General features: G+C 37.1%; 1 protein-coding gene across 1 annotated transcript; it reads left to right on the forward strand.

Annotated features, from left to right (window-relative positions):
• The first annotated feature begins 27,897 nt into the window (after positions 1 to 27,897).
• Positions 27,898 to 57,520, forward strand: SNX2 (sorting nexin 2). Its single transcript, XM_059873205.1, has 15 exons — positions 27,898 to 28,056; positions 35,006 to 35,123; positions 42,442 to 42,605; positions 43,796 to 43,862; positions 44,072 to 44,115; positions 44,201 to 44,342; positions 47,313 to 47,391; positions 48,590 to 48,665; positions 49,886 to 49,999; positions 50,227 to 50,320; positions 52,071 to 52,276; positions 53,304 to 53,447; positions 55,986 to 56,066; positions 56,175 to 56,246; positions 57,032 to 57,520. The coding sequence occupies exons 1-15, from the start codon at positions 27,949 to 27,951 to the stop codon at positions 57,080 to 57,082; spliced, it is 1,560 nt and encodes a 519-aa protein (XP_059729188.1). The 5' UTR covers positions 27,898 to 27,948; the 3' UTR covers positions 57,083 to 57,520.
• The last annotated feature ends 5,794 nt before the right edge of the window (positions 57,521 to 63,314 follow it).

The raw sequence follows: 63,314 nt of genomic DNA on the forward strand, positions 1-63,314 counted from the left end.
ATGGTTCTAAACCTGAAATTTTCATTATGATTTGCCCTGGAGTACATGAAGTTTCTTCAACCTTGAGATGCAGCTTTTGAATTAAAAGATTGCTGAACATTTTCTTTTGATAAACTGCTCACAAGAAGAGGCTGTATAAACAACATTTAGTCAAATCAGGGGAAATCTTTATAATAACCTATTTCATTTCCACTGCTGAACTGAAACCCAGGAGGATCAATTCTATCGGCCAGTTTCATGGTAGAGAGTGGGAGGCACACCTGTGAAAGAATGCCATAGGCTCAGGACTGCCTGGAGCTCATACTCCCATACACACAAAACTTCTGATGACTTATTAGACACTTTTAACCAGGCTAGAGCTATAAAATAGGATCACAGATTTGAAAAACTCAAGAGCAAGCTGCCTGCAGCCCACGTCCCTAATTTGTTTCTTGCTACTGAGAGAAATTTGTTATTGGTTTGACATTTGTTAGTTTCCAAGCATAATTAAAATGACACCTTAGTGGAAATTGAAAAATTTTACAAGTGCAAAAAAAGTGATCTGCTAGGTGTTGCATTCTGTATATTCGCTCTTCTTTCTATCAGCTATATTTTCTTTCTTTTCCTGTCTCTCACTAATAACTTATGTGTATGAGCAAGCTGATTGCACTTAAACAAATTATCCATAGGCCCATGGATACCAAACATTGTGATTTTTTATTTACAAATATAATAATGTTGCTTGTCTAAAAGAAGACTGTTTTATATTTAAATATCTAAGTGTGGATTTAGAATGTTATGTTTTATGAATATGGTAACCTGCTATGAATTTTCATTTAACTGTAGGTACATAGTTTCATGTTAAGATGAAATTGTCAGGTGGTTTGTATGTGTTAAAAATATTAATGTTAGGATTTGTGTTTCATATGATGCAAGATTAGGACAGAAGCTAAAACAGTTTAAAAAATCTCTCCTCATTACAAATTTGATGCATGCGTTGGAAAGAGGAATTTAGTTTGACTATTTCCATGCAACTTTTTTAAATTATAACCTTTCAAAGTAAAACGAACAAACTGAAGCAGATTATGTGTGCTAAAAATATTTTAAGGATAATTACTTATACCTTCAACTTCTTCCAAAAAATCATTGATAGCAGTGTTTGCAACTCAGCAATTTTTTTAACAGTATTTTGGTAACTTTTCCTCTTATTGAAATAGCAACCATAGTCAAATTCACTGCAAGCCATCCAGTTTTAATCTTTAAATTTTGAGATTCATAGTGCTACTATATTTTCAATTTGCATGTGTAAAAGTAAATTTCAATCAACCAAGCCCTGATGGCCAGACATCTGCTTTCTCTCACTTCTCAGAACAGTCTGTTACTCATGTGAAGTTACTGCCAAGTGATTTGCTTCATGTTCATACCTTGGCATTTCTCAGTCATGCAGCCATTGCGTTTTCCTACCTCTGAACAGAGATTATGGGCAGAAATCCTGTAGTTCACTTGGCACATGTGTTGTTGTCATGTAAGTTTTAATCTGTGCTGTAAGAGTAAAAATGGGACCTATTAGAGACTGTATTGCCCCTGTCCTCTTCCTTCACATCTCCCACTGGTTTCTCAGTAGCTCAAATAAATGCTCTTTCAGACTTTTCCATTTGCAGCTCCTGAAAGAAGCAAGCTGTACATAGTGCAGACACAGCCGCCAGCGGGTGGCCAGCAGGTCTACAGCAAACCAGGTCATTAAGACCTGCAGTTTGCAGGGAGAGAAGGAAATTTGGCATGTGCAATCAGCACACATGGTTCATTAAATGCCTCTCAGTTGTTATAGGTGATGCTGCCTGACACGGGGGAGCAAACCACTGCAGTCAATTTTGATGACATTATTTCCCTATCAAAAATTTGGCTATCACAGCTGTAATGAAATGTTGACAGTAGGTGATTTTGAGTGTTTTCAGCATTCGGGTACTGGATCATACCACTCACAAGACACAGTTGCTTTCATCATAGTTGTTACTAGATAGGAAGCTACCTTCACCTCGTGCCTGCAGCATTATTGGCTGTCAGGACATGTTCCTTTAGGCTGTCTTGCTTGCTCTGTTCTATCTGGATACGTAACAATGCACATCTGAAGAAATGTTTATTGACTTCAGTGAGATTTAGAGTTTATATGTCTGGGAACACTCAAGAAAACTAATACAAATTAACTAAAGGTGTGAATTTAAAGTTGTGATTACTTTAACTGCATTATGTGCACATTCTCATTCAAAATTAAAATGGCCCTAATTCAATCTAACTACATTTCCTTCCAAAGTAAATTAATACATTCCAAATGAAAGCTGGCTAGCAGAAACTTAAAGTGGTTTAGCCAATCTATTTTAAAAGTAATTCAGATTGATTTTTCTGCATGTTCTAGACAAAAACATCAGCTCTTAAATGAAATGTGAAATCCTATTTCATTTAGGCGTATAGTGTAAAATGTTACTTGCTAGTTCCTCTAAGAATTTTATTCTGCATGTCTGCAGCCTATGTCTTATACCTTGAGATATTTTTTAACGCTCAAAATACTGGTTTTGTCATGATTTTCTACATTACTATTCCTTTGCATTACTAATCCTTTGCATTCCTTTAGGGGATTCCTACAGATATGCCACTCAACCTCTCTGGCCCTTAGATCAGCAGTATCTGAGTGTTTTTAAAATAAATGCTTTTATGTCAGGTTTGAAAGCTGTTGCAAGTCTTCAGAAGGAAGAGAAATTAACATACTATTATTATATCTTGAACCAGCACAAAACAGAACTCAGGGCCATAAAGAACATGTAAATAGAAGAAGGCAAGCTGGGCTGGTTTAGAGAAGTTATTGTGAGATTAATACAATATACAGGCATACATAGAGATCCAAGCTCCCCTTAGATTAAAAAATAATGGCTATGTGTGACAGCAGAGATCCACACTGACTGCTGGACTGCTGTAAATGCCACACTCTTATTTACTGGCTCTGATAGAAGCAGAACAATATGCAGCAAGAAAGATGATTGCAGAAAATTCTTGTTAACAACCACCCCTATCAATACAGAAGTAGTTAATGGTATTTTCTTAGAGCATGATATCATGTAGTGTATTTTACCTACTTATCAAATTCAGAGCAAAAGAACAATTAGTTTTACAAAGCTGAAGCATGCTGTATTCTTCCATAGAGAGAAGCATTAGTATATTGTTAGTTCATCACTAGCTCAACGACCTCATTTGCTGATTGATTGATTGACAGATGGACAGAACAATATTTTTGGTATGTATAACATGTGAAGATAAGTTGGAGGAAGACATATGAAGTGCCTCAGTGAGTTAGTATAACAAATTTTACTGCTGGTCAATAAAGATTTGTGCTCCTAACCTTCTTGGTGGTTTTGATGAGACAGGAAAGATATGCCTGCCTCCTTAAGTGCAGCTGTACCATATCCTAGTATACTGCTTTTAATTTAACTAAGGGTCCCTGGAGAGCTTCTTTTCTGATAAATCTGAAGATTTCCCTGATGCCATGACTGTTATTGTTATCAGTGTTTGTTCTATGAGGCTGGTGTGGAAAAACTACCACAAATTACAGCCATACCTTCATTTGATTGCGCGGTTGTACCTGAACAGAACAGAATGTTTGAAAAATAGATTACTATTTAAATTAAGGTGAAAAAAAAATATTTTGGGCTGTGAAAGTAAAGGGTAGGAAGAACTTTAGGATTTTTAAAATGTGAGTTATGAAACGTGGGATGAGAATTCTTGAATTAACTTGCAAATAGAATAATGTAAATGCCTACATTCAGTGTAGAGGTATGAATATATTCATGCTTAATATGTCAAAATTTTAACATTTGGCCTTACAATCTTATATTTTTCTTTTGTATCAGTTGGTATTTCAAAGAACTAAATCTACTAAATCCTCCAAAATGAAATATAGAATGCCCAGCAAAGTGTCACGTTTAGATCTAAAGCAAGTTAATCTTATCTTTTAGCACAAGCCTGTCTAGAAGCCACACAAAAATTTAAGCTCTCAGTGTGTTCAAGATGTATTTTGAATCCAAAGCCAGTTCTTGTGGCTCAGAACTGCTTTTTTGTGCTTATTTGTGGCTATTTATGGAAAGGATATTCAATATCTAGGGAACTTCCTACAACGCTTTTCAAAGTCTCGTGAGAGTAAAAAACATTAAATCAATTTTGGACAAATATACAGATGACAGACCTGTTACCTACATTCATGTCATATTTTGAGTGCTATTCCAAAGCACTTCATTTTATATGTGCCTTCTCCAGAATTTGTACTTATGTTGATAAGACGAGGATAATTTGACACACAATAAAACACAATGAAAAAAATAAAAAAAAATATTTAATCAACTATGAGTGAATTGATTTGATTCAATTTCCTTTTTGGTAAAGTCTATTTAATATTTCTGCCTGAAAGTAGAAAGATTTCTCTGTGACTGCTGAATTGCAATAGAAATAAGAAGGGCATATTCACTGAAAAATTTAAACAGCAGTACCAACTCCATGACATAGGAAGTTTATTTAAAGTTATGTTGGCTACTTGATCTGCTAAGGCTAGAGTTGATCAGTCAATGGGGTCTGGTATTTAACATATATCACACGTGTGTGAGCTGTAGTTAAGCTTTAATAAAGCCGTCCAAAGAGAGGCTATGATTAGAGCTATTTGTGAAACCAAGCCTACAGGTCTGACTGTGAGTGCAAATAGGTTGGGGATGCAACTCCAGCAGCTTGCAATCCTTTGCACAAGTACCTGGAAGTTCAGCAGTGGCAAAAAGAGGTCCCTGAGCTCTCCTAAACAGCACCTTACTATCTTAGTGTTAGCACCCTGCTTCAGTGCAAAGGTGCTAGTCTAAACCACTGCCAAATACAGTGATTTATCAGCTTAGCATATCTCATGGGAGTGTGCTTGAGCCTGTGCTGCAGCTGCACAGCTGGTGTTGCCCTTGAGGGACAGGAATGAACACTACCTCTCCTTCAGAGTCAGCACAAAGTAACATTATGTGATGCCACATGTGAAGTCCAACTACAGAGCAAGTCACTAAAACCGGCTAAATTAAGAATGAGGAACTCATTCTGATTAGGCTCAGTGAAAAAGTAAAGCTACTGAACTTTGAATGTCTAGATTTTGCTGGTTTTCCTACCATAACAAATGAAATAAAGATGTTTTAATTCCTCCTATCTCTGTCATCTGCAGATAAAATTTAGGCCTAATTGCTATTCCTCTATGACAAGAATCAGTCAGTGACATAGAGATTCCTTACATATTTGAGGAATCACTTGCACCATTTGTGGCACCTTTAACACTGAATTTCCTACTTGAGTGAATTTTGTAATTTTTTAATCATAAACAGAATTTTATGCATGTGCATAGCACCACCAAGGAGTGTGTCCTTGTTTTGGCTGGGATTGAGTTAATTTTCTTCCTAGTAGCTGGTACAGTGCTGGATTTTGGATTTAGTATGAGAATAGTGTCAATAATGTTTTAGCCATTGGTAAGTAGTGCTTACCCTAAATTAAGGACTTTTTAGTGTCCCCTGCTTTGGCACTGAGCCTAAGAAGCTGGAAGGGACCATAAGCAGGACACCTGATCTGAGATGGCCAGAAGAATATTCCATATCATAGAATGTCTTGTCCAGTATTTATACTGGGGGGAGTAGGCCAGGAGCTGCTGATCTTAAGCTCAGCAGTTTTAAGCTGTGCCAGGAGAAATTTAGGCTAGACATTAGAAAACAATTCTCTAGAGAAAGCATGGTTAAGCACTGGAATGGGCTGCCCAGGTAGGTGGTGGAGTCACTGTCCCTGGAGGTGTTTAAAAAAAGAATGGATGTGGCACTTAGGGCCATGGTTTAGTTGATAAGGGGGTTTTAGGTCATAGGTTGGAGATGCTGATCTCCAAGGTCTTTACCAACCTAGCTGATTCTGTGATTCTATGGCTCAGGAACAGCCTGGACATTGGTCAGCAGGTGGTAAACATTGTATTGTGCATCACCTTCTCTTGACTTTTATTCCTCTTTCTCTTTCCTTTTCTTTACTACTACTACTACTACTATCACTAGTATTAGTATTATATTGTATTTTATTTTAATTGCTAAACTGTTTTAATCTTAACACTCAACTGGAGTGCAAATATAGCATGGTAAGTTCCTCTTCTCCAGTAGAAATCACAGCATCTGCGTGAGTTTCCTTGCAGGGTTTCAGTTCCTTTTTTCAAGGTTTAAAGTTGGTGGCAGATTAGTTTTGATAATCCTTTAAAGAATTTTCAAGATGGAAAGAGTCATTCCCACAGTGCAGCACGGCAGTCCTTCTGACAGCAGCTTCTGCAACAAGCAGGTATCTTCCATATGGGTCACAGAAAACCTTCCATAAAGGTACTTTGGGTGCCCAAGGGAACAAGGGCTCTTTTGGCCCTGGATGAGTACAGCACAGAAGGACATCCACTGCCTTTAGACATCTACAGTTCAGGACAAGAAACAACAGGCAAGATAAAAAAATGGAAGAAGCTAACAAAATGGTACAGCAGACCTGGTTCACATGAAACATTAAAACAGTAACAGAAACATTAAAAATATGTTTGTCCCAAAGGATTTGGTGACATCAAAGAACACCTCTGGACAGTATCAAAGGGCCAGTGCTGCAGTATACATAATTCATGGCCAAAAACAGGGTAAAGGGAGAAAGGTTAAGGGAGAAAGATCAGACTTCATTAAACCTGAGTCTTTGTTTGAGGTATTGTAGCAACACTCTCCCTCTTCCATTGTGCTAAATGTCCTGATTTATACTTTACATCCCTTCAGTCATTTACGCATAGACACGAGCTCTTACACATTGAGAACCAAAACTTCCCTGTATTGATTTTTAATATGATTCAAAACTCATTCAATGTATCTATATAAACAAGCACCACAAGGAAAACAGAATTAAATAATTGTCCCAAGCAGCTGTGTTTCACATATAAACAGAATTATTTAACGTGATAACCCTAGTGATCAAAACAGAATCTTATCTGAGCATTAAAAGTTACTACTGGAATTTCAAAGACATTCCTAATCCAGATACACATTTTCTACATTTTTAGGCTTCAGTATTAAAGATGGTAAGAAAGAACACTCCTGTGTTTTCCTTTTTTCTTTAGCAGCAGACATGCAATTTTCCTCTAATCTCCTTTAAAACTATGCCTCGATTTTGTTCAAATTTTAAAGAAAAACTGACTACTCCTAAAAGAACAGCATATTCCAGCCTAAAAGATAAGAATCTGACATTGTTACAGGGAAAAACTCCCCTCAAATTAAAGGTTGCTAAGTCATTTTTTTGACCTAGAAGAATTCCTGCTTCAAGATGTTTGCAGGCAAGGGAACAGAAATTTGCATCTCCTATATACAGGACAGGCTTGGAAGGTTATCCATATTATCTCAAGGACTAGATAGAAAGTTCTAAATCGTTGGCTGAGTCTGAAGTACACCTTTGTGTTTCAAAGAAACCGGCAGTCTCATTTAAGTCACCCATACATTCTGGGGTTTTGGATCAGGCACTTAACTATTTGCTCTTCTGGTACCCTTTGAGGCTGACTCAGCTTTTGGCATATTTAGGGGATGGAGATGATAGCCAAAGATTTTGGTCACAAAAGGTGTCCACCCTTGTGTGCCATCAACCAAAGAGAGGCCAGCACCAGAGTTACTCCACTGTCTCTGTGCTGCCAGATGCTGCTTATGCTGGGGCACTTTGCCTGTGCCTTTAGGAAGCCATCTGCTCTGGGGTGAAGAAATAAAGACTGGATAGGACACATGTTCTCCCAGGCTCAGTCCTTCTCACTTGATCATAACAACTTTTAGATGGAGCCAAAAGAAATGGTGTTTATACATCACCTAACCCAGTGGTCTCCCAGTGGGTGACATGGGCTCATATTTGCTATTGCATTACAAAATATTAAGAAGTAATTGCGCTATGTCATTATTATTCAGTGCATGCCAGAAAGTGCAAATGGTGTTTTTGAAAAGCCTCCAGAAAAAGTTAATCTAGCTCTGTAGTTTTGCAGTGTAATGAATAGTCACTTTCCAGCCAGTAAGAATTCTAATTACAGCTCACTGCAAAGAGACAAATGAATTTATCTGCAGTGTCAGTTTGCAGTGCAGGCACACACATGCACAATGAAGTGCATGATAAATGATGATGAATCCATGATCCCTTCTATATTCCTTTCTCAAAGCATGGGATTTGATATCTGTACAAAGCACAAAAGAAAGGATAAACAATCATCAGTCATTTTTAACAAGAGAAGTTTAGCAAAGGGAAGCAAACAAAATCTGTCTTCAGTTTATGCAACCCATAAAAGAAATTCAAACCTTGAGCTTTTGAGGGAAAGCAATGAGAAAAATCAACCCTTAGACACAAAAAACCTAAACCAAAACACAACAAAAAAATCACACCCCCCCCCACCGTGGAAAACAAAACAAAACAAAACAAAACAAAACAAAACAAAACAAAACAAAACAAAACAAACAAAACAAAATAAAACAAAACAAAAAAACAAAAACAAGAAAAAGAGAACCAAAATAAATGAAAAAAAAACCCCTCCACACCTTGACTGAGTCATTTAGTAGTGGGAAAAATGGAAAAATAAATAAAGAAGACAATCGCTTTGCTGTGTTCTCTATGAACCTGACATCTAGACAAAATAACCTGTTAGTTCCTAAACCACCACTCACTGTATTTGAGAAGGATGTCCTAAAGACACCAGAAGGACCCCTGTGAGTATGGGTGGAGCAACTCTCTGCCCAGAGACTTCACCACTGTGAGCATTCTAGCAGTGGCTGCCTTACACCAGGCTTACTCCTCACTTGGTAGCAGTCAGTGCATTCAGACTGAAGTCTTTTGACAGGTAGGAGGATACCATGGCACAAAGCCATAGTACCAGTGCCGAAGAGAGAGGGGAGAGGCTTTGCCAAAATATACTCCCTCAAAGGTAACTGCTTACTGTAATCACACATCATTTATTGAGTATGAAAGACAGTCTGATACAGGCAGGGTGCAATGACCTTGCAATTCATTTCACTTTTCTTTGTCACAGACAAGACATGGCTGGGTCAGACTGAGGTTCTTACCCACTATCTGACCAATATGTGCTTTTCCCCCCGCCCCGTGCCTAACATTAGTTTTCTTTATAGGGACCAATTAAGAGAAATTCCTCTTCAGAAGTTAGCAGGTCAGATAGAGTGCAGGTGTTTACAATGACCCAACTCAACTGCTCCCTGCTGAATCTGTCCAGAGCCCTAACCAGCATGTCGGTGCTCTCCAGACACCACAGGGACATTGCTGACCTTGCCTGTGCTTGCCCAGAGTGGAAGGCCACCAGGACGTCTCATAGAGCTGCTCCAAATACTGCTTGTCCTTTCATGATGCATCATAGCATTTATCAGCCTGGTCTGGCAGAAAAATAGCATCAAGGTTTATTCCAGATAGCATTTTGGGAACATCTTAGAGCATCAGTCTGAGTTTCTCATTAATGGAATGTACAGGCTTTATTAAATATGTCTGTGCAGTTCCATGTATCACAAGGTTTTCCTGAGTTTTAACAGGTTCATTAGTTTTGTGACAAACAACATTACTATAGATAAGATATTTATACAGAGTAAGATGGAGCACACATAAAAAATAGTAACCTTGTTAGGCAGCTCCATGTTTTAGATGCTACCCAGTGTCTGAGTTCTTCTCTTATCTCCAGTCCTTTTGTTTAAGTAATTAGGGTATTTTGTTGATATTAAAAGGCTTGAAGACTTGATTGCCTTAGAAAGTTTAAAAGTATACATTCACCTCTTTTCACTGCACCCAATTTCCCTTTCAGTCTTCTCATAGCAAACAAACTGTGCCATACTCCCTGGAAACTTGACTGATTTCATTGAACTCTAGACAACCAGCATATTGTTGACATATAAGCAGATAAGAGGATGTGGGCAAATTTTGGCTGGTGACCATCTAGTGATATGACAAATGTGCTGCTTTCAAGCCATGTGCCATAACCCAGCATGTCTGCACTGCCTTTTTTTTTAATCCACAGCAGACATTGCACAAATTGCACAGTTAAGAGATCTGTTAATATAAAATAGATATACTGTAGGTTGTAAACATGGATTTATTTCGTTCATAGGTTTAGTTGCAGAAAGTCACTAATTCTTAATGCACATAGTTGCTGAGGATCTGAATGTGTATTCAGTCAGTAGGTTTTAAGTACTCCTGTGGCAAATATCCCTTTGTTCCAGCTATACTGTAATTTTTTTTCTTTATTTCTCTTTTTTCTCTTTTTTTTCTGTATTTCTAATTAATATACAGACAGTGCTCACTATTGTTTTTCCAGGAAAACAACACATTATTTCATTTTGACTAATCAGATCTTCTCCATTTGTCACTCTTTTCTCTTTGTGTTTTATAGAGCATCAATATGTTTTACATGTGCTTGCCTCATCTCTTGCTTTGAGGTCACAAAATTTCAGTGTGCAAAATGCAGACCAAGAATTTTTCCTCTTAAATAAAATGAAAGCAAAATATTCACCTCTGTAGTACTTGTATAAATCAAAGGCTAGGAGAAGGATTTAGGATTCTCTCTGATGAAAAAAAGAAAAAAGACTATAGAGAGTACTAAAAGTCCTGGATATAGCTGCAGAAGGTAAAGGCTTACAAGGTAAGGAAAATGTTGTATGTGCCCCCGTATTTGCAACACTTACTCCCAGATACTTGGGATGCTGCTAAACAATAACACCTTATGATGGTTTTAGAGCAAAAGGAAACAATCTCTAGTACTAGTAGAGACATCCAAGCACTTCTGAATTCCCACTGAGCTTGGATCCAACCACTTTAAGAAAGGGTTCTCACATCATCATATTTCATGGCACAACTCAGCCTATAGGTTTTTCCTGAGTCTCTTCTGTATTTCATAACACTTAAAGTCATGCAAAGAGATATAGTGCTCAAGGAGCTGGAAAAAAAATTCAAATTGATGTAATATGGCTGGGAAAAATCAGCTCATGAAACCAAAAATCTGACATTAATTTTTTTACTTCCTGTTATTCTGAGAATTATAAAGTAAGAGTTTTCTTCATAGCTTTGAGGCCATCAGTTAAGGAAGTCTTTAGGATTTTTACTATTTGCACAACATAAAATGTATCAAGTTTATCTACTTTCCCAGAGTGGCAAATGAGAAAATAATGGAGCTGGTCTCCAAACTGAACTTTATTACCAACAAACTGAATTCACTACTGAATTTGCTGCTGGTGTAAATGTCATGAATTATTGTCCATGTCAACTCTTAGAGTGCTTCTTAGAGAAAAACTCACTAAAAATTCACTTTCTAGCTGTCTTCAGGTTAACCAGATTATCAGTTTCATTCATGAAGCCTTAGGCTCCAGCACTTCTCTTCAACTCTGTTGCAGCTTGTACAAAGATCTTCTGGAATGTATTCTGTGAAGATGTATAATGCCAGTAAGAAAGAATCTTTTTCCAACATCAAAGCTGGCTAACAGCTCCCAAATAATGGAATTCCTGTGAATTTTTTAATCATGGAAATATTTTTTTTCTTTTTTTTTTTAATTTGTGATCTTCAAGGATCTATGTGCTTTCTTGCTGGTCCTATTGGAGTTTCCTGTTGCTGCAGCTCATTTTTCTTGCCACAGAAAATAAGTGTACTTTGCATAATTTCCAATATTTTATTGGTGTTTCCCAGATTCCACACTAAAATGGACAGTCTCCAGCCAAAATACTGATCAGTCAACAGCAACAACTGCAAATCAACATAGTTCTTCCATTTATACAAGAAAATGTCATATTACAAGATGTGCATTATATTACTGCCTGTGCATTTAGACCTCTTTTCTTCCCTATTTTCAGGGCAAAGGGGTCTTTGCTATCAGGTAAAAAATATCCAGAAATTCAATAGACTTTTCAACTTTTTAAATTCTTTTTCTTGCAAATAGAGCATAAGATTAAACAAAAAGGTCCAAACCTATTGAGTTATATTATTAAAAACCCATGCTTAACATTCCCTCTGCGCACAATTTTTTTTTTGTTGTTCTTCATTTTAATTGTAATTTATAAACTGGAAGTTCACAATCCAGCTGCTAGCATTGAGTATCCATTCCAGAGCAGGGCTTGAATGAACAGCAGTCCAGCTGTAGCAGAGGATGTTACTGGTTACAAACCTGACAATGGCACTGGCTGCAGAGCAATGCAGATATAGCAACAGTTACTGGAAGAAAGGAAGAAGGAGAAAAAAGGAATCACAAAGGAGGTTGAAAATTTATTGCAAAAAACTCTGCAAAAATTTATATTATTGAACCCCAAATTTAGCATAACTAGACACTTCTGATAAATCATGGGTGGCCGGCATCATCATGGAGAGTAGAATGGTATGGTGCTATTCTCCAGGCATTTTTCAATAACTTTACTAACTATTCTCTTTTGCAAAGTCATTTCCTACCTTCAGGTTTACATTGCATATAAGAACCCTCCAAGAAATAGGTTGGATTTTTCCCTAGAGTTTTTTTCCAACACATTAGATTCCTATAAGTACCAGGGTGGGAGGTCAGCCATCAGTTTTGTCTTGGCTTTCAGTCACGCTACTGGCATCAGATTCATCCCAAAAGAGTAGGGAAGGGAATCTGATGTCCAGAGGAAACCAAATCAGCTGCCAAAGAAGTGAGGGAGGGAATGAACTGCTTGTACACAACACTGGATAATCATTGTGTCCTTATGCAGCATGTCCAGACCACAACATAAATTCAACCAGAGTAGGGGAAAATGGACTGGGAATGTCTCAAGATGATTACCAGCATCATTTCTGTGCTTATTGCATTTCTATTTTCTTCAGTGAAAAGATACTGTACTTCTGACAGGTCTTCTATAGATAGCCATTTCACTGAGTTCTCTTTGTACCGTCATCTGTGAAAATAACAGAAAACAAGGACAAAGGAAAGACAGAAGCTAGAAAATGACAATTCTAGAAATATAATCTACAAAATAGCATAAGGAGTAAAAGGAAAACAAAATACACATTCAACAGAGCAGAATGCTGGAAGGCAGGCAGGGAGGATCACCATAGTGTCCCAGGTGTCATTAAGGACTTTTCTCTCTATAAATTTTCATATTAGTCTTTTTTAATAATCAGAATTTTTTTTAAAAATGTAAGTTTTAAAAATTGGTCTGTGCATAGTGTCAGATAGGAGACAGATGAACATAAGGCAGTGTGATGAACCAGAAGTTTCTTGAGGTCCATTCCAATTCCATCTCCTACAATCCCATGATAAGGCAGAATGTTATCAGAGACAGATACCAAACTGAGAAAAGTAACTGATCATGCTGAACAAATGTGAGAGACAAGATCATTCTGTAAAGAATTCTTAAGAAAATACTGGGCAGGATTTATATTGTGACAGACTGATCTAAGTGATTTTGGTTTATGGTTCAGGATTACTATTTGCTTCACGTGAACTGGAACACTTATTTCTGTTGGAAGCTTCCCTTTTAAACAAATCTCCTGTGGCTTATTTTTCAGATATAAATAAAATTGAAAAAAATATGTGGAGTGTGGATGAAGGAGGAAAAACAACAGATCCAGACTCCCTGGTACCATTCAGTGGCAGAAGAGGCCAAACATAACAAGTAAGTTTTACAACAAGCATTACTCAATAGTCACCTTTCTCATGCAAACTCTTGAGGCAAGAAAAAAAGGACAGTTTAATTCTGTGTCTCTTGATAAGCACTTTTCAACAATCCATAAAATGTGGTTATCTCCAATGTAATGAGAGAAATCTGACACTCTTGCATTTAGAGCTACAGTCTAAAATTGAGCATACCTTGCAGTAAGGTACCCTAATTGTGTAGGTCTACCATTAAGACATGGCACCTCACCACCTAGAATGAAGAAAGTGACCCAATCTGCTCCCTACTCTAAGGCCACATATACATAGATCATCCATGAAAAACGTGTCCAAAATACTGCGCAGTGTATCTTGAAAGAGTTGTTTCACATTTCATCAACACTGTGCATAAAACTTTCCCATATGCAAATAAGACTTTACTTCTTGCAATATTGTGGGGGAAATGTAAAATTTTTCACCATCACTATTCTTTAGTTTAGTCTTTAAAATTTCTTATGTATTACATTAGTGTCACATCTTTCATTGCTTCCTCAGTTTTTCCTCAGAGATTATGTAATTTAATTTTTTATCCTTTTTTTTGCTGTTCCTTGAAGTACTTTAAGTTAATGTAGATCTTTTTTGCTGTCCTCTGCAGACACAAAGTATTCTTGGCCTGGGGCTTAAATATTAAATTTAAAAAAAAAAAATCTGTTTCTCATGCCTTATGTAAAATGCTGCTGTTAATAAACCCATAATGAAAGTGCAGATGATGTTTTGTTTTCTTAAGGGTTAGTTCTTCTTTTGCATTTATGTGTTTCATATTATCTTTCTGACTGATACTTTTTTAAAAATTCTAGCAGACAATTTTCAAGTTCTTACAATTTAGAATTTAATAACTTTTCAGTTTTTCACTTGTCTATAGAGTAAGTGTAAACTTATTAAGCCTGAACCTGTTTCATCAATTAAATCACATCTGAAGGACTGGCCAAGACCTGTGCTATCAGCTTTTTATCATCTTGGTACTTTGGCTGTGAAGTGTTCACTATTCGTTTTTGATGTGGCTTGTTGACTCTCTGTTGTGGTGGATGGATGGGATGACCACTTCCCACCAGTTTCAGATAGATTTTCTGGGAAGCAGTTGTGTCTTTGAGAATGCATATTATAGTAATGACTCATAGCTATCAAGGGAAATGGTTTTTCTAAAGACAAAAACTACTTAGAGTCTTGGTTCAGTAACATGCAATGGCTTTGATTCAGAAGACTTGTATTTTTCCAATATTGTAAGTTATTTTTACTCCTTTTTTCATTTATATATTCCTTATCTTCTGGGACAGACAATGTGAGAAGTAATTTTTACCTGCCTAACGGGTGCACAGATTTTATTTTGTTTTTCTGTAGTACATCTTTGTGACTTTTGTTACCCACTTTGTAAAGAAGGACAAAGACAGGCTCCAGCTGCATTATTTTCACAGCAAGTTTAAGTTTAAGTGCACATAATTCTCTGCCAATGCAGCTGCTTGATCAATATAGAGAAATGGTAAACATTGTACAGTTGAGGTTGGAACTTAAAAGCAGAGGGAGTCTACCTAGTGCCACATGTAGGACAAAATATGCTCTGATTTCACAATTTCACACCATAGATTTTACAGGGAAGTCTGAGAATACAAAATATAATGACATGAGTGGCAACCTTGAAGTATGTTCTGAATAAAAGCTGTGTTACCAAGTGTAGTGTAAACACCTCTGTTAGAAAAGCAAGTTGATGTATCTTAAATTACTGAATTAATGAAGTAACCTGCTGTTTATGCCAGCTTTGACACAAATGTCTGATAAAAATGAAAGCCAACACATTGTTTTTCCTTGAGAACAAATATAAATCCTTTGACTGAGACCAATGAATTTTTCCAGAAGTAACATTCTCATTTAAAATAATAGGTTCCATGTCAACATACAGACTTGGCAAAAAGAAATATATTGTGGGCAATAGTTTAGAGCTGTTATAAGAGAACAAAAAGGTCACTAGTCCAAGATAGCATTTTCTTCATTTTTTTATACTCTGGTTAAAACATAGCATGGGAATTTCCTAATGCTGATGGTTTATGTTCAGAATCTCTTAAGAGAAGTGACTTTGAAACAACAATTACTCTCTAAACCAGAAAACCCATAATGCATTCTCATCATTCTGAAGTCATAATTACCAATCCATTAACATTTTTCATTCAACTTTATTAGAATGTTCTGATACTTGAATCTACTAAGTAGCACAATGTCAGCATTTAAGTATTCTATCCGTCTGAACATCAGAAATTACTATAATTTCCAATATTTTCAAAGATATAAGTAAAAACGTATGAACCTAGCCTCTAAAAAATTGAAGTCATCCATTCAAGATGGTTTCACTGATAATGATCTTAGCTCAGCATACATAGTTTTTTAGATCATACACAAAGATGTACTATATATTTTTAAATTCTACCCTGAATCCGACATTGTATATGCAAAAAACTAAGCAAATAACCATGTGTTTATATACCTCCCTATGTTCTTATTGGCAGCTTTCAAGGCACCTCCTGAATGCTCCAGTATCTTCAGTATGCCATAAATACAGGCTCAAGAATTCACAGCACCTCAAGATGCATCATTCCTCTTCAATCCCCATCCACCCATCTGTGCCCAGTGAGAGTATGGAAGGGGCCCCACTACATCTTTTCTTGGAGCTTGGACAGGAGCAAGTGCTAAGCAGGGGTAGGAGTTCTTTGTGAGACTCATCTTTTCTCCATGAACAGTCAGCGCCTGGACCTGACAACCTGCATCAGGTTGCAGAGCACAGTGAACATCTGTCTTCATAGGTTCCTGCTGCCTGAACGCCTGTGCAAAAGCACAGGTGCCAGAAGTGCACATGCATTTCTTTCGGTCTCCCCAGTCAACATCATTTCTGCAGACAGTGTTGGCTCTGGACAAGCCTTGATACAGCAGGAGCCCGCTGCAAGAGCAGTATATGCCAGAATTCCTTTTCCAGCCCTTCCTTGATAAATAGGCACATGGAAGGCACCCTGGCACATGTACTGGATGGATGACAGTAAATGCTGGGGCACATACCACTATCAGAAAATGAAATAATGGTACCTACCAGATAACTATCCCTGTTAATGTGTTGTCAGGGACAGCAGTGATGGTGATGACCACACAGACTGTCCTGAAGTCTCTTCCTGGATGACCAACCCACAGGAACCAGCACTGTCTCCTGAGGGGGCAGACTATGTCCTGTGGCTACATGGACTGCGCTCCATCCTCTTCTGCTCAATGTAACCAGCCCTGTTTTCTGGGCAGGAACAGGAGAGCCCTGTTCTCTTGCCACAAGCTTGCTCTGCTTGTGGCTCTGGCTGCACTGAGAGCCCCAAGTGGAACTTTACCTTGACGGAGACAGGCCCCTTCCCAGCAGGTGCCTGCTGCCAGCATGGCAGTATGCACTTTTATGAACTCTCCGGAGTGTTTAGGTAAAATCAAAGAAACTAAAGTTCAATCCACACAGGTGTGCACAAACAATCCTTTTGATGTCACTAGAAAACAGGTACCTGGAAGACCTTGGGTATGTTAAGTAAGTTTTTAGATAACAATTGCATGATGTCACTGCATGTCTATGCAAATCAGAGTTGTATATATTGATTTTCTAAGTAGGCTACTGATGTTTAGCCAAACATAGGATCAGAGCAACAGCCACAACAAAGTTATGGTCTTATCCCAACCACTAAAAAATTCTACTCCAAGATTAATACAGGGAAAATCTTCCAAATTTCAACAGCTGGATCATTTATATTTTAAAACTTGAAGACTAATTAACCTTATAAATATTTAATATTGGTTTTGTGGGGGCGACACTACACCCCATGAATGTCCAATCCTTTCTGAAAATTTCAACTATGTCTAGATCCAGATTTTAGTAGTGAGCCATATATGTTTAATTTTTAAAGATATAAAGGTGCTGCAACTGAAAAATAGTTCAATCATAAGGTATAACATAATAAATATTCTCTAAACATGAATTCTTGATTCTTAACAATTGTTCCAAAACTATCATATTTTCTACATGTCTACGCACATGTGCTAGTCATTACTTATGTGCTATAAAAAACTACATGATACTTTTAGTCCTGTGTCTCTGTCACCAAGTACAAGTGGGAATTGTTTTCAGACAACCTGAGACAAGATCAGTCAGGCTTTTTGGACAGTAAACCAAGCTGGATCCTGCCTGGCCTGCCAAAATAATTTCCAACTGTGCCTCTCAGCTGTCTGGTTCAGCCAGCAATAACCTCCCATAGGAGAGGGCAAAAAAACCCCAGAGCAAAGCACATCCTCTGCTAACACACAAGAAAATGGGCCAAACTTAAGCTGAGCCAGGTGACATATTTGCCCAGAGCAGGTACTGCTTCCAATCCATGCCTTGAACTGCTGGTTGCCACAAAGTGATTCCCAGCACGTGGATCTTACTTGTCTGATCATTCGCCTGACGGCTTCCAAAAGTGATCACTCCCACTAGCACTGAGACAAATGGCCAGAGGCTGCTCCCAGGCAAGCAGCTGGGGAAACATCTTTGCACCACCACAGATCTTAACATCTTTTGAAGAAAAAGGCTTCAAAACAGCACATATTTTGTAGAAACTCAGTTGGCCTGTGAAGAGGAAGGTGCATGTGTTTCTTGGAAGAAAGTATTCCAAATCTTCAAGGATTTCAAATGCATTAAAATAATTAGTTCCATGGACTGGTTGTGTTTGTTTTTCTGGAGAAATCAGCATGTCAGCTGTTTCAGATCTATATTCCTAGAATCAGGCAGGAAGTGGAAGGCTGCTCTTCCTTCTTCCATTTTAGTCTTAGACCTGCAAAAAAAGGAGGAACTGAGACATCCGTCCACTATCTTTATATTATTGTGCCAGTACACTAGCAATGACAGGAAGATAACTTAGTGATCTCCAGGACAAGCTTTTTTTGTTTTAATTGAATATTTTGATTTTTCTCAAACATTTATGTTGCTTCTCTTTTGACTGATATATACACATAAAAAATACACAGAGTGATAGATATACATGGATAGACATAATTATATTTTGTATACCAAAAGAGTATATATATATATATAGGTATTTAGAGAGTGTGTACATATATAGTACTCAAATGACAGAATATATATAATCTCTATACTCCACAAATATAGACTATACTAGTACTGTACTAGTACTTTTTCTATATGCAGTGATATATATTTACTTCCACACCCTTTCATTCTCTATGTATTGATTTATAGTGGATTTTTCCACGTGGATAGGCATGTTTTTGTAAAACATTTAAGATCAAAACTAAAAGAGCTAAAATGTAGCTTGTGTCAAAGTAGACATCTACCTCAGTTACCCAAGGAAAGGACTAAAGGTAAGGTGACACTTTCTATAAGTTTCCTGTATGGTCATTTAAAAGAGGTACAAGAGATGGTGGGGGGGGGTGTGATCTAGATTAAAATGGGATTCCTCTTTGAAGATGTGTATCTACTAACTAAAAGGGGAACATAAAAATGAGGATACTTACTTTAAAGGAAATTCAATATCATACTTAAAAACAGGTAAGCAAAAGCTCTTTACTATCTGTCTTTATCTGAAAGTGAAAATAAACCTAAGACAGAATGAGCCTTGTTATGGTGGTGCTGGGTTTTTAAGGGTTGAAGTTAAAACAATCCCAGTGTGTGCTACTCTGGAATAGTCATGCTGAATTTTATTAGTATCACTTTCAGTTTACACAAAAATTATTTCTAAGCAGATTCAGTGATTTCATTACTTACCTTACTGCCAAATAATATTTGTAACCTCTATTATTGAAATAGATGCTCGATGCCCTGTTTTTTGATATATGCAACACTAAATTAATCAAGGAAAATAAAATATACTAGAGGATGCAATGTAAAATAGATAAATAGATGATTAGAAAGCCACATGCTCTCTCTGTAGCTAACTTTGTAGTTTATGCAGGTCAAGCATTTAAAAAAATCCCTTCTAAGATACCAATTTAATTTCAATGGTTTGTTACTTAAGTTCCTATATATTCATCAGTGGGTTCCTCCTAACTTATTACTTCACTGAGGTCTTGAAGCTGTTTTCTTATGAAGAAATTTGAAAATGTGTTTATTAACTTATTTAGAAACTATGTTGATCTCTTTCTCAACATTCTTGGGAGATTAATCTTTTTTTTTTAGTCTGTCTTTAAATCTGTTATCACTTGAATTAAAAGCTTGAAGGAAATAGATTTTTCAAAGCCCAAATTTATGCCTCCAGAGGATAAAATTAGCCAAGGCAGAGTGAAATAAAATTTGTCAAAGAAGAATTATGTTTCAAAGCCAGATTTTTTCTTAACATGTCTGAAAATATCTTAAAGAAAAGTAAATATATGTATTAGATACTGTATCAGCTCTAGAGGCAACAGTGCCAGATTCTTTTTCATTGCTGTTTTGAAGCTTTCCTATTCCTCAATGGGAAAGCCATAATCAACATTAAATTGATAAACTAATTGTTATAACAGCCAGAGACAGTGCTATTTGGTGGAAATCAATTATGCTAGAAGTTTTCCATTTTTCCTACTTATCTTTTGCCTGGTTTGGCTATAATGTAGATAGATGCCCCAAGTCAGTTTAGAGCAAAATTGTAAATTATGCAAATTACAGCTGCGTTTGGGCTATGAAACTTGAAATAAAGCAAATTCTGGTTCATGCATATCCACTGTGCAATTTCCAACGAAAAATTGTTTTCACATGCCTTTATCTCATATGTCCACAAAGTGGAAAAAAAAAGTCTCTGTGGATTGGAGGCTTTACTCTGAAAAAAAAGACTGGGAATATTTGAAACAAATCTTTCTTGTGCCTAGCTCTCATAATCTATGCAAATGGAAACATTTTGAGAGATATTTGTAAATTGGAGTGTGTTTTTTGTTTTCTTTTATTTTAGGGCTCTGGTTCTTTTAAAGCAGCAGCAGACATATACCAGTGTGTCTGGAGGGAACAAAGAAATGTTTTCTCAGGCTAATTTTGGACTGAGTATTATTAATAGTATTTTGTCTCAAGTTAATTCTGCAGTCACTTTATAATTTTTATTATGATAAATACTATAATCAGACAGAAAGCTACATTTAAGATTAAGGCTCATTAACCTGGAGAGTTTATAATTTAGATTATGTGCATAGGTTTTGCAGAATGAGATTTTCTCACCTAATCACAGATGGTCTAAAGTCAAGCATCTACCTAAGTACAAACTTCCTCTCTTGGCAATGGAAATAGGCACTCATCATTAAATTGCTCCTGGTGTAAGAGTTAAAGATGGATAGGATGCCTGAGAAATCATCTATTTATTTTTATTATATCCTGCCACAGCCCAAATTAAGCAGAATAACTTTCATTAGATTGCTGCCTTTTATCCTGAAGGTATTCAATGTGAACTGTACCCAAGTGCATATGAAAAACCTAGGGGAGAACTGAAGTGCAGGATTTTGGAAGGAAATGTTGGATATGTATGTTCCTAAAATTCCAGCCGTGGTTTCAGAATACAGATTTCCATTCTCTTAGTTTCTGCTTTAAAATCTAGGTGAATTACCTCAAACAAACCACACTCAGCAGGCTGAGAGGGACAAACTCTCTAAAAGGACTAAACACCTATGTAAGACTTGATTCAACGACTCCCTCATTTTGTACATGGGTAATTGCAGCAAGGGAACAGCTGGAAGCCAAAAAGCTGACCTTGCACAATCTCTTTGGAGATCCTCTTGGCAACTCCCTAGCAATGACTTCAAAGTCCTGAGAACATACAAAATACATTGTGTCCACTGTCTGGAATATAAGTAACAAATATTGTTCCTTATATATCCCAAAGACATAGTTGCAATGTCACCTTTGCCTTCCGCATACATTTTATGAAAGAAATAATTAATTAATTAGTTAACCAGCACTACAGTTTAATGTTTTGAGAATGCAGACCTTTTAGAAAAATACTGTGATCAGCAAAACTTGCATATATTCTGACAGTAACATCTGAAAACTCTCAGTCACCTTATGATGGGTCAAGGCCCCCATTACTGTGATCCCATAGCACAGCAGTAGGCTGGTGTACATGTTTATAGCAGCCTCTACTTTGTGCCAAACAAGCAGGGAAATAATCTTCCTTCCCACAGGCTTCAGACTTGATGGAAAAATACAGTTTTCCCAAGGTTTATAGCAGTGAGCTGGAGTGGTTATTATACTGGTTTTTGCTGCATATCACTTTCATTTTCTTCCATGCTGCCACCTTCTCTACACTTAGACTTCTTCCATGATTGTCCAATGAAGAAAAAACATGCAAAAATCTTCTACTTCATTCACATTCTGCCTTACTCCCTCTTCAAATCTTCTAAGCTAAGATCAGCACAGGAATCCTAACACTTTGAAAGAGAGAGACAGTATAGACTTTCAGATTTTCTTCATCTATCAAGTGATAACACAAAATTATTTTAAACTGTCATCTTAGTAAGCCCTGCACTAGACAGAGATAGTACTGCTGGCTGATAGTGATTCAATGAGATGTAGATCTGGTCACAGGAATTTTTTTTCAAAGTGTATGCTTTCAGCAGGTGATTTTTAAAAAAATTCTTCTACAAATAGACACTTGGAAATTAATTGTTGGTTTGTTTGTTGTTGGTGGTTTTGGCTTGATTTGATTTTTTCACCAAAAAACCCCTTGAAACTGTTTTCATTATGGTTCTGACCTCAAAGTTCTCACTAGATTAAATCTTCCCTGGACAAATTAGATGAAATTGAATGGCAATGTTACATTCATCACTGGTGAAGTGGTGACGGTAAGAGATAGGAGGCACTGGGCATTTCCTAGTGAAGTACAGGAAACTAGCTGCAGAAAAAGGTTCACCTCTGACCCTGTCTCCCATTTGAGGAGAAGAAAATGTTTCACAGTTTAAGAAACATGGAGTCCATTACAAAAAATTCCAAAGATCAAGAAAAATTGCTCAGATCAAGGCCTCCCTTACACGAAACCTCTTCTCAAACTGGAGGAATTTTCCAATGGTAACTTTTGATGTGCCTGCCAGGGACAGCACCAACCGATACTGTGCACTGACTTGTATCTGACACTGTATGGAAGGTCCAGTCCCCTTTCCTCACTGTTCTCTTTTTCTTGTGTCATCCAGTTTTGGATGAAAGAATTAAGACAAGTCACAACATAAATATTAACAGATAGCTCTAAAAAAAAATGTGACAAAGAATAGCCACTGGAATTAATTGATACAAATACCATTTGGACAACAGCTAAGATTGCACATGAATCTTTGGAGATTGATGGCTTCTAATGTTCTTATATCTAACTGAAAATCCTAGCAAGTCAGAAAATGGTAAAAAATGTATGTTGACTTCAGTGATTTGACATAAAAAAACTTGTAACAATTTATCCCAGATAAAATGAGTTAAAACTAATTAATAAAATGCTGCAAATGATCATGCCCTATATGGAACAAGTTGCACACCTTACAGGATTTTGCTATGTTCTCTGAAAGCAAGAAAAAAAAGTCTGGACAGTTACAGTTTATAGTTACAGAAATGCATGAAATTTACTTAGTCATGCACCTCAGGTTTGAAATTACATGGCACAGAAATTTAACTGGGCTGTAACTGAACAGAGTAGGTGACAGAGATGAGATTAACAGTTGGTCAGAGCATGGTGCTAATAACACCAAGTTGTGGATTCAATACCCACACAGGCCATTTATTTAGGAGTTGCACTTGATGATCCTTGTGGGTCTCTTCCAACTTAGAATATGCCAGAATTACTTGGCACTTAGGAACTCTTAGATCCCTTTAATGTGATTTAGACTATGCTTCTCTCTGTGGACAAAGGCAGATCATTGAAGAAGTGTTAATTTCAGGCATATGATGCTTTTTCTAAGTATTGTCCCACCTCCATCCATTCTGGGTCTTTTTAAGCATGTTTTCTACTTTGGCAAGAGATGTCTCAGGTTTGTCTGAGACATCAGGTAAACATCAGGTAAAATGTTGGTAACAACATCTTGGTATTTGTCTCCAGCATGACGCTTGTATCAGAACACAACCCATGAGATCTGACAGACAGTTGTCAAGGAGCAAGTGTGTGAAGCCCAAAGCAAATCAGGACCTCAGAGGCTACTGTGTCTTTTACCAAGTTCCAATGACCTGGATTATCTAAGATTAGCAGTGAAAAATAAAATCGAAGTTTTGCTCTCTCGTAAATCATAAACACTGGAGGAAAATCTAAACAGCAGGTCAGCATATATCACAGTAGCCTGGGCTGAGTTCTCACCTGCTGTCAGTGCTTAAGAATCTTAAAAAAAAAAATACTTCTACATCATCTCACTATTTTAACAGGGTAAACATACCCAGGTAATGCCAGTAGAGCTCTATATTTAAGGGTACTGGAACATGAGATGAATTAGGGAATAGAAATTTTCATTTCATTATTTGTTAGAGGGTAGGACCTACTACTCCTCCAAAGGCAAATGAAGTGTCTAACTGATAGAAGAACTGGTTTCTTTCACATATATTAAAAATATTTTTCTGTAATATATGAGAACACTGACCACTCACTGGTAAAAAAAGGTGACAGAAAATGTTTTTTTTTTATAAGATAAGCAATTAAATACTCTGATGGAAAGACAAAACAAAGGAACAGTCATAATGATCTGAAGTATAAAATTTACTCGTCTGAAAGGATGAGTGGGCACAAAAACCAGACAGATTTGAGAAATACTTGTGCTTTTTTTCTTAGGAAGGCTGACTCACTGAAAGTCCTTACTGCTGTGAGCGAGTGCAGTCACTATACAAGAGCACAATATTCCTTTTTATATATTTTATTTAAGGGAAAAATAAAATCTCAAAAATGTATTTCCTCTAATTCTAAGCACTCTGGTGGTTGTTGTTCCCCTGCAGTATTTAGCCATTTTCTTGAAAAATCTCTTAGTGAGGAAACATTCCTTTGGTATTTCTTGAACACTTATCTTTTATGACTGTTTCCTAATAAAGCTAATGAAACAATATATGTTAACCTATTATAGAGTAGGTACAAAACTGATGTAGAAAACAAAGTCAAAAGCTATTTTTCAGTGATTACAATTTTTATGGGAGGATGAATTGAATGAAAGATGAATGAAGTGATCTACCATAGGCCTGATACAATTTAATATTCTCACTAGAAATAGAAAGCGGACAATGCATACTGTATTTATGAGTGACACCAAACAGCTGTAGCTTAGTTCAAGGATTCAAAATCATCAAAACAAACTGGAGTAAATGTTGGTAAAAATACAAAATTCAATAGGGAGAGATTTTATCCAGTCTGAATAATCACTTTCTACATACAAAAGGAGGCCAATATCTGTCCTGAATATGGTCACAAACTGAACAAGGCCAGTGTCATGCTGCTGCAAAATCATACTTCATATGTGTTTGAAGATGTTTGACTGGAAGGATAGTGATGGAATTTCTTTTCTGATCCTAGAGAACAAAGCATTAAAGCAGTTTTTCTGCAGAAGTTTTGGGGTCTTCCTTACTGGAGTTGTTGAAGAAACGGTTACAAACGTTTTCCAGCAAACAGACTAGTTGATCTCCTGTGGCTCCCTCCAGGGCCAAACCATGCAGGCTGACCTTGAAGTTGCATAATTCGCTATCACTGTCTCTTCCAAAACAGCCATTTCTAAGTTATGAGTCATGTTTTTTTTTTTTTTTTCACTTGCATTGATATTTCAGTTACTAAAATAACACAATATTACAGTGGCTATTGTACTAGTACAATCCTAAAACAGAGTCAGTGAAGTAAGACACTGAAAATCTGACATATTTGATTGTAAACCTTGATTCACATTGCTTAGAGCATATCCATCTTTATTTTGCATGTAACTAAATTGTTTTAACATCACCCGAAACAACTTAATATTTTTAACATATAACTTCATAGGTGGGCAGAAGCTAGTAAATGGCATAGTGCTCGAACCCAGACAACTTGTAACTATTTAGAGGCTTCAGCATCTCTGTGAGCTGAACCAGGGAAATGACATAGAGCCAAAATACTGTTATACTGTTCATTTTAAAAGCAATTTAAAATCAACAGGATTATACTCCTGAGTGAAACCTGATTCTGAAGGGGGAAAAAAATGACACTTTTTATTGTGTAAGAGCAGCCAAGTGTGTTTATGCAGAGTACATTTTTGACTTCTATATGTCCTCTTAAGTGCTAGACTACAAAGGCTTGCAGAGCCCACAGATGCTGGGGGCAGAAGCAGGAGTGGTACAGTGACAGTTTCATGCAGCAGATGCCCTGATTTGGAGGAACTACTGGTTGTGTGTGGGCTAAAACCAGAAATTACCTTTTTCAGAGGGTTCTCAATGGCTCCCAAGGCTAATCAAGAAAGTTTGGGACCTGACAAGGGTCAATTAAGGGAAGAAATAAAAGGCTACTCCTAAAAATGGGTGGGGGTAAGGACAGTAGTGTGATGCTGGGGCTCCCTGCCTAGGTGACAAAACTGTTGAAATGTTAAGTATTCTAGCAAAAAACAAACAAACAAACAAACAAACAAACAAAAACACCAAAACAACAACAAAAACCCCACCAACAAAACAAATGAACAAACAAACAAAAAAAACCCCAAAAACCCCAAATCCTAGTGATCTCAGTTAGGGCACCCAGGCCAGTAAACAGTTTACATTTAAATTTTTCGATCTCTGCTCAGTTCCTGTGTAATGGGCACCATACCCTGAAGATAAAGCTCATCAGTGCCTGTGAAACAGGCAGTGACAGACCTCAGAGAAATGGATGTGAGAAGATACAGCCTTTTGTCTTCAGTGTAGACTTGAGACTGCATATAATAAATTAATATGGAGCTGTTAGGAAACAAGGAAAAACTGTGACTGTAGTAAATGCTCCTTGGGAAGAGGGCTCCTGTAAAATCTTATCATATAACCAGATAATTAAAACAGGCACATGGCATATACAAAAGTTGCACATGTAAATTTAGCTTTGGTATTTCTACTTCTACTGTTCAGCAGCTTTGCAGCTTTATTCACATCCACCTCACACAGCATTACAGCAGTGGATTTATTGGCTGCACAGGAAGGGGTGGCTGTAGCTTCCATTAGGATCCATGAGTACCTTCCTCTTAGATTTTCACTTAGTAACATGAGGTAGAGCTGACAGCTCTTACGTATTTGTCAAATGACATACATATTAATACCCACAGTGACAAGGATGAGGCTTGGGTTTAAACTGGGGTTTTGCTCTTTGCAGTAACATATCACAATCTCATATGTGATTGCTTTTTGCAGTCCCTCTAAATTTTCCTACAGCATTAATTGTTTTCCAATTTATTTCCTTGAATGCTTTTCTCTAATTTTGGTTCCTTTTCCACACATATTTACTAATCCAGTTTTTCAGCCTTGAATGTCAATTAGTTAAAAGTTGAGGTCCTACAGTTATCTTTGTGATACTTCTTGACCACTCTGACGTAAGAAAAAACCCTATAATATGTTTCTGTGGCCACAGATCTCTTTAGCCTGACTATAATTACAACGTTATTTTTAATCAAAAAAGCTAAACTTCTCACACACATTTCTTAATGAGTGACCAAAACCAACGAAGCTAACTTAGGGAATTCTGCCTCTTCACGTCTTCTTGGGAGGATAAGGGGCTGAGGATGGGGAAGGGCCTGTGGATGTGACAGGAGCTGCGGCAGGGGTTTGAGAAGGGCCTGTGGATGTGGCAGGGGCCGTAGACACGGCAGGGGCCGTGAACGTGGCAGGGGCTGGGATGGCTGTGGGGATGTGGCAGGGGCTGTGATAGCTGTAGGGATGTGGCAGGGGCTGTGACGGCTGTGGGGATGTGGCTGGGGCTGGCTGTGATGGCTGTGGGGATGCGGCAGGGGCTGGCTGTGATGGCTGCGAGGATGTGGCAGGGGCTGTGATGGCTGTGGGGACGCGGCAGAGGCCGTGGATGCAGCAGGGGCTGTGACGGCTGGGGGGCTGCAGCAGGGGCCGTGGATGTGGCAGGGGCTGTGACGGCTGTGGGGACGCGACAGGGGCTATGAATGTGGCAGGGGCTATGGATGTGGCAGGGGCGGTGACGGCTGTGGGGCTGCAGCAGGGGCCGTGGATGTGGCAGGGGCGGTGACGGCTGCCCGTCTGCCGCAGGCCCTGCGGGCACTGCCCGGCCCCGCCCCGGCCACCGAGGTCACGTGCCGGCGGGGCGGTCACGTGAGCGCGGAGGCCGGGCCGGAGGGGAAGATGGCGGCGGAGCGGGAGCCTCCGCCGCTGGGAGAGACGCGGCCCGCCGACCTCGAAGAGCTGGAGGACGGCGAGGACCTCTTCACCAGCACCGTGTCCACCCTGGAGGTGAGGAGAGCTCGTTCTCTGCTGCAGGCCCTGCGCCCCGTGGCCGACCCGGCGCCCGCCCGCCTTCCCCTCCCGTACCCTCCCCTCCTCGTCAGGCCGCCGGTTCTTCTCCCCTGCCCAGGCCCCCCTCAATCCTGCCCGGGCCCCCGCCCCGCCGCTGCCCCTGCCGACCTGGCCTCCACCAGGTCGCCGTCCCACCGCCCACCTCTGCTTCGTCTCCTCGGTGCTTCCCTCACGGAGAGAACGGGGCTTCTGCTGCCAAGAGAAGCTCAAAACTCTCTTCTCCAAGTACCGCCGTTTCACCTTCTTTTACACTCTTGTGCTGCCGGGGGAATATTTTCACCTTATCTCTTTCCAGTTTCTCTCGGGTATGTGTGTGTGTGGGTGTGTGAGTGTGGGTGTCTGTGTCTCCGCCATAGACTTTGAGTGGATTCATAACGACCCATTTTCTTTGTTTGGCCTCTTTCCGAGGCTTCACTCCATTTCAGTTTGCAAACCTTGTAGATACTTATTTGTCTCTGGGGTTTCTTCCATGGGAGCCGACGCAGTGCTAGGCTGCGGCGGCTGCTGGGACCTGCCGGGAAAGAGGCACAAGGAGACATGAGAAATGCTTATGTGTTCATTCCTTATAGCGGGAGCCTTTTTGGCACGTTGTTGTGGTCACGTTCCACCTACGTGTCTTGCCAGTATCTTCCGGATACTTTATTCTTCCTGTGCATAAATGCCCATTTAAAAAGAAAATTGCTCTGTTCCTCTTTTCCTGAAGAGTTTTCTGTCCCTGACCTTTACAGAAATAGGATTGGTGCATGTTTCTTTGGTTTTGCTCTGGCTGTTGTCTGTCCTTAACAAAAAACCCTGCAGTATACAAAGAGGGTTTTAAATGTATTTTAAAGTCACTTGCCTTTTCTCAAGCTACTTCCTTTTTTTCTTTCTTTTTTATAGATGCATAATCTGTGCATTGGTAGAAAAAGATATGTGGAAAAAATGCACTGAAGGAATAAGAAATGATGTGAATCTGCAGTTGACAAGAATTGCATGAGTAGACTTCTGTGCATCTCTGTGTGACACAGTGTGTATTACTGGAGTCTTTTTCAGTGCACGGAGAAAGACTGCAGTGTAACACAAACAATGTTTTTATTGATGTGGTCTCAAACTAAAGCTGCAGGAGATAAGATAGATTTAGTGTCCAAATCACAGTTACTATGAGATAAAAAAGTTACTGAAACTCCTCTAACTGCAAACGTTGGCAAAGAAATGGGCTTTGTATTAATTGCTGACAATTCCACTCTGCTGCTTCGTTTGTGTACACAGTCTGTTTGGGATAGAGTCTCTTAAGTGGAAAGGGGAAGCCTTGTTGCTTAAAGAGAAGCTTTTAAAAGCTGCATCAGTAAGCTTTTTCTGACATCAGCATTTAGGACACTGCCTTAATCTTGTGATTTTCCTGCAAATTTGGAAGGAAGAGGTAATGAAAATTGACTTTGGACATCTTACTAGTTGGAACATAAATTGGTGGATTCAGTGTAGAGTAACATAGTCCAGAGAAGAATGATTGTCTGATGATGTAGGCCTAGTTAAACTTTTGTCTTGAGTGTTACTTTAATCTGGTAAATATTCATGGACAAACTGATTATAAATGGCAGTGGGAGTTGTATAGTAACAACAGAATGGTGTCATGCTTTTTGTAGTTAATCATGTATTTGGTTGCTGATACCAGAAGTGAGAGTGTGGCAAGGGACACTGAGGTCCAAACCAAACTTACCTGAGGGCTTTGGTACTTTGAAAGGGTTCCCAACTGCTTTATCTTGGAGCTGTCTGTTTGCTTTTAGCATGATTAATTTCAGTTCCTTCCTATTTTATCTTGCTTCCATTCTCTTTCAGTTCACAAAATGTGTGCTGCGCCTTTCCTGTCTGTAATTTGATTAGAAAAGCTGTCTGTTTTTTAATACATCTTCCAAATATTAACAAGTCTCCATTTGAAAACACGAGCTAAGTTGCTTTTGACAAAATATACATTCAGTGTACATTATGAATGGCAAATATGCAGCATTTAAGTACAGAGAGTCTTAGTTTCTTCAGTGTCTTCAAATGGAGAATATTTTCTTTGTGCATGTTGTAAAGAGTTAATGTCTTGAATTGAACTCTCTCAATTGTAGAAAATAAAACATTAGAAAGATCTCACTGAACTGTAACACCTGGGATTTCTGGGATGCAGCGGAAACACATTTTAGGACTTGAAAATTTGCAGTATGGCAGAGAATGAGAACTCTTCCTTCCTGTGGTCTTCGGACACCAATGAACTGGGAATCAGGTTGGGCAGCAACTTGTCTGAGCTGATAGGATGCTCATTTTATTGTCAGGTATCAACAGTGCCTATGAGTAGTAGAATTAGAATGGTTATTTTGTTTTTATTGTGCCAACTGTACTGTGAGTCTGGACAGCTGCCTCTCTTGCATTCAAGGTTACTGAGAGGTTTCCCTTTAGCTGCCAGAGTAGCTTTCATTAGTGAGAACAGCCAGGATGAATCATGTAAATGATTTAAGCCAAAATTGCATTTACAGTGATAATCAGTGGTGAGTTTCATGTGAATAATATTCCTGGTTATTATATATATGTGCTGGTTTGCATCTGCAGTGCTCTCCTAGGTATCAGGTTTTTGTAGCTGAGTGTTTTCCTGAGATCTAGGTAGACTTATTTACTTGGTAAAATTTCAAGTGCATGGATTTTGGTGGGGTTTTGTTTTGTTTTTGTTTGGCTGTTTTATTTTTTTAGTTGGGATTTTTTGGTTTTTTTGTGATGTGGTTTTTTTCTTTTTGAGGTTTGTTTCTGGTCTGGTTTTGTTTTGTTTTTTAGCTGTTGTTGGGTTTTGGTTTTTTTTTTTTTTATGAGTGTCCATGATTTGCACAGCAAGAAGGTTCTGGAAGTTGGTTGTACATTATGAGAAGAGTCACTCTGTTTTACAAGTTTAATCAACAAACTGCTAATTTGCTGTCTGTGTACTCTGCTCCCATTAAAAGGGTCCACAAACAACTGTATGAAAGTCAAATTTGGTGACATATGTGTAAGATATATGTTAGATTTTCTGAAAAATGGTCACTGTTACTCTCTTTTCACCATTTCTACCTTCTTCCTCCTTCATGCACCATTCAGTGTCTTTGTCATCTTCCTTGTTTACATGTTGCACCATTTCTTATTTCATTTTCCCTAAACTTCTCACTTATCTCTGTATTGCCAGTCTGTCTTTTGTGAAGATGCCATGTGAACACAGGAACCTAGGCTGCCATCTACTCATTCAAGCATACATTTACATTCCCATACTCCTGGTTGTTGGTGTGAGGTTTTTTTGAATGGAAAAATACACGGAGAAACTTGAAAATAATCAGTAAGCAGTACATGTGGTAATTTATCAAGGACTGTAATTTAGGGCAGGGTGTGTGCCAGTTGATCAGTTTATGTCAAAGATCTTCAGTATCTGTTTGGTTTTTGTACAGGAGGCAAAACACTAGATAGCCCAGAAGTCCAAATGGCTTTAATAGTATCCTTTCAGTTTAACAGTGACCATTACTGTGGAAGCAGTAAAGCTCCTATTGGAGTATCAGAAAGAAGAGCACTAAGTCCTTCAATACTGTACTGTACCTTTGCAGAAAGCTAAGTCTGTATCCAGGATCAATTGGTGTAATTCTAGTGAAAATTCTACAGTCAAGTGTAGTTCTACAGTCAGTGTCTCATTGCTCGATGTTAAATCCAGGCTATAATGGAAGTATGTGGAAATTCATTCCAATGGCTGCTTGTGTCTTCCTTTCTGCTGCAAATGACGCTGTCTTGCCGTTGAGTGTATTGTCTCTGCCCATGCTGTGGTTTGTGAGCTTCAGTAACCCTGTTTCAGACAGTGAGCTGGGTTAACCTGAGCAACTAGAGTATTATGATGGCCACCTTCTGTCAGCCTTCTGTGTTTTGACTGAGGGAAGCTAAGAGGGGCTCGTGCAAGCAGAACTAGTTTGGGGAGTACCCTACTATTAAGAGACAGGATGATGTCCAAATGTCTAGAGCTACAGTTTCAACCAGCAGAAAATGCAAGATCTTGTTCTTGTTTCTTCATAAGTCAGAGCTGTAAAATACTTGGTTATTGCCTCCAGATGTAATGAACAATAAAATAACAGAAAATAGAGCTTGTTACTGACGTTTTAAATTGGAATGGGCCCATGGGCATCTTACCAGAAACTTGTTTTCAAGAAAAATGTAGCAGGATCCTGACTGTCCTGCATACCTGGATGTCCTGGCCATTGAGTATCTTGGTTATTGGAGGCTTCACCAATCCTTCAGCTCAGGACTTGTGTAGAAATTTCACATCTGTGTACATTTCAGGAAATGGGTGTGTTTGTGGCATTTTGTGAATCCTTGGCATCAAATAAATTTAAAGTTTCTAAACAGCTATGCTATTTGTCTGGGCCCTGAGGTTTTTGTTAGTCTTATCTCCATGTCTTGTGTGATAAAGAGATTTTCACTGCACTAACTACTGACCCCTTTGACAGGCATTGGCCATTTTAGCTGTATTTTGTAGAGATAAAAAAGCAAAGTTGGGGTCCTGCCTTCTAGCTCTCATCCATAGAAGACTGTAACTGAAACAGCTTAATATATTGTTCGCAGGCATGGGTGCTTCTTTGGTTTTTGAGAGGCGCTTTCTGACTCACTGGCTGTGCAAAATAATCAGAGTATTAGAAATTATTGACTCAGTTTTTGATACATAAGGACTATGCCTTGCTGGGTTTTTGTAGTTCCCTGTGAACTATGCCCATTTTGAAGTGAAGAAACTACTTCATTGCAAAACTCTTAAGCAAGCTGACCCAGTGTTTAGACTGTGAATAATTTTTAGGATGCTTCTACACATTTTTTTCTTATAAAGTCATGACTCCTAGTGAATATATTTAATCCCATTCTTAATTCATCTTGTCTGAGAACACAGCTGTTTAAAAGGACCAAAGAGCTGCAGAAAGATTAATGGACCAGTAGGGACCTTATTCACCTGTCAGCTTGTTGAAGTTTATTTCTGTCTGGCATTCATGACTCCCCCTGGCATGGGAGAGAAGAATTGGAAGGGTAAAAATGAGAAGACCAGTGGACAGAGATGAAGAGAATTTGATGGGTAGAATAAAAGTTGCGTTTATTCACCTCTTCCATGGGCAGGCCTGCCCTTAGCCATCTCCAGGAAGAGAGAAGTGCAATGGTGACTTAGACAAATGTTCTAACTCCAGATATCCTCTCTGTCCTTCTTCTCCACAGCTTTGCTGAGCATGGTTTTACAAGGTATGGGATATCCATCTGGTCAGCTTTGCTCTTCAGATTTCTGAGGTGCTCATAAGGTCTGTTTGAGTCCTTGCTGTTTGCAAATATTCTCATACAGAGTTTGGAGAGAGCTGTCTATAACTATCTGCTAACTACAGCTATGAAGCCTGGTATCTAGTGCAGAAATATTGGCTTTAACTGTGCCATTGGACAGGATCTCTCCCGTCTCAGTATCAGAAGGAGACTTGGTGGCATGTATTTATAGCTATTCTTAGAGGAATCTGTGTCTTTCTTTAAAGAGGGTATACCTCTGTATTGATCTTTGGTTAACTGTAACTTTAGGCATGCAGATATTTTCCATGGGTTCTTCAGATTTAAGTGTTCAAAGTGAGTGTCGTGTCTGATAGAATAGTTTTGTGATTAGAAGCCAGGTATAGTCAAAATAACCATTAGTAACCGAAATAGCTACTTACAATAAAACTGAGAAGATAGACTGAAGGAATAGCTTGAAGGTATAAGCATTCTCCAAGGGCTCTCTTCCACCATTCATTAAGCAAGGGCATAATTAAGTGATAAAGCAGAAAGCTCTCTGCTGATGTGCTATAAAGGTTCAGGAAGGCTTTTCTTCCCTGTAGTTGTGTTTCATGGCAATCTCTTGACAAGCACAAACCTACATGCATTTTGCATCTGTGGCAGTGCGGGACTCCCACTGTGTTCTAAAACTAGTCTGTCAAAATGTAAATGGATTGCTTTTCAGAGCTGAATAGCAGCAAAACTAGTTTGGAATGAGTACCTACAATGTTTCAGTGAAGAACTGCTTTTGATGATAAAACTTAAACATTTTTGAACCTCAAGCATTGAGAAATCAAGCATTTCCATGTTTTTCTGTTCTAGTTGGAATACAGGGTTTTGAACTTGCACTTCTACATAGAACTGGCTGGAGAGACAGCCATTTCTTCTGAAATATGCTACTTTTTAGTGATGAAATTGCTTAAAACCTTTGGCCATTACGTGTAACACATACTCATTTGTGGCCCAGTTTCAATATTGCTTTAGTTTTCCTTGGTGTCTTCAACAGGGAAAGTTCTAGTCTTCAGTGAATTAAAAAATTGTATCTGTGTCAAACCCAGCTTCCATGTACAATACAGTGTGATCCTCTGATCCTGTGTGGCAGTAATCCTGTTGCAAAGCTAACAAAATTTCTCACAGCTCCAAGCAGCCTTTAATTATTTGGATGGCATTAATACGTTCTTTTCAATCACAGAGCACTTGGAGATTTCTTTATTGATTTTTTGCTATCTACAAATCCAGATTTAAATCCAAGCCTTTCCAGGAGGAACGTAATAATCAAGTTACATTTGGCATTACTAAAAATTTATTCTAGATCATTCTATAACAGATTTTGTTTCACATTAATCAAACCTGAAGAAGCTGTTGACTGTTTTTTCTCTCCAACAAAGAAATTAAGAGCTGTTGACTAGCTCATATCTTTTATTCATTGTTGCTGTGCTAGGAATGGGAAATGGAAATAGCTGACAGAGTTCCCTTTCTGTGAATCTTCTTTTGTTTCTTTGCAATGAAATGATGTTGCAATAATTCATATTTACTGATACATGGCAACTTGTTCTCTTATAATCATTTAACTTTTTTTTTTTTTTTTTAAATACAGTCAAGTCCTTCGTCTCCGGAGCCAGCAAGTCTTCCTGCAGAAGACCTCAGCACAAACTCCAATGGTCCAAAGCCAGCAGAGATCATGCTGGATGGTGACAGAGAAGACCTCTTTGCTGGTAATGACTATTTTCTTCTAGCATGCCTGCACAAACCATTTCACCCTTGGACTGAAAGAAATGTGCTTTTCTGAGAGGGAGGATTGAAACCTTATAAGGAGTTTGACAGTGTTGTACAGGTCTTTTCTTGTGAAAAATGTTGTTAGTTGAGTTGTGAGTTATTGTTGTGACTTTGTTTATAAGTTTCTCTGTGGTGTGTACTGTCAGTGTGTAGTGTGGGAGTGTTAAGCTGGTCTCTAACATGTTTTGCTGACAGTAAGAATAGTCTTTATAATTTTGTGACTCAAAATGTTCAAATCCATGGAAGTGCATGACTTTAGTTACTTTCTTGTTTTCTGCTTAATAGTTGTGCATAAGCTGTCCCAGTTGGTTTTTTTTTCCAGTTATAAAGAGAGAGATAATTCAGATTGTATTGCAACTATTTCCTTCTTAATATTCTTGTTTTAATGGAAAGGTAACAAACTGGCACATGGGACCAGTCCTATCATGTTACTAGTGCATGGTTGTGTCTCTGACAGTTGACAGTATTGCGTGCTTTAGAAAAAGATGTGAAAGTCCTCCTAAGTGATCTGTTAATAGAACGTTTCTAAAGGTTCATAAATCAGTTGCTACTTCAGTGTCAGTTTTCAACTATCCTAACATGGGTTATTGTCGCTGTCAATTACAGTTGAAGGAACATTACCTATTCAAGAAAGGAGCCGGAATATTTGGAATATATTGTGTGCATAAGATGGTTCTGAATGTTACATCTCAATACTATCATTTTCCCTATTACTTCATATTGAGTTAGTCAGCTGACAGTCTGCTTTGAATACAGTCATCCTCATTGATTACCTGATGTAATAATTCAAAAAGAAACTTTATAACCTTTAGTTCTGGGTTATTTTGTATAAATGCATTTATACACATGCCCATTACATTTGTTCTCAACTTCCATAATTTGTATTTCCATATATTTGAAGTTGTTTGTTCATGACACTGTTAGAATGTATTGACAAGTTTAGTACCTCTCTGAAAGTGTTTTAAGAGAAAAAAGGAATAAAGGATAAAGGGGTATTATTACTCTTTTTCTGCATTTTTTTTTTGCCTTATAACTTACAAAGTAAGTGCTTTAGCAATGTAGCTTTCTAGTACTAGTCAGTAATTTGGTTATTTAGCTTCAGTATATAAAGCCAACTTTTTATAACCACAGAGCCATCTGGAGTGGATATTTTAAGAAAGCCAATTCTCCTTTGGATAATATTAAGAAAAGGAAAAGGGAAACTGGAGTAAATATTGAGGGGAATCAGACAGAAGGAACAAATGTTTGCAGCCAGATTGTTTCAACTGAAATGAATGCTGTGTGAATAACACAAGGAATTGATTTAATGGGTGTGGGGTTTGCCATGTAGGACATTCTCTTAAGCACTTGCAGCACTGAACTGGAGGCATCTAACACTGCCCGTCTACCTCAGCTGAGACTGGTCTTTTGAAGTTCAATTTATAGTACAGAGTGAGTTTAGTACTCTCAAATAGAGGAAAAAACAAATGTGATGTATGGAGCATAAGATAAAATGTTTTTCACAGTTTCCTGTTCAAAGCAAAAAGTTTGTATAAAGCTGTTGACCCCAAGTCATGAACTTCAGTGTTTGTGTCACTACCATTCTGAAATGACATTCTGAAAAACTGTGTTGAAATTGTGTTTCAGTGCTGTGCACTCACAAGTATAACTATTTGTTTCTTTCTTAGGACTGTTTTGCTAGACAGTATAGAAACAACATGAGCAGGGCAAGATGAGATGCCTAATCTCTTGCTTCCAGCATGATTGCAAAAGTCTGGCTTTCTAGGAAAGCAGAATTTAATCCAAAAGTGATTGTGACAGGGTTTTTCTTTGACGTGTTGAAATTCCAAAGAATCTTAACTTGGCACATCTTACAGGAGCACTTAAGTGGAGAGGAGAAAAAAATGAAGTTCCACAGCTTTGTAGCTTCTGTTGTTCCTTGATATTGAATTACTAGACACTTTAAAATCCAGGTGAACAAAATCGTGTTTGTGGCTCCTGAGAGGAGTGATTGCCATTCTTCGGGATCAGAAATAATGAAGTTTTTCAGACTTGTAAAAAATTGTGATTATATGCCTCTGTAGCTGTTGCAGACTTAATAAAACTTTTCTGTTATTTCACCTCATATTGCAGCCTAGTGGAAAAGAAGGTGAAGCAGCACAAATTTTCTCTATGGTTTTAATGCAGGACAGAATCTGGGAAATGGTTTAGGCTTTTTTTTATTATGCTTAAAACCTCTTTGCTATTATGTTTCTTTGGCAGCTACAAAATAATATGTACAATATAGATATTCGTTACCTTTTCTCTGACAACTTATAACTGAACTATAAAAACAGGGTCGCAAGAATTGAAGAAATGAGTTTTCCTGAGTTATTGGAGATGAGTAAATTTTTCTTCTTTGTTGTGGTTCTTCTATCTGTAACAAAGCAAACTGTCTTGCTAAACCCACTTAAAAACTTTCACCATTTGAATAAAAGTCACTATGTTGATTATTTGGCTAGAAGAATTATTTTATCTTACCTCACAGAGCTCTTACATGCAGAGACCTTAATGGTCAGTGCTTCAAATGAGGCAGTATTAGGTGTATCTTAAGGAATCTGGAGATACATCTTAAAGCTTGGTTGTCAATAATCTGCTATTATACAGTGAAGAGCTGCATATTGAACTAGTCTTCCAAAATGTTGACCCAAAATTCAGTGTATAGCTGCACAAATATGCCATGGACTGCCCATGTAGGGCACTGTTGTCTGTGTCTTCTACCTCTGATGCTCATAGAAGAGCACTGGATTGTGAACTCATCTGTGAAGTTTTATCAGTGTTCTGTCATCTTCTTCAAAAAAGTGGAAAACTATAATTTTTCCTCTCCTCTGTCGAATAAAAGATAACTGTTATTTTGTTTTTTCAGCTCTTAAATGTATTTGGGAATGGATCATATTATGAAAGTGTTTAGCTATTGTGTCCTGAGGAAGAGTCACTGTGTTGGGGCTGGGGTGATGTTTGTTTTCATTGGGTTGGTTTTTTGTTTAGTGGGCTTTTGTATTGTTTGGTTTTGTGGGGGTTTTTTTCCCCTTTAGGCTTTTTTCTTGGGATTTGAGGCAGAAGAGGAGGCGATAATTCTCTGATCCAATTGAGATATGTTCTTCAGGTGCACCTGAACAGAAAAGCTTCCAGCTGATGGTGTCTGTCAGACCGTTGTCATGTAATGTGTCTGATATGAAGAGTTTGTGCAAACGCCTTACTGTTTTTTAGAATATGCTTGTCTAGTTATTTTGCAAGAAACAAATGCACAAACATATGAACCTACAGTTTTGAAATCAGAAGGTGGTCATATAAGTGTGCGACTGTTGCATTAAAACTGTTTCGGTTCTCACTATGTTTAGTACTTCTGATATAATAAGGCAGCCCTAGGGCTGTGACTTAGTGTAGTAGTTCTTACAGTCAGTTCGGTTCAATAAAGTCTCTGAAATATTGCAGTGCCCGAGAAGCCTTTTTTAATAGCTTGTCCTCTGTTCTACATAACAGCTTCTGCTTAAGTTTACTTCCAGATTTATATGTTAACATGGAGAAACTTTCAAAGATAATAAGCCAATTTAATCATTCAAGCTATGTCAGAATGTTGAAGATCTGACATTTGAAAGTGTGACTGGTAAAAATAGCTTGTGGCCAAAGTGAGCTACTGAAGAATTGCAAACTTGCATTTTCTAAGATGATATTTCACAAAAACTGTTGGTGAAAAATAAAGAAACAAGCTCTATGTAATGCTGAGATTGAAGGCTGTGCTTGTGTGTTGATAGAAACTTGTGGTTGACTGTTGATAGAAACTTGTGGTTGACTGCAAAGCATTAATTTAGTGTATGTAGTGGTGTCCTATAGCAGAATGACATGTCTTCATGGTTTTTTGGAGCTAAGCAACTTGACAGTGATCCCTAACAAAGACTGTTTATAGATTGTAAAGTATGTATTTATGTCTAGCAGTCTACTCTGTTAGGTTGGTGGGAGTTCTTAATATGTTCTGGTAACTCCCATAACTGATACTAAGTGTTGGATTTCAGTATTTTCCTCCCAAAAGTTGGACAGAGCAGTTGCTTTCCTCTTGAAGTGAGAACTTAAGCTCTTGAGAACTATCCTGGAAAAGAAGACATCTAGATTTCATTTTTCATGCTAATAAAGGTAGTGAATATTTTAAAAACCAAACAAAACCCACACAAGCGCACAAAACCTCTCAAACCCAAAACCAACAATAAACTACACCACAAAACCACAACTTCATACTAAGTTTTCCGGTGAAGATCTAAAATTAATAGATTAAACAAATGTTTCTGGAAGCACCATAGTTTCTACTGTGAAGCCTACCATATTAATGTTTCCATGGGGAAAAAAAGCACACCTGTAAAACAAGCTGCAGAATTATCAGTAAAACCTTTTCATCAGACTATGTCATCTAATTACTCAAAGTAAAGGGACATATGTAAGAAGTAAATGTCAGAGTTCATCTCTGTTTCATGACAAATAGATCTTCAACTCATGTACTACTTGAGGACTGCTTTTCTGAGGGGGAAAAATAGCTAGAAGTAAGAGCCTGCTGTTTTATATAAAGCTAATTCTTCTTTTTCCTTTCAGAATCCTTCAATATTTTTGTTTTAAACCAACTTTCTCCCTGTTCAACTCAGTCCCAACATCCCCCTTCCCATATCTTTTCCATGTCATGCTTCTATATTTGCATAGTGTCTGGTGGCATGCCAAACCTGGGGTGAGAGGTAACAAGAGGGAGAAAGGCATAAATTCCCAATTCTTCCTAAAATAGATGACTTAGTGCTATCAAACAAACAGAAACTATTTTGTGTGGGTAAATTCCTTCAGGAAAATAAAAGAGAAACATCAGGCAGCAGCTTTAAAAATTTGCTAATCCTGCTTGGAATTAATTTCGTGCACAACCTAGACCACTTTGTGATACTAACAGGTATGTGGATACAAGTCTGAAAAAGAGGAGTCCTGGAGAAGAAGTGTGCTTCTGTTTCGTCTGATAGCAGCGCTACTTTCTTACATTAAATTCAGTTTTTTCATTAATTTATACTTTACAGAAAGAGGATTGTGTTTTCAGCTAATGTTTGAATTGCTTAATGACTTGTTTTATTAACCTGTCTAAAATTTGAAGTGAAGAAGTAGATAGTGGTGGTTAATGATTTGTTTCCTGAATGTGCTAGAATACAGCTAGTGATAGAAAAGAGGAAGAACTGAAGTGCAGTTGCTTTATTTCAGAAATATTTTGTGTTATACATTTCATGATGTATATAGTATACAGTGTTACATATGTATGTGCATATTTTTCTGAGAAATGTTTCTGTGAAATACTCATTTGTATAACTTATATGTTGAATGCTGTTAGCTGCCAAAGGAGAGAACTGCCCCTTGTTGAAATGTTCCTATTCTGCCAATCTAAAACCTCTTTTGCAACTGCCTCAGCATGACTTCCCACCTGACCTTAGATTCTGAATTAAAATTCCTTATTGATTTAAGACTCAGTGTCCTTCCTGTGGCATTTGAGAAAAGGAAGCATTAGGAGATACTTGTTTTTTAAGATTTAGCAGTAAGAATAAAACAATGCTATGAAAATAATTATTTTCAAAGAATGGCTGTAGATTCTCATTCATATTAAAAATGGAAAATATAATGAGGTGCTTGGTTCTAACTTAGTTTGAAAACACTATGAAAATAGTATGTAATTTGAAATTACAAAAAGCAATGCCAGCAGGCCGGGGGAATTGATCGTTCCACTTGGCTCAGCCCTGCTGAAGCCACTCCTGGGGTGCTGAGTCCAGGTCTGAGCTATCCAGTACAAGGGAGACATGGACAGATGGAGTCCAGTGCAGGGCCATGAAAATGATTGAGGACATAAAATGTATGGCATAAGAGATAAGATTGAGAAAGCTAGTGCTGTTCATCCTGGAGTAGGGGCTTGGGGTGAGGAGCATCATATAGTGGGTATGAGTACTTTATGGTAGGGAATGGAGAAGGGAGCCTGACTTCTCCGCTGACAGAACAGGAGGCAATGGCTACACACTAAAAACCAGAAAATATAGAAGACAAATCTTAGGGTTTTGTTTGTTTGTCTTTGGTGGGGGGTTAGGGGGTGATGCTGGCTTTGGGGTTTTTTTCCTTGTTGATTAGGGTGGTCAAACACTGCCACAGTGTTCCAAGTTATCCAAGGAAGAGGTAGATTCTGCTCCTTGGAGATGCTCATAATTCATCTGGATGTGATCCAGTTAAGCCTGCTCTAGCTAGAGCCCTGCTTGAACAGAGAGGTTAGATGATTTCAAAAGTCTTTTCCAAACTCAGCAATTCTGAGTGATATCCTCCAAAATAAAAGGCTGACAGTAAACTTCGTTAGCCTCAAGCGAGAATGAGTGTTTGCTTTGGTTTAATGCCTTTTTACCTGTTTGGTAAGTACTACCCACTAAAGTCTAGTTTGTGAAAGGACTTGAGGTCTTTTGGAAAGTCTGTTTTGGTATCAAATGACTATTCTGTGGTCCATGTTATCTTTTAAGAAACTGAAATTCTTGAATATGCATGTCTAGTGAGAACTCAATATTGTTTGTTTATTTGAGCTAGAACAGGAACTTTTGTATACCCAGGAAATGTGTGGTTTGTCAGTGGTCAGAACCGGTTAGTGAGATTTGCAGAGCAGTGGTTTGTGTTGTCTTCTTTAAAGGTAGGTGAACTCTCCATAGTTTAAAGGAAGTACTCAGTTTCTAGTGAGCTGTTTTAAGCTCTAAAGAGCATGGAGATAAGACTAAAGATGATCTTAATGTCTCACCTGCTAATACTGCTACTTTACAGTTTGTGGGGTATTTGGCAGGGTTGCGGGTGTGTAACGTCATTTGCTATATGGCTTAGTCTGCTTAGTTACCATCCTACATGACTAAATCAGCTGTTGTTCAGAGTGCGAAACAGGTGACGAGAAAGAGCTTCTCCTGTGGTAAAAAAAGTTAATTAACAATATGTCATACAGAAATAAATTATATGTATCTTGTGACTGCTTTAAAATACTCTACTGAACAGTATACAAAAAAAAAAAAAAAAGGCAATATTTGTCTTAATTTAACCCATTCTGCACTGCAAGTCCAAATGTCATATCTGGTTTTAGCTATGTATTGAAAAACATTATCCTGCACAAATGGGTGCTATTTATTTTGTTATCATGCATGTTTGTTGTCTTTATGATGCATATCCATCTGTGTTGCACAGGAAATTGATAGCTCACTCAATATGTTTATCTAGAAGCAACAGAAGAAGTTTCATTGGACAGTCCGGAGAGGGATCCAATACTTTCACCAGAACCTACTCCTGCAGTCACTCCTGTAACACCTACTACATTAATAGCTCCCAGAATGGAATCGAAAAGCGTAACAGCCCCAGTGATTTTTGATAGATCCAGAGAAGAGGTATGCTGTAAACTCTAAACTACAGAAATGTTTCATTTAGATTTTTAAGTTTTACTTTGTTTTAAAATGCCAGTTCCTAAACATTGGTAAATGGCATTATAACCTTGCTGTTTGTTTTGCAAAAAATGTTTAGTATGAATTTGACTCACGGAAATACTATAAGAATTCACTACAGAGGTGATTATAATTGAGATATGTAGTATTAGGGGTACGAAGTTCTATTCCTTCAGAATACTTTAAAAGTGTGTGTAGGAGTAAGCTGTGAACTTGATACATAAGAAATGTTATTAATTTAAATAACTCTTAACTAGCATGTTACAGTTTCAGCTTGCATTTCTGAAGCTGTTCGTAATGGGGAAATTGAACGAGCAGTTTTTAGAATTATCCAACATGCAAACAAAAAGCTGAGGACAATTGTATTCTTAACATTTCTATTTACATTTGATGTTCCAGTCAAAGCGTGAACATTTCTGAATGCCGTTCATTCTAGAGAGTTCTCTTACCAAATAGTGACTTTGCATACAAGACCTACCCGTGACTCAATGATGCCTGCTTCCCCAGATACTACATGATGGCATTTGATTCTGATTTTGCCCCCTTCAGCCCTGGTACTGTCCCTTCTGCCATAGCATTTCTAAAGATCTCTCTTTTTATCAAATTTAGGTATAGTACATGAAGGATTATATAATTATGGAACTCAGACAAATATCAGAAAATTTTTTATCTGTTGCTTTTCCTTTCCCAAGCTCTTCTGCTACAGATGCTGTTAATGAAAAGGAATGCCTATTCTTTTATTACAGGCACATGGAAGCATTGCAAATGAGAGTGGTTGTGAACCACAGTGTCTGCTGGCATTGTAGGTGGTACAATGAACAGACCCCTAAATCTCCTGTACTGAAAGCTTTTGCAGTAGGTCTTAAAACTGAAATCACAGGGCCATTTAGTTTGGAAAAGACCCTTAGGATCATTTGAGTCCAACTGTAAATTTAGCGCCACCAAGTTTACCCCAAGAACTTTGGTTGCAGTCGCAGTCAGTGTTAGAAAGTATATTAACACTGGGGACTGGAAATGTTTCATAATTACACAAACATACTGACTTTTTCTCCTCCTTCCTCTATATTCTTTTCCATGTACCTATAGATAATATGGATGTCCATTACCTTGTTAAATGTGGTCTATCCTTTTCCTAGATTGAAGAGGAAGCAAATGGAGATTTGTTTGATATAGAAATCAATGTATCAGACCCAGAGAAAGTTGGTAAGTTCCTTGAGCCTAAAAATTCACATTGTAGACTGTCTTATTCCTTGAAGACTATTCTTAGATTTTAGCATGATTTCCTCTTTAGTTTTCCTTTGGCAATTTTTAGTATCTCAATGGAAATCTATTTAATGTATTTTTTGGACTGAAAAGTGTATGGCAGGATTTCACTACCTTGCCCTGGGATAAGTATTTTAATTTTCTTACAGGAGATGGCATGAATGCTTATATGGCATACAGAGTAACAACAAAGGTAGGTGGTGCAACAAAAATTTGTCAATACTTTGTATTGTAGCTGAGATGGATCAGTAATTCACATTGATTTTATTTTTTTTAAGACATCACTTTCAATATTCCACAAAAATGAATTCTCTGTTAAAAGAAGATTCAGTGATTTTCTTGGCCTGCACAGCAAATTAGCAACAAAATACATGCATATTGGTTATATTGTGCCTCCAGCTCCAGAAAAAAGTATTGTAGGTAAGTGCAGTTACAATAAATTGACACTTATGTACTGAATACAAATTACTCTTCTGCATAAATACTTCTTTTTTCTCAGGTTGTCCAAATATTCTTTCTGTTCTGTATTTTCTAAAAGTTCATGTTAAATTAGAAAGATATGTAATGGCCTCTTCCAAACTCAGATTAGTGTTGAAAATGAGAAGGCTATCTCTTAATGCATGGCCTTGTATTTCTTATCTATGAGTCTTCCTTTGCTGTTGCCCTTCAAGAGTTGATTAGTCTACCAAAACAAGAATGTTAAAAGAAAGTTTATTTTTAAGTTGAGCTGTTATCAGTTGCTTGCAATATATAGAGCTTCATACATACTTCAGATCTCTGATACTTCTTTTTGTTTCTTTTGATCACGGTGAATGCAAAACCTCTCAAAAATTTTGCAAGGTTTTAATGCAAAAAACAACTTTTGGGTTGAATACCTTAAACGGTCAGATCCTTTCTCCAGGAGCTAAGAAGCATGCCTGGTGCATTAAAACAATCTTCAGTTTTGTGATCTCTAAGTAGAAGAGGTTCTTTCAAAATAGATAAATATTTAAACCAGTAAAGCCTGTTAAAGACTTTTATGTTACTCATATAAATAAGTAATTCAAATCTAAAATGTTGTTTTGATATGTAGGCAATGGCAGAACTTCTTTTCAGTAGTTTAGTCCATAAAGATAATCGGAGCAGCAGTTTTTCATGTAAGTAGGAGTAGGCAGATTGAGTCAATGTGGGCAACAAGAGGCTTGGAAAATTCATGATTTTACTTCTGTGGAAAAGCACTGTGGTTTTTAGCCTGTGAGACTGAAAATTTGACCTGAATTTTTGGTAGTTCTTGAAATTTATGGGTAATTCTGTAATAATCAGTTTTTCCTGTAACAAAAATAAGTTTAATTCCAAATGCTGACAGGTCTTATGGAAATGGAATGAGGTTTCTGATCATGTCCTTTGGATGATACAAAATTTAAGGCACTTATGACAGTGTGCATTTACATGAAAATGTAGTGCTTGCATCACAGTCAAATTCAGCTTAGACTGGATTTCAGCTACCACTTGAACAAAACCAGCATAAAAATTTGTACACCTGGAAGACGGTAAAATGGTGGGACACACGGCAGTGCAAGCAAGCACTGGCTGGCACTTCAAAGCCTTGTGTAGAGACTTTAAGTTACAGGTAGGTTGGGAAAACTCAGACTCTTTAGAATATTTTCAAAAGAGCATGAAACTCCCTCTTTAAAGTTGAACTTCACAAGTGTTAACTTAGTTCTGCTCAAGAGCATGTAGTCAGTACATTTCCAGTTCTGGAGCAAAGGAGGAGTTGATTCTGGTCTGTTTCAAAATAATGCATCTTAAAGCAGAGAGCTGAGAAAACAGCTGAAAGTAAGATTATAGTCTTTGCATTATTCATGTTTATGTTTAAAGCCTTAATACATAATGTCATACATTCAGTGATATGCAGTGTGTGTTGTAAAGAAGTCCTTGGTCTGTTAATTCTGTTACACTGTTGGTAACACCTGGAGTTTAAAGCTCCAGTTTTATTGTGCTGATGAGCAGTAGGGCCTGGAATTTTAGATCTTAGCTACAAATTCAAGTCTGTTAATTACTGACTGTGGAACAAAAGGATAAAAATGAGTCAATTGTGAACTGGAATTGGACATTCATTAAGATGTCTCACTATTTACATAAGTGTGTATGAAAATCACATTTTCATTTTTAAAGAAAATAATCTGTTATGTCATTGATCTTTTCCTGTGAAGGAAGAGTGCTTGGTCTACAGAAACAGTCTTTGCCCTGGCATTTAAATAGGCTTATGTTAGGAGAGAAAAAAATGTGGAGAGATATTTAGAAATAATTGTCATTATTACAGGGTAGGAATTCCTCATATGGGTCATTTGTTTGTGTATTCAGTTTTTCGCTATGAACTTCTGTTCAAAATTCATCTATGGAGGCTCTTTTTTATTAAGCCACAGGATTTCCTTCTTTCTGCAGTAAAATATTATTGTGTAGTAATACTGTAATGTAAAAAGACGAGGCATGTGAATTACCTCAACTTCCCTTGAATACTTGAATCACTTCTATTTGAAGGCATACTCAATTTTACTGACAAATTTATGGATTTAGTTACATTATGCTGTGTAGAATACTTTTGGAAAAAAGTCTTTGTCAGATGTATTTTCATCATGTTGTAGAAGAGGGTAAAACTAAGGCTGAGAGGTTAAGGATTCAGTCTTGTTCCTGTAAGGCTTTGCTGCTTGTGTCCTTCAGGGGTTACTGTGTGAAACTTCTATGGCCAGGAGGGAGATTGGGTGAGGAACTTAGGGAACTGTTGACCTGGCAGATCAGTGAGAACATTATCAGAATCTTGAAACTTTTCGCCAAAAACACACAGAAATAACAGATAAGAAATATACTAGAGCTAGAAATCAGACATCTGGATTGTATAATAAAACAGCTTTCCTGTTTCTCAGGAAATAAGAATAATTATTGATGTCCAGTGTTTCATGGTTTTTTGATGGGACTTATGTTGCTAAATTCCGAGTTTAGACCTTTAGCATGACAAATAGTGAGTTCAGTCTGACTGTTTTAAAGTTCTTCTGTTGCTGAGGTTGAATTTATTTCCTCTGCCATGACACATCAATAACTAGTTGCCACTGTTGTCTTGATCAGAGAAAGCACTGTAGGGCTATATACATTTTATTCTGCTGATTCTGTTCTCCATGCAGTTCAGTTCAGAATTTTCAGAACTTGTTAGTTTACATTAGTTAATTTCATGGGTCTACTTTCACAAAACCATGCAGCATGCAGGTGATTTTTTTAATGTTCCTATGTTTCTATGTTTTTTTCACTGTAATTTGATTTAAATATGTAAACTTAGGTGAGCGTTATATTCTAATCACATCAGTTATGTTAATGATTTATCTGTGATAAAATCAATATGATGCTGTTTCCTTCAAGGCATGACCAAGGTTAAAGTAGGCAAAGAAGATTCTTCATCTACTGAATTTGTGGAGAAAAGAAGAGCAGCTCTAGAAAGGTAATGTGTGTATCTAACTAAATTTTATTTAGGCTCAGAATTACTTGCAGTATACTATATGGGTTCTGTAATTGCAACACTGGTGATCTGTACTTAAGTGAATTCTGGAGACTGTATATGACTGTCAAATTTTTGAGTAGAAATGTACTAATTCCCATTAATAACAGGAAGAGTAGCCCTATTCATAAAAATGATTATGGCTGACTTGTTTCAGGCTTAAAATAAAGATTGCAGGGATTCAGTAAGTAAAACTACCATTACCATCTTGTGTAGACATTTTGAGTTGAAAAAATTAAGATGATTACAGTAATGTATTTATTCCATAGCAAATCAGCTGTTGGGCAGGAAGGCAGGTGAAGAGGCCTTCAATCACTTGAAAGTAAAATGGGCTTCTGATGATGTGCATTGATGACATCGATGTGTCTTGCTGAATTTTGGCAAGAGATACTGGATCTCTGTCACCCAGCACTGATATACACCTGATACTGTCAAAGTATCTTTGTCAGGGAAGGGTCCTGTCCCTGGTATACTGCCACCTTAACCTTAACTTGTACTTCATACAGAGTATGGAACAAGGGAAAAAAGTTGAGCAACCTAATGTGTGAAATAGTTTAACTGCAATCCTTACCTTCTTCAGGAAAAAACAGATAAGGATCTAGTAAACATACCAAATGGAGGGTGGATAAAAAATTGCACTGGAGGTCTAGGCAGAAGTGCAGAAAAAAAAAGGAATGAGTTACATTGAATTGTACTTGTGCGTGGATGAGAGCTAAATGGATTGAAGACTCTTGTCTATCCAGCACATAAATAGTTTATACCTAGACTAGAATCAACTAACTTCTCCAAGATTCCCTATAATTTTAAAATAAATCAGCCACAATTACCTGTAACAAAAAGCCTGTCCACTGCAGTGTACAAAAATGTTTAAACAAGTTCATTTTTTTTCTGGCATAAACAGATTAATAAGAAGTCTTCACTCAGCTGTTTAAAATACGAAGCATATTATTTTACCAGTGTGCAACATAGATATGGCAGGCCCCACCTTAAGGAGATTCTGGTGTAAACGAACTGTATTGTGAAACACCACCCAACCTTTAGTATGTTACTTTGTGGTATGGAGTGCATGGCTCTGTATTATGTTCAGTCAGGCACCTTAAATCTGTGCTGTTACCTAAAATTTTAATTTATAAAATTATAGGTATCTACAACGAACAGTAAAGCACCCAACCTTGCTACAGGATCCAGATTTGAGACAATTCTTGGAAAGTTCTGAGGTATTTATGTTCCTTTAACTTGTCTTATTTATTTCTAGATATGGTAACTTACCAAGCAATATATTCACATTGTATTGAGACCTAACCCCCTAAATTAATATGAAATCAAGTTGGACCTTGCCCTTCATGGCTAGAATGGCAGAGGCTACTTAGGTAATGGTGTGCCTCAGGCCCTGGTAAAACTTAAGAGTGCTAGTGACAAAAAGCTATTTGCTGTATAGTGACTTCTCAAGTGAGTAGGTCTTTTCAGTTCTGATGCTTGTTAAATAAGATCTAAAATTAAACTGGCTTGGCAGCAGCTCTCTTGCCTCTAGGAATTCAACTTGAGGTATATTGGAAGGATAACGTGAAAATGCTAGCAGTGCTGCTGACCAGGCTAGGTATTTTTGTGAATAAGGATTTCAGCCCCCTGTACTATTAATCTGGTACCTTTCACAATATTAAATACATTGTTCAAGATACATTGTATCTCTTTATAAATGTGCATAGTGGTTTCACTCTAATACTGAACTGTGTTGTGGCTAGTGTCAGTATCTTAGTTATAAGTCACAGAGGCCTCCCTACTGACAAAAGCATCAATAGATAACTTACAGTGGGTTTGTCAATGCTGCTGACAGACAAAACATCACATGAAGGGTAAATGGTCTGACATAGGGGCCACCTTGTATAGCATTTACAGTCTAGCCTGAATAATAATAACAATTAAATTTAAAGTTTGTTAATTTAACTCCAAGTGTTTCTCAGTACCTAAGCTGACAACATACTTGAGGTACATTTATAGCCTTATATTGAAAAGTAAAAAGTCATCAACCTTTTGTTATAAGCATGCCGTGCATGTATTGCATTACAATTAAGTGTGTAACAGAATTTCCTTTGTCTAATTTGTTACAAATCTAAGTTTTTCTGTTCTTGTCGTGGCAGTTTGTTCATTGTAGCATATAGGTGGCCATTTAGGACATTTGGCTAGTTCATAACAGCTTTGGACAAGTGGTTTGTTTGTTCCATTTAAATGTAAAGATGTAGAAGAAAAGTAAATAGTCTATATTTTTAAGTTTTCCTCTTGAGAATGTAGAAGTAGTAGATTTGAGAAATTAGATTCCACTATATTGAAACACATAGGACTAAAGAAAACACTATATCCTTTTCTTTCCCCCTTGTGCCCAGTTAAACCTCCATCCTTTTAACCAGTCTCTTTGCCCTTATTTGTCATTCAATTCCAGCTGCCGAGAGCAGTTAACACCCAGGCTCTGAGTGGAGCAGGAATATTGAGAATGGTGAACAAGGCTGCCGACGCTGTCAACAAAATGACAATCAAGATGAATGAATCGGATGCAGTAAGAGCTGATTTTTCGGCTTGAATAATGAGATGAATTAATGAGCCTCAACAATTGCATTTTAAAGCTGTAGAAGTAGAAAATGGGTTATTAATTTCCTTATTGGCTTGAATTCTTAGCTGTATCAGTTGACCACCCTGAAAGTACCTGGATAATTTGCTTCTTTAGAACCAGAAATGTTTTTGGTAATATGATTTGTAATGCTTGACTCTTTCATCTTTTGTCAGTGGTTTGAAGAAAAACAGCAGCAATTTGAGAATCTGGATCAGCAGCTTAGGAAGCTTCATGCCAGTGTTGAAGCATTAGTCTGCCACAGAAAAGGTAACTTTACTTTTACATGAACCTTAAGAAATGGTGATGAAACAAGAGCTCAGCATGTCAGAACTCTTAACTAAAATAGTTATACAATGTATTTTAGTGCAAAAATTTTCTACTTGTATCTTCTATTTTAAACTGCTCTATTATTTTTGTATACCTGTCTTTAATTTTAAATTTAACCATCTGACATTCCTAGAATCACTATAATGATCTAGCATATATTTTTTTTCCCTTGCACAGTGTCATTATCACACCTAGCAAGTGATTCTACTACAGTAGACATCCATAAATTTATTTTTAGGTCTCATGGCAAGAGTAATTTCTTTCTGAACAAAAAGTGGCTGCCTAAATCCACCTAAACGTCTTTTGGTTTAGTGTTGCTCTGTTAACTGAGTTTAAATGCTTCCATGGGAATATCTTATTCTAATTTAGTCTGCATAATGATATACCCTCAAGCTACTGTTAAGGTAAACTTTTCTGAGAAGATAAGTAGTCACAGAATATCAGCTTTTTGTTTGCTTAGTTTAAATAGAAGCAAAACCTCTAAGTTTATGTTTTAATAACCTGTGCTGCTTTTTGTCAGAGATGGGTTTCTATCAGATTATTTAAAAAAACCAAACATAATAAAAACCAAACCAAACCAGACAAAACCCTAAACAAGTCACAATTATGAATTTGTAGCTCAAGAAGACCATAATTGTGCTTTCTGACAATATTGTAGTGTGTTAAAATATGGTGTTACCTTTGAGTGTTTCCAGAAGTATGTGAAAATGTCGTAAGTAGCTTTCTCATAATTCTAATCAAAAATTACTCTCTGCAGTAAAAATATCTTTAGCCACCTATCCTCAAGGCTAAGGAGTATTTAAGAAGTAATGGAAAGTGGAAATCTTTGTTTACGGTTGATTTGACAACTTACAGATTTGAAGAAGTGTTGGATCATTGGGTTTTTTCTAAGAGTTGTGTTCAAGTTGTTAAGGTTTTAAATATCTGAAGACAGCTTCCTTCTGCAGTCACTTCTGGTGTTCTGATGGTTCTGCAGGAGCAGCAAAATTGCAAACTGACCTGAAGTCATTTGTACCAAACATTTGTTCAAAGGTCCTTCATGGTACTAAACTTTGTACAGGATTACTTACATGGGATTTGAGACAATTGCACCAGTATTTGTTAATAAATAAGCTCAAAACTTCACTTCCAGAGGTACTGATGATATCTGAGCTTTGGTTTTTTATTTGAAGGCATATCAGAATGTGACAATACATTATAGTATGCACATGTAAAAGTTACTTAGAGTCAATAAACAGCCCAACAGAAATAAATTCCACTCATGGGAGTGGTGATTTTGTGAAAGGATTGGTTTTGTTTCTCTGCTGAACTAAATGGAAAATACATGCTGTAAACCTGTTAAAATTGTTTTGAAAATTTGCTCTGTAGGTGACTTTGCTTTTGTTTTGTCAGTTTGCATTTTCTCTGAAGTAGGAAATTGGATAATACTGAAGTGACTTTTTTTTTTCATATCTTTTGCTGAACAGAGTAAGCATACCATTAACAGATTTGGCAAAGCATTTACTGACTGAGAGGTTTCTTTGCACAGGAGTCTTTCTCCTAAATGTGGTTTCATTTTGATGTCCTTGTGTATCTTACTGTGATCTTTACCTTCATTTCAGTTGGTGAAGTTAAACCTCTGCTCCACTGATTTATTCTGCAGAGTAATACAATTAACTAAATCATGCTGAACATTACTCCTGTGTTTCAGAGCTTTCAGCCAACACCGCTGCCTTTGCTAAAAGTGCTGCCATGTTAGGTAACTCGGAGGACCACACTGCTCTATCTAGAGCTTTGTCTCAGCTTGCAGAGGTTGAGGAGAAGATAGATCAGTTGCATCAAGAACAAGCTTTTGCTGATTTCTACGTGTTCTCTGAACTGCTTGGTGATTACATTCGTCTGATTGCTGCAGTAAAAGTGAGTACTACTAGGAAAAATACTGATTTAGCATTTAAAGTCACATTCCTCAACATATAAGTTTAGGGTAAATGAATGTGTGCATTTGCTCATAGTGTTTGCCTGATGTTCTGGTGGGATAAAGTGAAAGCATTCGTGAGTTATTCCAATGATAAAAATGGCTGTGATCAAAGATGTGAATGGAGTGGTTAGATCCAAAATAATGCAAATCTACTTTGAGCAGTATTGATTGTGTACAGTATTTGGGGATACTGTACTGTGTCTAAGCATACAGCACCTGTTTATTTCAGATTACTTACTGTTACAGTAAGCATACATAAATATAGAAGAACCTAATTTGGTATTCTGTATTTAGCAGATGGCCAGTAATGTCTTTAAATAAGAAAAAAACTCAATTTGTGGATCTACATCTCATTAAGGAAAATATTCAATTTAAGTGTAAGCTGTGCTGCACAGCATGATTAGGTTTAGACATGAGAACAGGTATCTCTGAATTCCTTCCAGAAATACCTTTGAACTTACCAGGTTATTGGAAGTACATTTTTCTTTTGACTTTGTTTCTCTTTTTTTTTTTTTCATATGTGTACTTTGCTTGTGCTCCCTTAGTCTGTTGCTAACATGCATGTGTTGCTGCAAATGCATGTAATACAGATGCATGAACAGTTTGCTAGTATCTGCAGTTAGAGAATTGTCTGCATAATAGAGCACTTCATATGGTTGCTTTGGTAGTGTTTTTTTAAAATGAGGGGCATTAAATGATTTGGAGCACTGAAGTGTCTGCTCTGAAAAGGCTTCTTGAACAGCCTGTCATTTGTGGAAGGTACTGAACTGTGCAAGCATGATGTCAAGTGAAATGCAATACATGGTAGACACACTAAGGTTCCTATGTATAGTATATGTAACAAATACAATACATGAAACAAGTACAGTACTTGTTTCAGCTTTATCCTAGAATTATTTTTTTCCTACTGGAATTCAGATAGGCCTAACCATTCCAGTTGTTCAATAAGTTTGTCTGTTCTCACAGGGTGTGTTTGACCATCGAATGAAATGCTGGCAGAAGTGGCAAGATGCTCAGGTCACTTTACAAAAAAAACGTGAAGCCGAAGCTAAGCTCCAACTAGCCAACAAACCTGATAAATTACAGCAAGCTAAAGATGAGATAAAAGAGGTAATGTTATCAAACATTATTTTGGAGGTCAGACTTTCTGCATTGGCTCATTCATTCTGCATTAATGCTGCTTTATACCATTTTTGTTTACAAATCACTTACTTTCCCATATTTACTGAAATTTTTAAAGGAAATTTACTTAAAACACTAAATGTGTGCAGTTTTTACTCATTGTAAGACAGTTAATGCTGTCTCTACAGAGTCTGGGAGATGGGAGGGAGGGAACATGGACAGGTTGGTGCTTTTAACTGCTAACAGCTCACTTGGATAGGCAGAGGAGAATTTCTTGGTTTTTCTAAAGCTAAGATGACTTGGGTAAATCCAGCAAAGACAACTAATAGAGAGCTATTCTAATGTTTTGCTTAAATATGCAGCTTTTCTACCCATATATATGTGCATGTATATATGGTGTAATTTCAGTAAAAATAAATTAACATGTTGAAGTGTCATAATTTATACACTTTTTCTAACATGCTTCACTAAGGAAATTGAAGAGGTAGGACAACTTAATTATTTAACACTAATGCATTCTGAGTATGCTCTAGTGCTCTCCCATTAAATAATGGAAGAATGTTATTGCAGATTTCAAGCTCTTTTACACCGTTGCTTTGTTTGGCTTCGTCATTGGTCACTAACCACATGCTCCTTTGTTCTTTTTGCCCTTTGATACATACAGTATTTAAATTACTCATTAACTTGATTTTCTTTTCCTTAAAGAAGTCCTTTGTTTACTGAGAAACCGTACAATTACTCTTGTGAGACCACATTCTTGTCGGTTGCCTCTACTGATGTCACCATGCACTATAAATTTCCTGATTAGTAGTGGGAAATAGTGGTCGTTTCCCAGTCCCAATATTAAAGCAATTGTTTTCTTCTCAAGGAATTCTTTTCCTGCATAATTGGATAGCTAGAGAACATTTTTAGTAAACCCACAGTTTAAGTGTGCCAATGGAAAATTCTCACTGCCACTGAAATGTGTTCAGAATTGCTGAATTCTGTAATAGTGGACGCTCTGGCAGAGGAATTGCAAAGTGGAAGCCTAAGCAGTTTGAGCATTATCCATGACTCAGTCGTTTTTTGTGGATAAAGGGTCAATGGATGGTTCTAGAGATACCTTATTGAATGAGAAATTTCTCCTTGTCAGATACTATAAAATGGCAAACTCTTACCCAATGATAATTCACATAGGACCTGGGCATGATAAAACTGAAATGTTGAATTCATTAGGCCTGTAGAAGCTTTCACAGAAACGTCAGGCATCTCTGTTTGACAAGGAAGGAAGGTATGGGCAATCCTAATCTACTTGTCCTCAGCTGTGTTTTGTACAATTTCAGTTACTAGCTTACTGTTCAGGCTGATCTTCCATGAAGAAAATACTATTGTGACTTACTAAAAAGCTTCATATATATCTTTAAGGGCAGTCAGGGAACTGTGAATAAATATATACGAAAAATATAAATATGGAGATAATTATTGGAACATAGATAATGTTTATCTCATACCCCAGTGGAAACTTGACGCTGCATCACAAAATGCTTTTGTGAAATAAGTAGCTCCACTGGATTGCTGCCAGCAAGATGCTACATTGAAGCATGTTGTTTCCCTGCTGTTTTTTTCTGATTAAGATAAATGTAACTGAATGTATTTGCTCTCAGTTAATATGTTGAGATTAACAGATACGGTTGCATTTCAAAGAACTGCTCGCCTGCAGTGGGGCTCTCATTTTATCTACACAATCATCTTAAATTTAACAATGTAATAGGTGTGTAAAAACAGTTACAGGGCCATGTAGATGCTGATGATCTCTCTTTTCATGGAAACTAGGAGAAACAATCTGGTGTTATATATTGTTACACAAATACAATGTTCCCAATGTGGCATAAGCCCATAAGAAACATCTTTTCCTCTGAATTTTTCCTCTAGTGATCTTCTTACCTGCAGTAACGTTTCTAGTCCAGCTTTCTGTGAAAACAGTTGCCACTGAAAAAGAAGGCTTGTGCTTTGGAAAGCAGATGAACACATCCTCAAGGCTTGTCATTTGTAACAGAAATATTATAGTGATAATCAAATACTTCACCAGAGGCAGAGATGAAGGTTTACTCATCTCTTCTGGAATTAGGAAAGTTCCATCTCTTCTGGAATGGGGAACTAACTTGAGACTCTTCCAAGCTTGATTAGATAGGTTTAGGTCCCTTTGTATGAAGTTTGTAAAGGGAATAGTAGTTAAAGCCTTCAAGATCCATTTTGTTTTCTAAAGAATTTTTTAAAATGTTGTTAAATGTTCTTAATAGCAGTACTAAGATATTTTTACATTTTATCTACAGATAACATTGTCTTAAAGATACCTTTGTTGTAACTGATCTAGTGACATCCATAACACAAATCTGACATTTTTATTGTAAGATTTTATTTTAAATAGGCCAAAACAATCAAATAGGTCCTTTTAGCTCTTAAGTGACTATTAGTATGCTAAAAAAATTACAGGTAGACTGAATGGATAACACAAAATCTTACCTCTGTATGTCTTTCCTTTGCCAGTGGGAGACAAAAGTTCAGCAAGGGGAAAAAGATTTTGAACAGATCTCCAAAACCATTCGCAAGGAAGTGGGAAGATTTGAGGCATGTATAATTTTTTTCCACGTAAATGACAGTTCTACTGTACATAATATTGACATTACAAATTTTACTTGTAAAGAAGTTAATACGCCAAAATTTATTTATTAACAGAAGGAACGAGTGAAAGACTTTAAAACTGTTATTATCGAGTACTTAGAGTCGTTAGTGCAAACACAACAGCAGGTAAGATAAATTTTAAGCTTTGTATAAGTTAATAAATAATACATTCTGTATTAGGTTAGTTAGAAAAATATGTGCTTTGAGCACAACTGTTTCTAAAACACTAAGAGCTAATAGATTGTACTGTATTGGTGAATTACATGATGATTGCAGTTTCCCAGCCCATGCAGAACTGTAATTCAAGGAAGCAATGGAGAAGTTCCCTTAGGGATATGGGCAAGCAGAGGGTCTTGTTATCTTCTCCAACTGAATTAGTACTTTTACTTAGAGATTGGAGTAAATTGTAATCAGTATGTATTTACACTTGCTGAAGAGACTTGGATTCTTAAATGTTTATTGCTCTTTTTAAAAAGTACAGAATATTATTGAATATTGGAAAGCGTTAAAACAGTTTTCAGTGTCTGAGAAGTAAGTCTAGTTACTAGAAAAAGTCCAGGCTCTTTCTTCTGCTCATGGCAGGAATAGAACCCTCCAGCTTTGTTTAATTTAAAAAACCTGGAAAAGCAGTATCTTTAGTGGTAAAAATAAGTGACTGATCTTAAAAAAAAAAATCTGTATCATTTTATTCTATAGCATTGTGTTCAACACGTGGCAACGTATCTATAGTTATGAGCAGATTTGTGTATTTCTTACTTGTGTTTTTTCTTGCACTATGTAAAAATATCAACGAATAAGTACCCACGTTCTTACTTTGTCTCATTGAGGCTAGTTTACTGCAAGAGGAGGTAGGTATGCATTGTGGTTTTCAACATTTAGTACCTAATGATTGATTTTCCCTTCTCTTCAAGCTAATTAAATACTGGGAGGCATTCCTACCAGAAGCCAAAGCCATTGCCTAAAAGAAGAATATTCCAAATGGCAAGACACTCTGGATGTTTGTCCTGGATAAAACTAAATTCCACAGTGAAATCACTTTAAATCATCCAAATAAACCACTATATATTTTATGAATTAACATGTGGCTTTTTTTATATACCACAGCATTTTATTAACAAGCTGCATGTCCTGACCCTCTTTGAAGTGGACTGTGGCATGATGTTCTGCAATACATTGCTGAATTGAACACTATTTTGTCTTAATACTTGCACTAAAATGTGCACTGCAAGGCCAGAAAGCTGATATTTTTGTTCTCTACAACACAATGTTCTGTAGTATGTTTACCTGATCTTTATGAAACAAATGTAATTGCATTGATTAATGTTCACTTAAACATTCCTGTACAAAATCATGGTTTTGTGATTACAATAATAAAGGGATGTACCTTGTGAAACATGAAACACTCTGTGTGGTGTCTGTCAATACTTACTGGTGTTCTTAGGAGTACTGTCTAGGACAAATTAAGATGTATCCAGGGCAAACCCAACATTTTGCAAAGAATGCTGGAGAAGGTATTAAAGATGCACAAACAATGAACTGTGGTAAACTGTTTTGGTTTTGAATTCTGAATCTCTTCATTATAGGTGTTCTTTTCACTTGAAGTTATCACTGCCTTGGCAAAGTCTACTGTGTTAGTACTCATAGGGTCAAAATACATGCTTGGGCCACAGACACGTGTAAAATAAAATCTTCTTCAAATTTCTACAAAGCTTCTGAAGAATTAAAATCACCTGCGTGGTCAAATACTGATGTCTTACTGGACTGACACACTGCATCAGTTGTATTCAATGGTCATCTCAGGATACAAAAATTAAAAAAACATCTTGCATTTTCTAGTAATGGTTGAGGAAGAAAAGTGAGTAATTCAGGTGAGTGCTTGATAGTTGTAAGAGCTAGTATTCTGTTTTGATTTTCTATAGTAGAAAATATATTTGAAGGGACTGGTTATATCTTTTGTAAGAAAACAGAGCATGTAAACATTTTTCTGAAATACACAGTATTAACCTAAGGTGTGTTGTACTGTCATCTTAATGACATACTGAGTTTGTTGATATATTAGTAATAATGTTAACAAATTTTAGACAAATTTAAATCACATAAAAAAGCAAGAAAAGCTGTTGCTTTCAGCTAATCATAAGACTGCAGGATAAACCCAGGAATTTGTATTGTTTGGGATCAAATATAAAAGACCACATAATACCATTTCTGAACAGAATGGAAACCTCCATTCAACTAGAAGGTCATACTCTATTTTTACAACAAAGTTAGTGTAAACTTGACAGATTAGTACTTGCTATTGTTTTTCTACATACCTCTCTTAACTCAGTATTTTGAGGAGTTTTCAAGGAAACTAGAACAGAAAAACCCTCTCCAAAATTTATCAAGCCTAAATCAAGCTTCTTTTAAAATGGTTAAATGCCAAAGCCTTAAGATAATAATACTTATGCATCAGTGTTTGTTCAGTCATTGATCTTAAAACTGCCTTTTCAAGAGCTCAAGTATGCAGGAGATTTATGATGAAGAAACTGATCTAGGCATAAGACTCTGTAAAGGGTTACAATGTGCTAAATGTTGGCTTACTTGCTGCTAATTAAAATTGACCAACAGCTCAGTATTAAACTTTAGATATATACTGCTCACACCTGAAATTGATATTTTCAGAACTAAAAGGCTCAGTTTGGACATGCTGAGGTCAAAATGGGTGAACATATCCTTTCACGATTTCTTTTTTCTTTATTTATTTTTTCTTTTTTTCTTTAAGTGCCCAGCTTTCTTAGCTCTTGATCTCTTTTTACTTCTATCAGGGTTAGAATTCATTTGAATGATGGATCACTTTTCTTCTCTTGTGACAAGAGAATGAGAAAGTCTGCTAGCAAGGATTAGTGTGGCCATCCATATCAGTTAACTGAAAACAAGAATGAGTTGTGCAAGTTTTTTCTCAAAACCAGAAGCCTTTTGGAGAACAAAAGGATAATGGCATTTCTGGACTTCACTGTAACACAGGGTTGGCTGTGAATAGAAAAGATTATAGGGGTTTTTTTGCATCACAAGATTAGCTTGAGCAGAATATCCAGATCAGCTGTTACATTTGGCTAGCATAAAACTTTTTGTTTCAAGAAGCCATTAATGATCCTGAGATTGGCTCTATTGGCTGATAATGCTAAGGCTCTGGGTGCAAGTCCCAGATGGGTGATTCATTTAAGAGTTAGACTTCATGATCTTTGTGGATTCCTTTCAACTCAAAATATCCTGTGATCTGGAAATTTATTTTGTTTTTCTTCCCCTACATTATGAAGATTTGAGATGTGGTTACTGTCTTTCCTCGTGTTATTAAAATCCATATTAGCAGAAAAATTTCTCAACCCAAGTGAATGGAGGTATTACTGAACTCTTTCCTCTGTGGACCTCACTACTAGGTATTGTACTAATTTTAAGTGTGCGTTTCCTTAAAACTACAAGCCAATGTACCACTGAAGAATCACTAGCATAAGCAAAAAGTAAATGTCTGCAAAATGATGAACTGCATTTGGAATGTTGTATGAAAGACAAGGTGCTACTGAATTCTAGTTCACATTTTAGGTTAAAATAGAATGCAGATATTTGCAACAAATTCTTCTATCCATCATGTCCATGGTCCTTTTTAAATTAAATATAAATGACATAAAGTGACTCAAATTGAAGGCATCATTATTTCTTTCTTCAGCAGATGTTCAATGTACACTAAGTCTGTAATTGTTTCACCACTGTCCTTTTTAAAACATGCTTCTCTATCAATTATTTTTTCTTCTACTTCTACTAAGTTATTTCCCTTCAAAAGCCTCATGGGAGTTTGTTTCAGCTTCTGTGGAGTTCATGCCCCAAATATGTCAGTTTCTTTCCAGTTGTGGAGATGAGCTGCTGGCTGGTAGGTCCTGTACATTTAAGAGAACAGGCAACATCCACTAAAATTATGTGTACAGTGAAATTATTGTCTCAAGGAAAAAAAAAATAGAAAAAAAACCCCCTTTGGGGTTATATTTTTTTCTCTCCTTCCACTTCAGAGTAGAACAGTCTAGGTCATAATCTTAATTTGTGGCAAAATATGAGTCCATTACAAATGTGAGGGAAAAAAGCCAATATTTTAACAGGTTAGAAGGTGAATTTTCAGGTTGTTCAGAATGTTACTTGTTACCTGCTAAAACGATTCTTCCTTTTTTAAAAATTCTAGTCTCCATAGTTGAATCTATGATAGTAATTGCAGTGGTTGCGCCTTGCTAGCAATCTTTTGACTTTACTGATGAAGTCATTCCTTCCCTTCCCCATCCCCCACCCCAGATCAATGAGGAAATTATTAACAAAGGGGAGGGGTATAAAATAATCCAAATATTTTTTCTCTCATTAAGAAAGAAGAATACACAAAGCAGTGTAGCCAACCTGTCCTAGGATATTCATATGCAAACTAAAGTTAAAGAAATATGCAATGGAAATGGAAGGGCAAGAAAAGACTAGAGATAAACTATTTTTCTGCAGTTGAATTTTGTGAATTGACTTAAAATTAGTTTTTTAGCAATTAAAAAATTGACAAACTTAGATTGTGATCTAATTAAGGACTGTTTTTTGATCTGGCCTCTTGTTTTGATGTGTATTTCACTTATGACTTAGATTAGAATTTTTGTATGGGTTTCTTTGCCTACTTCTGTTCTGGAAATTAGCCATTCAGAAAGTCCTTGAATCATGAGAATTAGTGGAAAGTGATCTTTCAGATTTGCCTGTAATTATTCCTCTTTCTCTCCTGTGAATCATTCTAACATGATGGATGCTAAATTCTCCCTCCCTGTATGAGGAATTGCACAGTGATTATTTTGCAAAAAAAAAAATAAACACAGAAGTGGCCAGTAAAGGGTCAGCTTGATGATTCTTAGTTTCTGTAATTATGGACAGTTAGGTAGACTCTGATGACAGGGAAGAGTTACAGCTGGAGTTACAGTATAATATTAATTAGTTTTATATTCTGGCTGAAGGTAATTTAAGAATAAGACCCAAGATAGTCATAGGTGCAACACCCAGCACTGAAGACCAGCACTTCCTAGAGTACTTTTGAGAGTGCTCAGCAGATGAATTTGAAGACAGTCTATGTCACTTAATAGTAGAATTCGGCCATTTTACAGTTTCACTTTTAGGATTACTAACATAATTTTAATACACATTATGCCATTTCAAGTCAAGCTACATTTGAAGTATTTTCACCTTGCTTTGTGTTCTGTGGGAAGAATTATTGTAACATCTGTGCAGTTACCAGCTTATAAAGACCTGGATGGTTTTGAACACACTTTGATAGCATTCTATGAACTAATATTTCTTAAATTTTTGATCTTTGGTGTGTTAGACAGAAAGACAATCTTGGCCAGTCAGCCATGGGGAGAAATCCTTTTTCTTTCATTAGATGTAACTTTAAAGATTAGCCAACTAATGATGATATATTGTGTAAATTAAATATTTAACATTCCAAAACATATTGACATATTTGAATTCAGCTCACCATGTAATCTTCCTTGTTCCTCTTGGTTGATGCATAGTCAAAAGTTTCATTATATTCTATTGAATTTGAAACCAGATAAATATCTAAAACTTTTCTTTGTTAATAAGTTATATAATCTCAAAGAGGAAAGTAACTTTTCTAAATTACTGCTTATTAGGTTGCAAACAGCCACACAAACAGTGCTCCTATGAAATTCTTCTACTGACTTCTCAGTGTAAATGCATTATGGCACGAGTGGTGTCCTAAGACTTATCCCTCTGGTTTTTATTAGAGAGAGAACAGAAACTATGTCTAAAGACTGGATTCTTAACAAGAAAGTAACAGTAATGATAGCATGGTAATTTTTACCTAGTATGCCCACATTTAGTAGAGTGATAAGACTATTATCATATGGCTAATCTTTTCTCAGGACTATTGTAATATCTTTACCAGAAGGTGCTTTGTGGGGAATGGGATTTCATATACACCTTTCAGTAAAAGGGCATGTTGGAGAGCACACTAGGGCTGGAAACGTTGCTCTTGTAACTATTACCACAGAGTGGTGCTGGGACTGTCCTGCTGGGTGTCAGCAGTCGAGGACACTGGCCCAGGAGCAGTGTTGTGCAGAAACTTGAGAAATATCTGGCTTTGATTTCAGGTAATTTTTTAAAAATTTTGGTTTGTTACTTCACTTTAGCTTAACAAAGTAAAATAGTGTTAGTTTGCATAAGTCTTCTTGGTTTAAGTGAAATGATGTATACTTTGTATTGCATCCTTCAAGTCACAGTTCTTTGCTTGGAGCAAAATATAATTAAATTTACGTTTCAGTAAAATAAAGAGAAATGGAGGGAAAATGAGCCTCTGATGGTGCAAAGAAGAAAAGGATTGATCTCAGCTTATTTCACATGCCTTTTTTTATAGAGTTTTTAAAGAACATCCATGCCTCTTTTTATAGAGTTTTTAAAGAACATCCCATACTGACCCATTCTCTCCCCAACTGGTCAGTAACAAGTTGTTATCCTGTATTTATTGGTCACTCGAACTCCCAGTGTGTATGCGCAGGAAAAGTTCTTTGTGAGGGATGATTTTCATTTTTCTGTCTAACGGTGTAAAACCAGTTTATACAGATGGCTAGTGTTTATCACAGTCTTTGAGTTCTTTCTCAGGAAGAGCAGATTGTTTCCCACAGACTTAGAGCTCTTTCTCAGGGAAACCAAGTTGTTTTTCACTGCTACAGAACTCTGTTCTCATGAAGAGCTGTCAGCTTTCTCATGGCTTCTGTTGGCTTGAGTCAGAATTCAGTTTGTAGGCCTTTGGCTTGCTTTTTCACCACCACAGTAATGTTCCCCTCTCCTATGCTATTAATCTAGAAAGAAACAAGTTAGTCTTCAGGAGAAATTTCAAAAAGCTCATAGCATAAACCACAGACATCAGATAAATTTGTTTTCTGCCCATTTTTGAGGTATGTTTTCATACTTGAATCTATTTATGAAGATCAAACCCTCTATGGTCATGGATTTATCACAGTAGCTACTCTAAAAGATCAGTGAGAGTGTGAGGTTGTCTCAGGCGGTGGCTGAGACTCTCCAGACTCACAAGGTGAGTTTTAAGATATGACTGTCTAATACAGTGGCACTTTGTTGACATTTTGCAGTCCTTCCAAATGGTTTGAAGCTTGGAATTGCCAAATTTGTATG

This window comes from Haemorhous mexicanus, chromosome Z (genome assembly GCF_027477595.1).
Source record: "Haemorhous mexicanus isolate bHaeMex1 chromosome Z, bHaeMex1.pri, whole genome shotgun sequence".
Taxonomy (NCBI): Eukaryota; Metazoa; Chordata; class Aves; order Passeriformes; family Fringillidae; genus Haemorhous; species Haemorhous mexicanus.

Bases quoted from the DNA above. Each gene is read 5' to 3' on its own strand.
- SNX2 (XM_059873205.1), top strand. From the start codon at position 27,949: ATGGCGGCGGAGCGGGAGCCTCCGCCGCTGGGAGAGACGCGGCCCGCC. The intron at 43,863-44,071 runs GTAAGTTCCTTG...ATTTTCTTACAG, and splicing joins ATCAGACCCAGAGAAAGTTG to GAGATGGCATGAATGCTTAT. The intron at 53,448-55,985 runs GTAATGTTATCA...TTCCTTTGCCAG, and splicing joins CTAAAGATGAGATAAAAGAG to TGGGAGACAAAAGTTCAGCA.